The 72,089-nt window shown below is 40.1% G+C and overlaps 2 protein-coding genes and 1 pseudogene across 2 annotated transcripts; all 3 read right to left on the reverse strand.

Annotated features, from left to right (window-relative positions):
* Positions 1-3,548: 3,548 nt before the first annotated feature.
* On the reverse strand, positions 3,549-27,558 carry LOC128603517 (deleted in malignant brain tumors 1 protein-like). The gene is made up of 8 exons (XM_053618012.1): positions 26,490-27,558; positions 23,759-23,788; positions 12,664-12,978; positions 11,193-11,498; positions 10,820-11,098; positions 10,394-10,693; positions 10,174-10,305; positions 3,549-4,649 (listed from the first exon to the last, which is right to left on the reverse strand). The coding sequence occupies exons 1-8, from the start codon at positions 26,518-26,520 to the stop codon at positions 4,444-4,446; spliced, it is 1,599 nt and encodes a 532-aa protein (XP_053473987.1). The 5' UTR covers positions 26,521-27,558; the 3' UTR covers positions 3,549-4,443.
* A 9,024-nt stretch (positions 27,559-36,582) lies between these two features.
* Positions 36,583-49,169, reverse strand: LOC128603571 (scavenger receptor cysteine-rich type 1 protein M130-like). The gene is made up of 5 exons (XM_053618107.1): positions 49,062-49,169; positions 43,362-43,391; positions 41,105-41,419; positions 39,645-39,923; positions 36,583-37,588 (listed from the first exon to the last, which is right to left on the reverse strand). The coding sequence occupies exons 1-5, from the start codon at positions 49,090-49,092 to the stop codon at positions 37,488-37,490; spliced, it is 756 nt and encodes a 251-aa protein (XP_053474082.1). The 5' UTR covers positions 49,093-49,169; the 3' UTR covers positions 36,583-37,487.
* On the reverse strand, positions 41,463-42,023 carry LOC128603585 (protein FAM72A-like; annotated as a pseudogene).
* Positions 49,170-72,089: the final 22,920 nt, after the last annotated feature.

The following is a 72,089-nucleotide window of genomic DNA, read 5'->3' on the forward strand; positions in this document are numbered from 1 at the left end:
CCTGACCAAAGCGGGCATTATGAACAGCACTGATGGCTTTGCCACATCCAAGCTGCACTGAAAAAAAGTGAAACAACCGTGTCATTTATTCAAAGTGCATTTTTATATTGGTCTAATTCAGAGATGGGCAACTTTGATAATGACGAGGGCCAGAACTTTTTCTCTTTTATACCAAGGTGCCAGATTACTAATCCACACTAACACATTTTACATTATTTTACTCAATTTCCTCTTTATTGAGGAAACTCAATGTACAATCAATGCAATGTGTTTTTAAAGAATTTATAAACTATAAAACTTTTTATGCTCATTCAAAGGGGGAACTTCATAGTTAATTGATAAGCAAATGCAACCATTGCAACTGCATTAGCTGTAAATTTGCAACAAACAAATGTACAAAGGCCCTATTTTTGATTAGTAGCCTAGAGAACATTCTCAACCTACCCTCAGAGAACAGTTAAAAGTGCAGATTCAAAAAGAAGTTATTAAAAAATAAAAGTTATTGAACATAGTAATAAAAATACTGAATATAAGAACAATTCAGTGCCTAAATTTCCAACCCAGACAACATACTATGAGTTTCTTTTCTGTTCTTTGCAGAAAACATGTCAATGGGAATATACTTCAAATATATTTTCTCATATGAATTCATAAAGGTGCCAGTAATTGTTGCACACCTATATTTAGCAAAGATATTTTTTGGAAAAACCTGTGTTGTGTTTTCAATTGTTTGATATCCATGAGAGCAGAGTAATTTTGTGAATTTTTGGAAAAAAGATCAAAAGGTTAAACAATAAAGACAATTTTTCACAGACATCTTTGCTCATATTTACCAAGGGTGCCAATATTAGTGGGAGGCACTGTATATTAAAATTGGTACAATTGTTGAAATTACCAAGCAGTAAATTGAGACAAAGTCTCAGCATCCTGGTCCTTGAGGTGTCGTTCAGTTTGGTGTTAGTGAGAGGGTCCACTGCTGCTGTCTTCTCACTGTGAAACTCATGAGCTCACGAGACGGATGGTGTTTTTCTATTCATCTGAGGTTGATTTTTTTTTTCCACTTCCCGTTTCAGTGACTGGATAAAATGTGCAGTAAATATCACTTCTACTCTATAACAAACACTTGTCTAGTCTACATTTATTAAAGAGAGTTAAAGTGAGATAAAGTTAAAGTGAGCTAAAGCAACACCTGTGAGTATAAAATTATAAATTATAACCCGGGAACTGATCAGCATCCTTCATGCCATGATTGTCACACCCAACTGAATGCGAAGAAAAGCTTGTTAATGAGCTGAATTATATTGCTGGACACAGAAAAGACCTTTTACACTCTCTATTCAGCAGAAAACATTAATTGGATCAGTCCATAAAAATCATGTTGTGTAGTAGATACTTCAAGTTTGAAGAACTATACTGATTAGAAAAACTTGTTCACAGATCGTCTAAAGTGTCAAAATATCTACTTCCTCTTGTTACTTCCGTTCATCTAGTTTCTAGCCATCGTATATAGAGAGTTGACAAAGGGGGGAAAAAACCACATAAAGATTTCTAGTAAGGTGTCAGTTCATGATGAGATGCATGGAGCAGCTTCTCTGGAACTGTACTGGAGATATGAACCCCATCATTCCAAAAGTGGTGTTTTGAAGAAGGTGGTGGAGAATGGTGTCTAACACATCAGTCCAAATGTTCTCATTGGTATTTAATTGAGTTAAGATGTAGTGTGAAGGACAAACCCTATGATAACTTTCAACCTCATCAAGCCATACATACGATAACATCATTATCGTGCTGGAAGGTGAAATTTTTCTTCAACTTCAGCTGACTAACAGAAGCCTGAAGTGTTTTGTGCCAAAATCGATAGGTATTTGGAGATACCCATGATTCCCTCGATCTTGACTAGAGCCCCAGTCCCAGATGTAGAGATGCAGCCAGATAGCTTGATGCTGCCACAACCATTCTTCACCATGGGTTTGATGTTCTTCGGGTAATAAATGGTCTTGATTTTACACCAAACATGTCTTTTAGAATTATGCCCAAAACTTCTAACTTTGTGTCATCAGACCATAAATCATTTTGCTACATGGTTTGAGGCAATATAGATGAACTTGGATGTTATTGTGAGAAAGGGCTTCCATCTAGCCTATCCCATTCTTCACAGACGTGAAGAATATGAGAAAAAGTTCTCACATGCCAGGACTGAGCAGTACTTGCCAGGTATTTCCGCAGCTAGCTTCCCTGATAAGTTTTCTTCTTGTCCATTAAGGCAGGGGTTCCCAAACTTTTCCAGGGCAAGGCCCCTCAAATGGCATTAACATTTGACTGAGGCCCTCCTTTTGCAAGATGTCTTCAAAACACATTAAAAATACAGACTTCTGAATATATCCCCCTTTTTTTTATTAATAATTACATCTTACATCTTTACATTACATTACATTAGGAATTGATTGTGTGTGTGTGGTTGTCTGAGAGTGAGAATTTATTTTTCACACCAAATTGTTGAGGCCCCCTGGGCGCCCCCTGGCGGCCCCCACTTTGAAAACTACTGCATTAAGGGAATTCCTGTTCTCTGTAATGTCACTGTGGTGCCCCATTTTCTCCCCTTGTTGATGATGGCTGTCACAGTGCTCCAGGGAACATCTAATGCTTTTGAAATACTTTTGTAGCGCCACCCTGATTGATACCTTTCGATAATGAGATCCCGTACATGTAAACTCTTTACAGACCGTGGCTTCAGCAGTCAGATGTAAATAAAATATCAAGAAAATTGTACAAAACAGCTGAACTTTATTTGGGGTTAATCAGAATCAATCCATTGATGGAAGGTGTGTGATAGTTACTTTTGAACATGAGTGTGAATGTGATTGGTTAATTCTGAGCACAGTCACATACCCAATTATAAAAGGGTGTGCACACTTTCACAACCAGGTCATTGTATGTTTTATTATTTTTAGTATTAAAACATTAGTATCTGTTTTCCACTTAAATTATGTTGGTTGCTGTGTCACATTTACAGTGAAAAGAGGTCTGATGTGATCTATGTGGGTTTCATTTTTTTACATCCAAAAAAATGCAATATTAACAAAGGTGTGTAGAATTTTATTTACGTTATGTAGCAAATATCAATAGAAAATAATACAGCAGAGTTCAATTGGTGAGCAAAATGCTAAGTGTTAGCAGTCAATAGCAAAGTGCTATTCATAAGACTGATTAAATTTAGCAGAAAGATAAGAGATTATATAAAAATAAACTGATTAAATAGGCTTAATTAACAACATATAAAAAAATGACAAAATCATAAATGAAACCGTGCAATTAAAAATAATTTCTAGATTATTCAAAATTTGTTTAATGAATTAAAATTCAAATTACATTTTAAATTACATTTTATATCTAAATGGACTAAACAATACCTCAACAGACTTTGCATGCCTGTTTTTTTAATATATAAAACTGCATTTATATATATAATATATATATATATATATATATATATATATATATATATATATATATATATATATATATATATATATATATACACACACACACACAGTGGGGGAAATTATTCTTCTCAGTAAATATATTTCCAGTGAGGTTATTCACATGAAATTTTCACCAGACATCAGTATTACTCAAGAAATCTGGAAATATAAAGAATTCAAAACATTAAAGTCCATACATAAAGTTATGTGTAATAAAGGTGAATGACACAGGAAAAAAGTGTTGAACATGTTAAGAAAAGAATGGCCCAGTCAATCACCTGACTTGAATCCAATTGAATAAGATTTAAAGACAATATGTTTAGAAGAACGGGCCAAAATCACACCTGAATATTGCAGCCCATTAATTTCTTCATACAGGAAGCGTCTTGAAGCTGTCATTAAAAACAACGGCTTCTCCACTAAGTATTAAATACATTTCAGTTAGCGTGTTTAATTCTTTTTTTCCTGTGTCATTCCTCTTTATTACACATAACTTCATTTATGGACTTTAATGTTTGAATTTCTTAAGTTAATAAGTTAATACCAAAATCTGGTGAAAATGTCATGTGAATAGCCTCATTGGAAATATTATATATATATATATATATATTTCTGCATCTGTCATTGGTTTCTTGAAAACACTGAGTGATTATTTTAATCTTGATGCATTTCAATGTTTAATATTAAAATTATAAAAAATAAATAAATAAAAAAAATAATAAAAAAATAATAATAAACTATTGTAATGTCAAGTATGAAACCAGTAAGAAAATAAAAATAAAAATTTTAATATATTTACATCTGAAAAGACTAATGAGCAAATAACAAACTGATTCTGAAGTCCATATTAATTAAACCATCTCTAATTAACAGTGGTTATATCTTAACAATGGAAAATGATCCAATTTAACCATGTTATTGTTTGTGCACTGTGGATATTTGTTAATTGTTTTTTTTCACTCTATGCTACATAGTTTGCATAAATATCTACATCTTCATAGTCATTGTCCACATCACTTCTTTGTTCATCAGCATCAACATTAATGTAATCATTATCCGAGTCCTCTGAGTCTTCCTTCTGGTGGAAAATGGTTTCTGTGTTTTCATAATCAGCTTCGTCATCTGTCTCAATCTCTCCTTGGGGACTCTCATATGTGTTTTTGGCACCTACAAATTGATGGAGTCAAATTACACACAAGTTTACAGGTTAGTTCCCTTTCAAAGGGAACTCCACGTTGCATGAGCTCCATGCTGTTGGAAGCACCCTTGCGTGTGACTGGTATCTGAGGCTTGTGTAACATCATGCCTATTTATAGGTCTACCATTATCAGGTGACGTGGCAATTAAGCGTGTCACGTGATGTATAAATGACACCTGTGAACCACGCCGTCAGCCTTATTATCTTCGGTGAGACTGCATGTCAGTCGTTTGTGTAACGCTTGCAAAAAGACTCTTCATTTCCACTCTATCTTTAAAAAAAAAGAAAAAAAAATCTCTTTACTTTTCTATCCCTTTTAAAAAAAAAAAGGGCGAAAAGTATGAGTGAGAGAGAATTCAGGAATTGTGTTACTCCTTGCTCCCATTTCATCAGGGGGACGACGGACACACTTTCTGCATGAAGTTTCTGGGGATGGAGCATGCCAGGGCAGTCCTCGAGAGGTCTGACTGTGCACATTGTGAACGCCTTACAATTAGGCAGCTCCGCTTGCGAATCTCTCTCTTTTCGGCCAGGGGGAGTTGAGTTTCAGAGCCTCACGGATCTGGGCCGGCTGCTACTAAGGCAGCCAGCTGGCTCAGGTCCTGGGAATCTCGTATGGATCTGGAAGAGGAGCCGGAGATGAGCGCTGCTCTATCTCTTGCTCTGTCTTCGGCTCTCTGCTGGATTTTGGAGCTCACGTCACGACACCTTCTTCTGTTATGGAAAGCCAAAAAAAACAAACAAACAAAAAAAATTCCTCTCTGACTCAGAGAAGCCAGAAGGGTGTGCTAAAACCTGAGGGCAGCTCTCAAGCATATAAAGAGCTGCTTGAAGTGATTACTGAGGCTGGATGAGCTTTTTTCTCCCCAGTGAAAATAAATCCCTCACACTGCAGAAAACTCCCCTTTTTTTCCAGAAGTGCATTTCAAAATATCACGCTTCTGGGGGGAAAACCATGCATATATCACATATATCATATTTATAACCCTGCGATGTCAGATTATTCGTCCATCGTGGGGAATGAACGGCTTGGCTATTTAGCTATGCCAAAGGTGGAGGAGGTGCTTGCGAGCTACCTCTCTCCATCAATGGCAGGCAATTTAGGGGGGGGCTGGCTTTACCATCCAAGCCATGTAAGGCCACCGCGGCATTGGTGGGCAAGGCCTATGCAGTAGTGGGTCTTGCTTGTGGGTCACAGCAGACAATGGCAGTGTTGCAGGCCTACCAAGTAGACAAGCTGAGTGAACTCAACATAAGGCGGCATTCAGCCAGTTCCTTCCCTGTTGTGTCGAGTTCAAGGACAGCACTAGTGCGAGGGATGCACAGAAGGCGAGTGTGGCGGCCTGCCTCCTCCCACAGACAGCCAGTGGAACCGGGCAGCCATAGTCGCAGCCTATGTGTGTGGAGGGATGTATCAGGGGACATGAGGTTTTTAGGGAAGTTACGCCTAGTACTACTGTAGGGCCTCCCCTAGCCAAGGCTGTCCCAAGTTTTCAGTGTTCTCTGATCAGCGAGATGTCACAGGGTAATGAAAATCTGATGCTTTCCCTCCAATATAATGTGGAAAAGTTAACATCAGTAAAAGACCATCTGGCAGCATAGAAACTACTGGCAAATGTGTCTCCATGGGTTCTGTCTAGCGTAGAAAAGGACTACCTGGTCCAGTTATGAGCTCGACCCCTCCCCCGGTTCAGAGGTGTGCTCACCACAGTAGTCAGCACAGAGCAGAGCCCGACATTAGTGCAGGAAGTAAGATCCCTCTTGGACAAAGGGGCCATAGAACATGTATCCCATTCCCTGAGGGAGGAAGGTTTTTACAACCATTATTTCCTGGTCTGCAAAAAAGATGGGCATATGCAGCCAATTTTAGATCTCTTCTGTACTCTACAGATATACAGGTTCAAGATGCTGAGGCTCAAATTTATCGTTCCACAGATTCAGTTTGAGGACTGGTTTGTGACGATAGATCTAAAAAGGTGCATTTTCCACATACAAATATTGGCCAGTCAAAGGAAGGTCCTGAGGTTTGCGTTTGAAGGCAATGCATACCAATATCAGGTTCTTCCCTTCAGGCTAGCTTTATCCCCTCACACTTTCACAAAGTGCATGGATGTTATTCTGGCTCCATTGCAACTCCAGGGCATCCGTGTACTAAACTACCTGGACGACTGCTTAATTCTAGCACGATCCAGGGAACTGGCAATTCGACATCGAGATGATGTTGTCACCCACATGAAGAGCTTGGGGATCAGGTTGAATGTCAGAAAAGTATGCTTTCTCCAGTGCAGAGGACAACTTTTCTAGAGGTTATAAGGATTCTACTCAAATGAGGGCGTTTCTATCACTAACATGCATAGGATCATTCCAATCACGATTGAGCAAGATAAAGCTGGATCTCGGCATCCCCTCCAGTCTCTATGAGAGACTGTTGGGGCTTATAGCAGCAGCAGCCGATGTCATACCATTGGGCCTTTTGCACAAGAGACCATTTCAGTGGTAGCTGAAAAGTTGGGGGTTTCATCCGAGAATGAAACCTCTGAGAGCAATCAGTTTCACGCGGCAATGCCTATGTGCTCTGAGAATGTGGAGGCTTTCCCTGGTTTCTAGCCTTGGGTCACACTCTAGGGGTGTCTCCTTATCGCAAGACAGAAATGACAGACACCTCCCTCACAGGCTGGGGTGTGGTCTTAGACGGCTGTCCAGCTCACGGTCTCTGGAGCGGCCCCCATCTGGAGTGGCATATACATCGCCTAGAAATGCGGGCCATATTTCTAGCACTGAATTCTTTCTTCCACAATTGAGAGGTCACCATGTGTTAGTTGTGACAAACAATACAGTGGTGGTCTCATATATTTACCACCAGAGAGGATTATGTTCGTGCCCCCTGTTCAGGCAGGCGCAACTAATTCTTCTCTGGGCAGAGGGAAAGTTTTTGTCAGTGAGTGCAATGTACATTCTCCGCAACTGGAATGTGGGGGCAGACATCCTGTTGAGGCAGAGGCCTAGGGATTAGTGGCTCCATCCACAAGTGGTGGAGTCCATACGGCGGAGGTTCGGACAAGCGGAAGTGGATGTGTTCGTCTCCAAGGAGACAACACACTGCCCGCTGTGGTTTGCCCTCACTCCTACTGCACCATCAACATCTCATTTATATGTATTCCCCATGATCGCTCTGCTCCCACAAGTTCTAGTGAGAGTTCACCAAGTCCGTCTTTGTCTGCTGCTAGTAGCACCTTATTGGCCGGCTCGTGTATGGTTCTCAGAGACAATTTCCCTGCTAGACGGCACTCCTTCATAGATTCCCATCTGCAGGGTTCTACTCTCTCAAGCAGGAGGGCTGATTTGTCACCCTAACCATGGAAACTGTGGGTCTGGCCCCTGAGTGGTACCAGCTCATAGATTTTAGTCTCACAACTGAGGTTGTAGATCATGTTGAACGCTAGAGCACCATCCACAAGGAAACTGTATGCGCTCAAGTGGTAACTTTTTGTATTGTGGTGTGAGGAATGTCAGCTAAACCCAGTGATCTGCGCAATCGCTACACACCTGGAGTTCTTAGAACGATATTTCTCAGTGGGGTTGGCTCCTCCGACAGTAAGGGTTTACGTGGCAAACATTTTGGCTAACCATGCCCCATTGATGGAGCCTCTGTGGGGCAACATCCTCTAACTTCGAGGTTTATGCATGGTATCAGGAGGCTGAGGCCCATCTGCAGACCACGTATACCTTCCTGGGACCTTTCTGTGGTCCTGGAAGGTCTGTCAGGTGCCCCATTTGAGCCCTTAGAGTCAGCCTCAGAGAAGCTTCTGACTCTAAAGGTAGCTCTTCTGCTGACCCTGACATTACTCAAGCGGGTAGGAGATCTACAAGTTCTCTCTGTTGCCCCTTCCTGCCCCTGGATTAGCCAAGGCCTTCCTGTATGCTAGGCCGGATTATATTCCTAAAGTGCCTACATCTGCTGCCCAGCCAGTAGTGTTGCAGGCTTTCTGCCCTCCGCTGTTCCTCACACCGGAACAAGAGAAATTGCACCGACTGTGTCCAGTAAGGGCTCTCTGTACTTATGTCCACCGCTCCAGCCAGTGGCATAAGTCGGAGCAGTTGCTGGTCTGCTTGGCGGCGACAGTAGAGGTGATGCTGTGTCGAAGCAGCGCATTTCTAATTGGATAGTGGAAGCAATCTCTATCGCTTTCGCTGCGCCTCTGGGCATAAGGGCTCATTCCAATAGGGGGGTGGCCCCCTCAAAGGCTTTATCCAAAGGGTAAAGGATGTGGATGTGTGTGCTGTGGCAGGGTGGTCTTTGCCACACACATTCATTTGATATTACAGCTTGGATATACCTTCCGCCCCGGGTGTTTTGCAGTGACCCTCGGGCTCGCATCATTTTGAAAAGGCCGTACCCTCAGTATGACGGAGTGGGAATTCTCATTCCCACAGCATGAAGCTCACGCAATGCTGAGTTCCCTTTGAAAGTGAATGTCTGGGTTATTCATGTAACCCTGTTCCCTTAGAAGGGGACAAGACGTTGCGTAGCTTTGTCCTACTGGGGCCTGCCTGTGAATTGTGTTTTCAATTCAGATAATAGAGGTTGACGATGCAGTTCACAAGTGGTGTTTATATATCACGTGACATGCTTTAATTGCCATGTCACCTAATCACGGCATGTTTCACAGATGTTTCACAAGCTTCAGATACCGGTCACACATGACAGCATTTCCCATAGTATTGAGATCACACATTCCCTTCTCAGGGAACAGGGGTGACCCAGATGTTTACTATATGAAGATATATATTCAAATTCAACAAGAATAATACAAGTAATAAATAAAACTGTCTGTGTCGTGCTGTTACAGGAAAATAATTAGCAATCAATGTTGATTACATGTTAAATGTTTTTATTCCTCTTATATCTCAGCAATTGTTATTGATTAGTTTTTTATACATTAAAGAATTAAATACACTTTTTATCCATTTATAATTACTTGTTGTGCAAGGTCTGTTACAGAAGTTAGTTCCTGTTCTCACTTATCTATAAACAGTTGTTCCCTCATCAGCCTCTTTTTTTCTCTTGCTTGAAGTTAAGACAAAAAACTATTTCAGCTTGTCGTGAGAAACCACAAAGTGTTTCTCTGCAAATTCCTCTGCCCTGAAGACTTTCCCTTCCAAAAAAGTTCTAGCTTTCCTTCTGACTTTTAAAAAATGCTGACACTGGAGATTCCTTGCAAAAACTTTCACCATGTCACCAATACACAAATTTAAAAAAATAATAATAAGCATTTAGGTTGTTCCTATAGAAACAATAACATATAAAAATGAGCTTGTAAATAAAAACCTGTGATTTGTAGCTGCACTAATGTCAGAACTGCAGTTTTAACAAAATGAATCAGATGTAAGAATGCAACAGCGCTGTAGTATAAAACAAATTTATATTTAGTTCCATCTCCAAAGGGATGCTTTTACTAATATAATGAAATGTTTATGACTTTTGCAACTCACGCTGTGAATCCTTCGTCTTATCCACCTGAGATTTCCGTCTTTTCTGTGTCTTCACAAAGCAAATGATGATTGGAACTAAGACGAGAAGCAGTCCTGCTGTCACTCCAACACCAATGTATAGAGCCAGAGATGCTGAGAGAGAAATCATCATCATCAGGCTTTTCAAACATTAAACTGCAGAACACACAAAAAAAAACAGAACTAGATTTTATTACTATACCTTTCACAGTGATTTCCAGCAGCTCAGTGGTAGTGGAGGTAAAGGTGCGTGAAGACACGGTAACTTCATAAGTACAGCTGTAGTTTCCCTGATGGACAAAATCTGCCTCAGGAAACAGGAAGACGGCTGAGTGGTTAACAGCCGACTGAGTTCTTGTGATGTTGGATCCACTGAACTTCAAGTGGAAGGAACCTCCTGGATACTGAGGTTCAGTGGAGCACATGATGGAGAAGCTGGAGCCCCTTGTCACTTCTGGTCCACCAGCAGCACTGAAGGAGATATTGGGTTGCTGCAGGTTAACTAGAAAAGAAAAAACATGGTCTCTCTTATTGAAAAAGATGAAATGAAGAGGACTAATTTGTCTTCTAGCTGAAGTCAGAGCTGCAAATTTTTACTGGAAAAAAATATCCAGAACATGTCGCTTACCCACAGTGATGGTGATGGAGCTGCTCCTGGATGATGTGGAGGCGCTTTCCCTGTATGAGTAGTCACAGGTGTACTGGCCCTGATGTGAGGCATCTACAGTCAGAGTAAATGTTGTTGTAGTCTCTACAGTTTGCTTCTTTACTGATGTCCCAGTTTTATACAAACTGAAGTCTACAGAGATGCATGATGGGCTGGGTGTAGTACATCTGAACTGAAGGACTTCTCCAGGTGAGACCACAGAGTTTGGGGAGATCCGAGTCAATGTGGGAGTCTGCAAGTCTTATAATAAAGGAATATGTTTCATCATTTTGTAACTGCTTTCACTTTAAACAGGGTATTGCTACACCAAAATTCAACAACAACAAAAGCCTACTTGAGCACACGACTCCAGCATCTTCTTCATGTCCACAGTTCTCTACTCCAAATCCACTGTGTGAGCAGTGATCTATGTAGCTCTCAGTTCCATTACACTGAACATCATCCAGCCAGGTTGGTTCACTTCCCTCACCAAAGCGGGCATTAGGAGGAGCACTGACAGCTTTACCACATCCAAGCTGTCTACACACCACCTCTGCATCCTTTAAGTCCCAGTCATCATCACACACTGTTCCCCAACGGCCATTGTGCTGGATCTCCACTCGACCACAGCAGTTACTCGGACCATTCAGTCTGACCTGGTCTGATTTATTACATAAAAAGAGAGCAGGTTTTACTACTGATAGATTTGTGTGTCCATCAGTTTGATCATGAGATATAAAGGGAAATAATATTAGGAACAAAACCAGTTATGAAAATTTTGAACTGCTCTATTTTCAATCCGTGTATGCTGAATAATATTGAATTTGTTCAGTGTAGTAAATAACCAATTTAAATATCCAAACTATATTCAAAACAGAGTCTCAACTGAACAATGAAATATGTGTAGGTATGTACAATGAAAAAATGTAGTGTGTCTCATTTATTTTCCTCAAACTGACTCCATCCAATACAAATTTTTAAACTTGATAAGTGCAGGCCACACCAGGTTCAATGGAAAGAATGGGAGTTCAACTTGACTTAAATTCATATGTTGAACATTAGAAAGGATTAAAGCATGTATGTACATTCACAGTGAGACATTTACATTCATGAAATAAACAGCTAATAATCTGAATAATCTATTATAATCCATTGGATTAAAGAGATCATCAGAGGAGACTAACATTTATTTAAGATTTATACCACGGCACTGCTGAATTTGCACAAATTGTTGATTAATTGTCTATAACAGCTTTACAGTAATGTGCCTGTTGTAATATTATAATTTCTATAGTAACAATTTACACAGGGACTCTTCACATAAACGAATTAAAAACATGTAATCGTTGATATGGTGAAGTTTTCTGTAAGCAGGAGAGGAGTTTATCTCAATAATGTGACAAACTGCATTTTGGTGATGGAACCACTGTGTATAGCTGCTATAACATATAACATGATAACAGGAACTAACGTCACAGACCTTCCACAACAGTAAATGTGACTAAAATAGATTACATTTAAACACTTAATCCTATACCCGCACGCCTCAAAGTGTACATAACACTTAAAATATTTTATTTCTCATATATAATCTATATAGCTGCTAAAATGACAGCCAGCCAACTTCAACATTGTGGAATTTGTAGCTGTTGTTACTCTGTTCTGAAGATCTGTATCCACTTAAGCTGATTGACCTTTACTAAAATGACTAAGGTGTCAGCAAAATAATTCATTTAAAAAAATTGTCAAACTAATAAATGTTATTCAATACAATATAAATATAGTTACATTGATGACAAGGTCATAATATATGAGTGTTTCTGTACCTGAGCAAGTAACACCAGCATCTTCATCATGGCCGCAGTTGTGTGTACCAAATCCTCTATGAGTGCACTGTGTGATGGTGCTTTCACTTCCAGAACACCGAACATCATCCAGCCATATTGGATCACTTCCGCGACCAAAGTGGGCACTTTGATGAGCACTGACAGCCTTACCACATCCAAGCTCTCTACACACCACCTGCGCATCATTTATTTCCCAGTAATCATCACACACTGTTCCCCAGCGGTAATTATGATAGACTTCCACTCTACCAGCACAGGAGTGACTGCCACCAGCGAGTCGTATATTAGCGCCATCTAGGACAAACAGCAAAATACATGTTACTGTTCATTCATCTTAATGAATCTCATTACTATATTGCAATATTACATCACTTGAACTAATATGAATCCATTTCTGTCATTCCATAATCCTTTATCAAAAAGATGTCCGGACTTTTAATGAACATTATATATTGTACAGCACTATATTGGTCAACCTTGGTTGTTTTTAAATGTGCTCTATAAATGAATATCATTGACTGATTGATTATTTGCATTAGGTAATTAATCTTATACTGTAGGGTTACTAACACCTTTTAACTCCAATTTCGTACTTATTTTTAATCCACTATCCCCCCCCCCCCCCCCGCCCGCCCGTTCAGAGCTGGATAAGGACTCTATTAGCAATATATTATATAAAAAAAAAGTTATTGTTTTTTCAAAGACAGAATTAAAAAAAAGGAAAGTAAATGGAGAGAAATAAAGTTGCATTAAAAAGGCAAAAGAGAAATAAATATCAATGGAAATGAAAAAAAAAACAGAGAACTATACATAGATGAAAAAAATAAAAGAAGAAGAATAAAATTAGATGAAAAAAAAACTTTAACATTTTTAAGAACAAAATATCAAAAGCGTAAGTAAAATGGGAACGCTTTTGGAAAGGGAAATTCGGCAGAGATCGACCAACATGAATAAAAGCTTCCACTAGAACTTACTTGTAAGCAGCACAAACACACACAACAAAAGTTTGGAAAAATTTCCATTAGAAAGAACAAAAAGAATCCCTACAAACAACATTATCCTACAAAGAAAATGAAAATGCATTAAAGTACCTCCCAAAGATCAAATTGCTAGGGGTAGATGAGATGCATCTCCTGATTATTTCTAGTTTTGGACCACAGCGTCTCCATTCTTTATTAGAGTGGCAGAAGAAATAAAAAAATAAATAATCAAAAACACAAAAACTATACCACCACACATTAATAGTGCTTTAACGTGACTGTTCCCCAAACCAAAACAAGATCCAACACTCTCTGCTAATTACCGCCCTATTTCTCTAACCATCACTGATATTAAAATCATCAGCCAAGTATTGGCTTCCAGAATTGAATCTATTACATCTCGTCTCATTTACTCAGATCAAACAAACTTCATTAAAGGAAGACATTCCTCAAATATTTTGCAACAAAAGTCAAATGTGGCTGTGCAATGGAATAGTACATCTCAAAAAACCTTCACATTACAACAAGGAACTAGACAAGAATTTTCACTCTTCCCATCTCTTTTTGCCTTGTACATAGAACCATTAGCCATAGCAATACATTAGAATAACAACATTAAGGGTTTTATAAACAAACCCAACTGGAAAATCAGAATCACTGTCATCAGTATCACTCAGAAAAGATATTAAACTTATAGAATCATTTGAAACAATATAATATTACTCAAAAACTAGAGAATAATGTCATTGTATGGGGACAACTGGAATGCTGCAGTGAATATATTGGATGAAATTAGTCTCAAAAGTATTAAGAAATGTGTGCGCAATTATGCATGAACTTGATAAATGTTGCAAATGCATCTTACTATCCACAAACAAATGCCTTACAGTTTCTGTCTGTGAAATTCAGAATTAAATGATTGTGTGGCAAAATAGAAATGTTCTATTTTGTATTAATGTATCATAATTTGTGCATGCAACAAGTAAGATGTGCATTTGTGGATCAAGTGACAGGCGTGCATTCATTGACGTCTTTTCTGAGTCGATTGTTTTCGGTTCATTTGGATTTTGAGACTTTCTTTTTCGCGGTTTGCTTTGTACAATCCACACACGAATATCTCCCAATCCACACACACACACACCTGCATCCAAAAAAAGCAGCTACCACTAGATGGCAGTCTCAGTATCACAGAGTTGGAGGCACCTGCCTACTTGTGCTTGATTTGTGCTACTGGACATTTTTGGCATCCTCCCAAAGAACCACAGACCCATCGATTAAAATGGATAATACTGATTAAAACCAGCAATCTGGATGAGTAAGTACAACCAATTTGAACTACATAACTGGATGAAAAGTCTTCAAGCTTACTTATTTATCTAGTTAAGGAGCACCTATCATGGTTCTATTTCATTTCTACTGACCGCCAGAGGCAGTGCTTTCAGCACCTGGATGTCCATCACGTGTACGTGCAGGTCGAGTGTTTAGATCATAGACCTGGGTGACGTGTACTAAAGGCATGTCTAACCCAGAAACGACTTCTTGTTATCTTCTCGCGTTGGTAAGCAGGTTTCAGGAGTGCAGGCACCACTGGTAGTCTTGTAACACAGAAGTAGGGTTGGAGCTACAAACATTCGTCCTCCAAAGACGGCGGTTAGCCTTTATTGTGATTATTTAACTTCAGATAGTGCACGATCCAGCAAGAAGTGACTCTGCTATCAACGCCGTGTAGGAGTGGGCACGCTCTAATTCGGCAACCGGCAGTTTACAGTTCGGTTTTTAAGTTTGGTTTTTCTTGCCTTAACGCTGATACAATGCTAAATACTTGAGGTCAGGTTGGAATCCCCTCCCATAATTTTCTGTTTATTTTTTGAACGCGCCCTGTTGGTAAGCAATTGGGCTTCATTGAATTGTTTTTCTTCCCCTTGATTTAGTTCAAGGGGGTAAATTTATTTACTTATTGGCTACAGTGTGAGCACGTTTGCTCTTAACTGCACCATAGTGCATTGCAGTGCATAGTTATCATAGAGGGATAATTTCCAAATATTGCTATTGTTTAAATATTGCTATTGTTTAATCATAATTGACTCGTTGTGGTAGGAGAGACTACACAACACACCCTGAAGGGTGGTGATCAAAATGGGTGATTGTTTTTCGTCCCCATTGATTTAGTTTGTGGATTTCTTTAATTAATTGCAGAGATACGGCAAAGTGGATATATTTCTCTCTTTGTGCTCAGTTACCACTTGGCAAAGTGGCCACATGCAGAAAACCACATGGATAGTAATTACTATTGGTACCCATGTTTATGACGTATTGATTGCCTGGCCCCTCTGGAACTAGAGGATGGCCATGAGAGATGTCCCTCTTGTTTGGGGGTTGACGACTAAAGAGAGGGATTGACTGAGATGGCATGCATGAACTGCAGCTCCATGAGCTTAGCAGCACGGGGCAGCCAGGCTGGCCCAGCTAGAGGGCAGGTTGGGCACTCAACTGCATCCTACACAGGCCATGTTTCCCAGCTCTCATAAGCACTGTAAAATCAATTCACGGGGGGCCCCTGGTAAGGGGAAATGCAGAAAGGTAGATCCCCTAGCCCAGAAGGTAGACACCTTGGCTTCTGAGTTTACAGAGACTAAGTCTCTCCTCCTTAATCTGCAACCACCCAGTGCACAGCCTGCTAGTGGTCCCACTGCAGCTGCACTGCAGTCTCAGGTGAGACTGCAGGGCAGGTGAGAGCTCCCACTCATCTCATCCCAATTCACAGGGGACGAGCCACAGTACACCGAAGGGCTCAGTGACCAGTCAGACCTGTGGTAAAAATGGGGTTAGACGCAGCACCTGTCCAGGTGATTCCTCAGAGCACTTTCTTCAGGAAGACCTCTCAATCCACAGCTCTCTGTATCCCACCCTCAGCTCCATATATCAAGGAGCTGCAGATGTGCTGAGCAGATGGGCAGACCCGAGACTTTTCTCTCATCTACCGACAGACTGTAGAGCACTAGCTATTAGAGTTGGGGAGGCTAATGTCTTCGTTAACCCTATGGCTGGCCCAGTCTCCGCTTTTGGAAGCCTGCAGGAGAGCCCTCCGCTCTCTTCCTGTTATTCCTGGGGAACTATTCGGCCCAGATGCACAGCCAGCCCCTGGAGCACAGCCTACAGGTTACACAGGCCAGACAACAGTTTGCTAGTCTGCATCGTAAACACCCCGCTAGACAGAGACCCTCTAGGGCAACAAATATGTCTCAGTACATACCACAGCCGATTACCCAGTCGAGAGCACAATGCCCAGAAAGGTTTCATCAGCCAACCCCCACCCAGCCCCCTCGCTTGGCACAGAGAGGCCAGACTTTGGGCGTCGCCCCTCCAGAAATGGTAAGGGAAGAAGGGGTAGACAATGACTGCACCACTCACGCAGTCAGATGCCTCACCAGCCAGCAGCTCAGATGCTGGGGAGCGCTTACGTCAGATCCCTGAGTTGTATCAACCCTGTCACAAGGCTACAACATTCAATTCAGACGTTGACCGCCGAGGTTCCTGGTAGTCAAAATGAACTTAGTCAAGGATCCAAACAAGGCTCTGGCCCTACGGCCAGGAGGTCTGGGCTCTCCTGAAGAAGGGTGCATCGAGCAATTAGACAACACCTTACAGAACAGTGGATTCTATTCCACGTGTTTTATTATCGCAAAGAAAGATGGTGGATTTCGCCCTGTACTGGATTAAAGACCTCTGAACACACACCTCAAGGTTTTCAAGTTCCACATGCTACCTACAGTGGATGTGCTGCAAGGCATCAGGCAGAATGATTGGTTTACAACCATCGACCTGAAAGACGCATATTTTCATATTCCAATCGCACCCCAGCACAGGCAATTCCTCTGTTTCGCCTTCGAGGGAAGGACTTACCAGTTTTGTGTGCTCCCGTTCGGGTACTCACTGGTGCCAAAGGTCTTCACCAGGTGTGTAGCAGCGGCATTGTCTCCATTACAGGCCGGGGTATGCAAATTTTCCTGTACTTGAACGACTGGTTGATCTGTTCCCAGTCAAGGGTAGATGCCATCAGAGAATCAGCATTGCTGGTCTCCCATGTTACCAAGCTAGGGCTTACAGTGAATTATGGAAAGAGCTCTCTGATGCCCAGTCAGCGAAGACTGTTTATTGGCATCCAGTTGGACTCACGGTTGATGATGGCTACCCCCTCTTTTACCCAGGGGGTTATCTTACATTCTTGCAGAGAATTAGTGACCACAGATGCCTCCCTGGCAGGCTGGGGAGCTGTATGGCAATGCAGGGCAGGCAGAAGCCAGTGGAGTCCTTGGCAGAGGGAACAACACATAAATTTGTTGGAGCCACAGGCAGTGTGGCTCGCCATCAAACATTTCCTTCCATTTCTGGTAGGAAGACATGTCCTCATAAGAACAGGCAACACATCTGTGGTCTACCATATAAACCACCAGGGGAGCACCAGGTCCAAACAATCCTTGAGGCTGGCCTAACATCCTCACCGATTGAGCCTGAGGGCTCTTACCAGGCACTCAGAAAACAACTGCAGATTTTCTATCCTGGCAAAACCCCCACCCTGGCAAATGGAAGCTGCACCCTGAAGTAGTGCAAGCGATCTGGCACAGATATGGCAGGGCAGAGGTGGACCTTTTCGCCTAACTGGCAATGACACACTTTCCCCTTTGGCCAAGATGCACTGGCCCGTGCGTGGCCAAATTGACTGCTGTATGCTTTCCCTCCACTACCATTGATACTGCCCTCCCTAGACAGGATCTTCAGGGGCAATCACAAAGTGCTACTAGTAGCCCCCAAATGGTCAGGGAGAGTGTGGTTCCCAATACTACACAGATTACTGTACAGGGAGCCTTGATGCCTCCCTGTGAGGAGGGATCTCCTCTCACAGCTGGAGGGTCGAATCTGGCACCCGAAACCATCCTGGCTGCAACTTTAGGTCTGGCCTCTGAAGTACCAGAGCCATTACTAAGGCTGTGTGATCCAGCAGTTGTAAAGACCATCCACAACTCCCATGCACCTTCCACCAATGCGTTGTACGCTAACAGATGGAAGCTTTTTTCTGAGTGGTGCCAAGCACAAAATCAGGAACCAACACGCTGTTCCATATCGGTAATCCTCAGCTTTCTCCAGTCCCGTCTTGATGGAGGCCTTGCAGCCTCGACCATCAAGGTATACATATCTGCCATCTCAGCCATGCATAATAGAGTAGACGGCGTGATGACTGGGTCCCACACCCTTGTGACCCGCTTTCTTAAAGGTGCTCAATGACTGAGACCTCCTCGACGAAACCCAGTATCCTCTTGGGACTTGCATCTCGTATTAGAGGCACTGTGTCAGCCCCCATTTGAACCTCTAGAGAGGTCAGAATTGAGGTGGCTGTCTATGAAAACAGCTGTCCTCTTAGCCATGGCATCGGCTAGACAAGTAGATGAGTTGCATGCCTTATCAGTACGCCAAGAGTGCCTACACTGGAGTTCTGGGAACACAGGGGTAACTTTATGGCCGAACCCTTCATTTCTCCCCAAGACATTTTCTTCATCTTATACGAACCAGCCCCTCAGTCTGTCAGTTTTTAAGCCCCCAACTCAGAAGGATGAGCAGGGGTCGAGTGTGAGCCTGTTGTGCCCAGTGCGAGCACTAAAGTGTTATATCCAAATGACTGCTGAATTCCAGCAGTCAGATTCAGTTTGTTCAGTTCATTTGTCTGTCATACAGGGCATAGGCAAGGTCACGCTTAGTCCAAGCAGTGTCTGTCAAAATGGATTGTAGAGGCTATTGTTTATGCCTATAAGGGCAGGGGTCTCCCGATCCCTCCTCAGGTTCGAGGTCACTCTACCAGGAGTGTGCCTACTTCATGGGCAGCCCTATGAGGGGTCCCTCTTTCAGATATTTGTATATTTGTATATTGAATGTGATCTCGCACAACCCAGTGGCTACAACCATTTTTTCCCCGGCTTCACAGCCATTGTTAAGGGGCACATAGAACTTCTTCGTGACCTTGTTGGCATTACTCATCCAGGTGCTGAAAGCACCATCTCTGGCGGTCAGTAGAAATGAAATAGAATGATGGTTACGTATGTAACCACGGTTCTATGAATTTCGGATGACCGCCAGAGCTTGGGAGTCACTCAGAAGATTCGCAAGAAGATTGCCAAGAGGTCATTTCCAGAGTGAACATGCCTTTATTACCGGGGCAAAAGGCACACGTCACCCAGGTCACAGGTGACTTTGTTGATATAAACACTCGACCTGCACGTACACGTTATGAACATCCAGGTGCTGAAAAGCACCACCTCTGGTGGTCATCTGAAGTTCATAGAACCGTGGTTACATACATAACCATCATTTTGAAATGTGCCTAATTTTGTTTTAAAGGTCTCATACGATCAATTTACGTGCATCTGAGATTAAAAAAACAACACTTTCTAATGTGCTTATAATTTGAACTGCAGCATTACCTTTTATTCCCCCCAGTGTCACAAACGACTTGTTAAATGATCCGTTCTAAATGATTCGTTCTAAACTCCTCTTTTCAGAGAGCATACTCTGCTCTGATTGGTCAGACGTCCCAGTCTGTTTCGATCGGTCTACCGCTGTAAGCGTGTTTCAATAAGGAAACGCCCACTACCGTAAAGAGTTTCAGCTCCATCTGTCAGCGAGCAGCCAATGAAGACCAGAGGCGGGGCTTATTGTTACAAACCTATGTAGTTTAGTACAGGAAGTAAAGTCTGGAGTCACTAACGACTCGTTTCAGCTGTTCAGAATCAGTTCCTTCTTTAAGGAGTCGATAACTCCGTTTGTCGTGCACTTTGATTTTTGAAACTTTGAAGATTTTTTACATTCACAAACAGCTACATATTTAACACACTACATGAAAGGTAATATTTGAAAAACCATCATAGGTGCACTTTAAAGCAGTCTTTTTTGCTTCTGCCTTTACCTGCGCTGAGGCAGAGAATAATGCTGAAGAGGATGAGTGAGTGGATTTTTATGCTGATCGTGAAACATTTGACTGTGCATGTTTAGGTATAATTCCGGAGACAGTCAGTACGTTTACATGGACAACAATAATCCAACATTAACCCGATTAAGACAATACTCTGATTAAGAAACTACCATGTAAACAGCAATTTTTAATTACCTTGCTCCGATTAAAGTCATTAGTAAACACAAATCGAATTAAGACATGTGGAGTACTCCTGTTTTAGTGCCATTATCGACGTTTATTACAGACATGTAAACACCTTAATCACATTATTAATGTCATATGAAAGTTTTGGAAAATCCACTGTATTGGAATGCAAGACCCTGCAGCGGATAGTGAGGACAGCTGAGAAGATCACTGGGGTCACAAACTCCCACAAACCCCTCACACAAACTCTTCACCATCCTGCCGTCTGGAAAAAAAAGTACCGAAGCATTCGGGCCCTGACAGCCAGAATGTGTAGCATTTCTCAGCTATCAGACTCCTCAATACTCAAAGACTGGACTGACACCCATACACACACTCTGAACTGAACACAGTCCCACTCCCAATGCAATATTTGCACATTTCTGTATCGACTGTATTGAATTTTTTGCTGCTACTGTATTTATAAAAATATCATATTTAATTTCTTGTCACCACTATATTCTTTACCTGGCTGCTGCTGCAATACCTGCTATGTCCATATATGGTATAAACTAATCTACTAAATACTAAGTCCTAGCATGTTATATTTACATCACAGCATCTTTTGCACTACATGTTATATCTGACACTTCCTCACTAGAACTGTGTACTGGTCGGCACTACACTGTCACTTACAGTACCTATTGTCCTGTTTTAGTAGTTTACTGTAATGGTAAATGGTCTGCACTTATATAACACTTTTTTAACCTTAGCAGTTCTACAAAGCGCTCTCATTCACCCATTCACACACACACACACACACACACACACACACACACACACACACACACACACACACACACAAGGCGCTAGCTTGCCATCGGTAGCAACTTGGGGTTCAGTGTCTTGCCCAAGGACACTTCAGCATGTGGAGTCACGTGGGAATCAGGAATCAAACCGCCAACCATATGATTAGTGGACAACCCGCTCTACCACCTGAACCACAGCCGCCCAACTGTAAAAATGTGTAGGTCTTATTTAGTTCTGTGTCATCTCAGGTGGTTAGTGTGTTGTTCACTTGACTTGAACTTCCTGGCAAAGACAGAAATCTGTCACTTAACCAGTTACACTTTTGGGACCTGCTGTGTTGTACAGGTTTATACCTCTTCTTTTAATATACTCCAGGCCTGGATGAACAAATGAGGATCTGATGATGATGATGATGATGATGATGAAGATGATGTAATTTCTCCATCTATTTTGACAGAATAGTCCAATCTATTTGAGATTTTTGTACATGATTAATGTACATGTATATACTGTACATGAAGTATTCTGGTATTGTATTTGTGTCTTAGTCAGACTTTTCTCACCTTTTATGATACTGTGCATGCTGAGTTGTGAAAAAGTTTCAAACAGTTCTTTTATAGTAAGTGAAGATATGAAACCATGACTTCCTCCGTATTGTGGTTTGTGTTTAGTGCAGGAAATAATCTGTTTCCTGAAGGGGCCCATTTACACACATTCATTCTTACTAGTGTTTGTGTTCTCTAAACCAGGAGGTCACTCCATCTTGTAAGACACAAGATGTGCTAGATTATATTGATCATTTTGTTTATTCAGCATTTTATTGAGCATTTCAGCTCCTTGTTTTTAATTTTTAATGTGTTAAGTATATATTTTTGTTCTATATGGAAAATGATGAATATTGCACAATATTAAATCCATAAACTATATAGACATGTCCAAAACTATCATTACCCTTGCATTTTATCGTGACGATGAAAAGTGTTTGAAATTAAAACACTTTTTCATGGAAATAAAAACTTTAATCAGTATAATAAATGTTAACCATAGTGCATACTGATGAATAGTCTCTGTAAGCAAATCCTTTTTCCTAGAATCATCCTATTTTAATTTCAAAGCCTATGTTATTGGTGTTACATAATAGAATAGATAACAGATAATAACCTGTATGTGGAATATAATTTTAAAAATGTATTGTTTAAATCATGGCCTCAGCACAAGTGTATTATTTGGCTGAGAAAATCCATGTGTTATGCTATGGAAACCTGTTTGTGTTTACATGGCTCTCTTTTCAGTCATTTAATAGACTGAAAAATAAAGCCCATCACTCCACCCTCATCTCAGTCCGTTTGAAAATAAAAAAAACATGGCCGCAACTGGTAAGTGCCCAACACGTCAAGATAATTCTCCTATGAGCAAAAAAAATCAAGTGAATGATAATGGAAAAATCTTAATGAGAAGCAATGCAAAAAACTAGAATAAACATTGCTGGCAGTTTTCCAAGATGGAAGGTGGAAACAGAATTAACATACACATACATGTATGTAAACACAACCTCTATAAAGCTTTGTATGGTCTAAATGGCCTGCTTTACATACCAAATCAAGTAGATACATTTTTATCACATGGAGAGCCAGGTTAGAGAAAGCTTTGTGTGATCTACCTTCAGTGAAATGTATGTAATGCTAGCTAACTCCAATGCAGCTAATGATGTTAACACCTGAGCCTGAAACTCACATTAGAGCACATTACAGAGAAAACCAGAACAGCAGTGGCATTCTCATAAATCAGCATGAGAATAATTCCATGTATTTATAGTGTTGTAACTTGGTTTTCAAGCAGCTGAATGGTCGAGCGTGCTTGAAAGTGATGTTATGACAGGCTTTGCTAACGCTAACTCGAATTGAGCTCTACTAGTTTCTGGAGGTGGAACTTTGTATACACTTGCATAAGGAGGTACAAAATCATACAAATGTTGTTGAACCCACCTACTTTACTGTTAAAGACCTAATATTTACTCATTTGGATTAATCTTTCATAATGTACCTTTAATAGCTGTAGTATATGACACCTCAGAGGTTCACAAAAAGTGCTGATGTGGGCTGGACAGAATTTGAGTTTGATGCCCCTGATCTAGAGAGTAAATGAAAAATACACTTACCAACCAGCAGAGAAGCTCCAAGTACACTGACTATGGAGAAAAATAAAGAGGAGGAATTTCATTAAACCAGTGATGTAAAAATCCAAAGGTGTCTTTTGTTTAATAATCTTAATAATAATAAACTCAACTGAAATATAAATAAACATCACCTATGCGTATTTGAATATATTATATCGTGCCTTCGATTCAGTCACAACTGAAACAACCGTGATCAACCTCTGCACTTCCAGTTACAGAAATAAAACACTTATATTTATTAAAAGCTATTAAAAGTTACAATAACCTGGCTGCATAAGTGTGCACACCCTTTTATAATTATGGGTGTGGCTGGGTTCATAATGAACCAATTACATTCAATCTCATGTTCAAAAGTAATTATCATACAGGATTTTCTTCACATCTTCTTGGTTTTGTTTGACTGCTGAAGCCATGGTCCACAAAGAGCTTACAAAGCCTGTACGGTATCTCACTTGTTGAAAGGAATCAATCAGAGAGGGATATAAAAGAATTTCCAAAACATTAGCTGTACCACGGAACACCGTGAAGCCCATCATCAACCAACAGAGAAAATGGAGCACCACAGTGACATCACCAAGAACAGGACGTGAAGGCTACAGCAGAACCAAAGGGAAGAGCTTTCTCTTACAAAGCCCCACATTTATGGAACAGCCTTCCAATTAGTGTTCGGGACTCAGACACAGTCTCAGTGTTTAAGTCCAGGCTGAAAACATATTTGTTTACTCAAGCTTACCATGAGTAGACTTGCTTTTATGCAAAGTACACAGTCTTATATATCACAGGAGAGTAAACATAACTAATAATCTCTCCCTCTCTATACCTCACTCTCCCTCTCTCCTTCTGTCGAGCCACATGTGATATTATGGTGATGTCAGTGATCCTGATCCTTTCTGCTCTCCGGACCTGCCTGATCCATCCTGATGCCCTACCTCTGGATGGAGCTCTCATCAACTGGAGGCTACGTTCTGCTACTGAGGACGACCCCAAGCAGTGCAGCCTGGAGATTGCCGAGGACAGTGCCGCTTGAAGTATCATGAAATGGTTTCGGACCTCAATTCCACATGGACATTCTCGCTGTGGTTGCTGGGACTACGGTTGCTGCGATGGCCTTAGGACTTCAATTACCACATGCAGTCCTGCAATCAGGTCTCTTTTAGTGAACAGTGGACTAGTTCAACAAACAGACTTCATATAAAAACCATAATGAACTTTCCTTTACTTTCACACTGTCCGGCGTTACCCAGATAAGGACGGGTTCCCTTCTGAGTCTGGTTCCTCTCAAGGTTTCTTCCTCATATTGGCCACCAATGCCACCAGCTTGCGCAATAGGGATACATTCACACACTTAAACTCTCTATCCTGTGTTTATATGTTTCTGTAAAGCTGCTTTGAGACAATATCCGTTGTTAAAAGCACTATACATATAAAACTGAATTGAACTGAATTGAATTGAATACTGATTACTCTCTATATGTGACAATCTCTCATATTCTTCACATGTCTGGGCTATGGGGTAGGGAGGCTAGAGAGAAGCACTTTCTCACAAAAAAAAAATCCAAGCTCAACTAAATCACCCCAAACCATGCGGCAAAATGTGTTATGATCTGATGAGACCAATTCCAAAAGGTATGTTTGGTGCAACAAAGCACGTCACCAAAAGTATACCCTGCCCAAGCCTGGTGGTGGCAGCAGCATGATTAGGGCTGCTTTTCTTCAGCCAGAACTGGGGCTTTTATCAAGGTGGTTTATCAATTTTACATCACAAAAGCCTGCCATTTTAACATGTAGACTTTTTATATCCACTGTAATTGTTACAATCCTCTCCAGAAATATTGGCACTCTTCATGAAAATGAGTAAGCATTAATATATAAAAGAAGTAACACAAGCGATAAGTGATATTCTTAGCTCATACAGGAACACTGTTTAATTTTATTTATACAACAGCGCTGTTGAGTTCTGGATTCTGATTGGTCAGAAGATGCTGGTTAATTTGCTATTACCATCTCTGACAGTAGTGCAGCTTCAAATCGCAGGTTTATATTAACAAACTCATTTTACTATCTTATTGTTTCTATAGTAACAGATCTATGGCAAAGTCTGAAACCAATAAGAAAGATACACCACTCTTTGTGGAATGTTTGTATTTTATTTTTATTTTATCTTTTTTTTTGTTTTGTTTTTATGAGGAATGGCAAAAATTCTGGAGAGCACTGTGTGTATTACATTCTCAAACAAGGAAAAGAGTTTCCTCTCAACGACCAGACAATGAATTAAACAGAAAATAAATTCTAACAACTATTAAAGGATATTGTCTGAACACCAACATTTATAAGTTTCTTGTTAGACCTGACTGCGTTTGAAGAATTCACAAGAAGTGAAAACAGTCTCTCACACACATCTCGAAATAAAAGATACTGTAATACCAACCACTGAAATATTGATCAAAGTGTCATTTACAAAAGTAAACATGCTCTGTAAAGGTCTTTCTCTGGAGAATGTCTTCATGGTAAAATAAAAAATTTAAATTCTAACATCCTCCACAGACTAGTAAGAAATAGGTGTAAGAATATCAGCAATCACATGGTAAAGAGTCATTGTGATCTGTGTAGACTCGCCTACACAGCATATACTCCACACGTTTAAATGTGGAAATGATTATAATAATATCATAAAGAAAAAAGCCAAATGTATCGATAAAAACATTGAATTTACCAAGAATTAAAGTGAGACGACGCCTCAGCATCCTGGTCCTTGAGGCGTGGGTCAGTTGGGTGTTGATTACAAACAGTGCTGCTGTCTTATCATGACGAAGCTGAAGACTTCATGATAGCTGATTTTTTTTTTCTTCTCTCCCATGCATCTGAAGAGGCGGAGTTTCTGTTTTGGCCATTTCTTCTTCATGAAAAGCAGAAATTCTTTTTGCTGCACATACAATACTTAAAGTTTGAAGAACAGACCAAAGCACAGTTGTTTGCGAAACCTGTTCCAACACCCAGGGTATATGAAGTGTCAAAAATATCCACTTCCTCTTGTCACTTCCTCTCATCTAGAGCCAGACAGACCACTCTTACAGATGTAAGCCCTATCACCCTGCAGTTCTTGCTTGGTGTCCCACTGAAGCTAAGCAACATTGAGCCTGGTCAGTACCTAGATGGGAGACCTCCTGGGGAAAACCAAGGTTGCTGATGGAAGTGGTATTACTGAGGCCAGAAGGAGGTGCTCACCCTGTGGTCTGTGTGGTTCCTAATGCCCCAGTATAGTGACGGGGAGACTATACTGTAAAAACAGCACTGTCTTTCAGATGAGATGTTAAACAGAAGTCCTGACTCTCTGTGGTCGTTAAAAATCCCAGGACAATTATTGTAAAGATTAGGGTGTATCACAACAGATAGTGTGAACTTTTTCACACTATATGTCGTTACCCAGATGAGGACGGGTTCCCTTCTGAGTCTGGTTCCTCTCAAGGTTTCTTCCTCTTAACATCTTAGGGAGTTTTTCCTCACCACCATCGCCACTCAGTGTCTTGCTCAGTTGGGATAAATCCGCACCTTTAATATCTGTATACCGTGTTGATATTTCTGTAAAGCTGCTTTGAGACAGTGACTACGTTTACATGGACAGCAGTAATCTAATTATTGACCTTACTCTGATTAAGATAATAATGTGATTAAGGTGTTTACATGAGTCGCTTTTAGAATACTCCTGTCATGTTCCCGTTTTACATGTTTTAGAACATAATTAGATTAAGAGCCCGTGTCATTACGTCACCGCGCCACGCCGTCCGCCGTCCCTCCAGAATTTCACGTATCAACATACAGTTCGTCTTCGTTATGGTACCGTATACAGTTTTGGGTGTTTTTATTTAATTTTTTTACAAACACTTTAAGTTCAGTTAATTATTTGTCATGCTGTACGTGCTAATAGACAATTGCTTGAACCCAAATCGCGTAATTACCGTCTATATAGTAGCCGAGATACATGTATTTTTCCCCACTGCAGGCCTATAGTAGGCAAGTATGCGATTTGGGACGCAGACGAACTCTCTTGTTCGCCGTAAAACGTAAAACTGCCGTGTGTGATCGTATCCTGTCGCAAAATGCGGTGAAAACTCTCACACGACGTTCAGAATGTGATTAAGGTGTTTACATGTCTGTAATACACGTCCATAATGCGACTAAAACAGGAGTACTCCACCTGTCTTAATTCGATTGTTACTTACTTCGATTATGACCTTAATTAGATTAAGGTAAGTAAAAATTGCTGTTTACATGGTAGTTTCTTAATCAAAGTATGGTCTTAATCGGATTAAGAGTGGATTATTGTTGTCCATGTAAACGCAGCTACTGTCTATTGTAAAAAGTGCTATACAAATAAAATTGAATTGAATTGAATTGAATAGGGGTATAACCCCGGTGTCCAGGTGAAAGTCCCCCATTGGTCCTTCTCCATCATGACCCCCTAATAATCCCATTCTCTGAACTGGCTACATCACTCTCTCCTCTCCACTAATAGATGGTGTGTGGTGGGTGATGCTACACTCTAGTGGCTAAAGAGATTTCCCATCATGCTATGTAAAGCATTTTGAGTGTCTAGAAAAGCGCTATATAAATCTAAGGAATTATTATTATTATTATTATTATTATTATTATTATTATTATTATTATTATAGTAAGGTGTCGGGCCATGAAAAGATGAAATGTACTGGAAGGATGAACACCATTTTTCCAAAAGAGATAAATAAACACACACACACACACACACACACACACACACACACATACACAGGGATGGGAGGGTTACTTTAAAAATATATAATTATTTAATTCTGTTACAGCTACAAATTACTTCATAAAAAATGTCATCAATAATGTAATCCAAGTCTCACAATATGAAAGTAATGTAATCTGATTATTTTTGGATTACTTCAAGGTCACATGTGTAAATAATGTCAAGAGATGCCACGAGTGAACCTTGTACCCGTTTTGCCGTCATTTACACATTTGAATGACGATGTAATACGAAGCAATATGATAACATGAAATAAAAAATGACCTTATATGGTGATGGGAGTTGTTTCGACTCAGGACAGCTGGCATTTGCTGTTATTGTCAAGAAACGGTTTGATGTCGAACACAATACAACCTTCGCTGAGACTAGGCTAACGGGTAAGGAGCAGGAATTTGGACAATAGTTGCTGTAAGCCTTTTATAATTGACCAATCCGTGTGTGAGAAGGTGGGAAATACAGAGAGGGGTTAAAGCAATGCGAACATGCGCACACATCATCCGGTATTAGACCATAAACACATCATAATGAAACTAAAGCCGAATCCGGGACATTTTCTCAAATTTAGGAATCCCGGACGTACGCTTTTTCAAAGTTCTGAAAAAGAGGACGTGTGGTCACCCTAACGAAAGCGTTTCAGAGGACAATTTGTGTTTATTTCTACCAAATGAACTTTGCACAGAATTTATTTGCACATGCACCAGGAGGTTACAAACACCAGAAGTGATGAAAGTGCACTATACAAAATAAAAACTGAATTGAACTGGACTCATCAAAACAGTCAATGAGCCCTGGATGGGGACGGAGTCATCCTCGAAGAGAACACACCATCAACAACATCAGGAGAGAAACTTTCAATGGATAAAAGGATAAACATGTGATCGGTCAGAAATATTGATTTGGAGTGATGCATCGCTGTAGTGGGACAAGTGGAGCCAATGTATGCCTGCATTAATATATATTCTACATATTAATGTAACCACTAGAGGGCAGTATAACATAACAGTCCAGAGCACGTCAGTCAGTTGTTAGTTCATATGGTGAAGGAGAGAAATAAAAGGCATTACACACTCGGTATTGGGCTAGAGGTTTCAACAATACACATTACAGATTACTTACTGTAAGGAGTCAGAATCGATTGAACAATATGTCTAATATAAGATTGAAAATTCAGTCGTGTAACTTTGGTGCTTTCTGTGACCGTCTGATTCGAGATCAAATGAGTACGAGACAAAAGAGTAAGGCTGCAGTTGTTGAAAGAGTGTGTGTGTGTGTAGTTGTTGTGTGTGTGTGTAGTTGTTGTGTGTGTGTGTAGTTGTGTGTGTGTGTAGTTGTTGTATGTGTGTGAGATTGCGAGGAACAGAGGAAGAGAGGAAGTAAGGATGAGGATGAGAGAGTGGAGAGACGTTGATCAGTGGGAGGAGAACGAGCGAAACTCTGAGCATGAAAATTTAATGAAGTTGTGTTTATATCTTGCTGACTGAGTGAGTGTTTGTGTAGCGTGCGCACACCTCCCACAGTTCCCTAACACAGCAGGGAACCATGAATGCCAACATGAACTGTAACATACTGAAGCAGAGCATGATCAGTATGCAGTATTCCAGCATGATAACGACACCAAACACACCTCCAAGACGACCACTGCCTTGCTAAAGAAGCTGAGGGTGAAGGTGATGGACTGGCCAAGCATGTCTCCAGACCTAAACCCTATCGAGCATCTGTGGGGCGGATCAGACATTAATGGCTGTGTGTTGAGTTATTTTGAGGGGACAGCAAATTTACACTGTTACACAAGCTGTACACTCACAACTTTACATTGTAGCAAAGTATCATTTCTTTAGTGTTGTCACATGAAAAGATATAATCAAATATTTACAAAAATGTGAGGGGTGTTCTCTTTTTGTGAGATACTGTATATATATATATATATATATATATATATATATATATATATATATATATATATATATATATATATACACACACACAGACTAGACTACACTAGACTAGACTACACTAGACTCCACAAGACCTCTGAAGGTGTGCTGTGGTATCTGGCACCAACAGAGTAGCAGCCGATCCTTTAAGTCCTGTAAGTTGTGAGGTGGGGCCTCCATGGACCGGACTTGTTCGTCAAGCACTTCCCACAGCTGCTTGATTGGATTTAGATCTGGGGAAATTGGAGGCCAAGTCAACACCTTGAACTCTTTGTCATGTTCCTCAAACCATTCCTGAACTATTTCTGCAGTGTTGCAGGATGCGTTATGCTGCTGAAAGAGACCACTGGTTTGTACTTGGTCTGCAACAGCACAAACAGTGCAAGGTAACATCCACTCAAATGTCAGGACCCAAGGTTTCTCAGGAGAACATTGCCCAGAGCATCACACTGCCTCTGCCGGCTGGCCTTCTTCCCATAGTGCATCCTGGTGCTATCTCATCCCCAGGTAAGTCAGGCACCTGGTCATCCATATGATGTAAAAAAAAAAACGTGATTTATCAAACCAGGCCACCTTTTTCCATTCCATCATTCATGCTCCGGTTCTCATCCTCACGTGCCCATTGTAGGCACTTTTGGTGGTGGACAGGGGTCAGCAGTGTGTCTGACACCTTTCTGTCATAGCCAGCATTAACATTTTCAGCAATTTGACCTACAGTAGCTCTTCTGTGGGATCAGACAAGATGGGCTAGTGTCCATTCCCCGTGTGCATCAGTGAGCCTCGGGCACCCATGACCCTGTCACCAGTTTACTGGTTATCCTTCCTTGGACCACTTTTGGTAGGTACTAATCAGTGAGGAACATGACAAAGAGCTAAAGGTGAAGACCTGGCCTCTGATTGAGCATATGTGGGATTTGCTGGACAAACTCCATCCCCATCCAGGGCTAACTGAATGTTTTGATGAGTTCAATGCAATTCGAATTCATTATTATTTGAATAGTTCAACTTTCAACAATGGACATTGCCACAAAAAAAGCTTTACAGAAATATATACACAGTATCATGGCCCTGTGTTTGCGGAGTTGGAATGCTCTCCCCATGCTTCGGGTTTTCCTCCAGCTACTCCGGTTTCCTCACCCAGTCCAAAGACATGCATTATAGGCTGATCGGCATGTCCAAAAATGCAATTCAATTCAATTCAATTTTATTTGTATAGCGCTTTTTACAATAGATATTGTCTCAAAGCAGCTTTACTGAAATATATAAAGACGGTATACGATATTAAAAGTGCAAATTTATCCCAACTGAGCAAGCCGGTGGTGACGGTGGCAAAGAAAAACTTCCTAAGATGTTGAGAGGAAGAAACCTTGAGAGGAACCAGACTCAGAAGGGAACCCATCCTCATCTGGGTAACAACAGATAGTGTGAAAAATTTAATTATGGTTTTATATGCAGTCTGTTTGCCCTTTGAAGAGGCCGTAGTCCCAGCAATCTGGAATTGGAGTAGATGAGAGCTCCATCCAGAGGCAGGACATCCGAAACAGATCAGGTAGGTCCAGAGAGCAGAAAGGATCAGGATCTCTAGTCTCTAGCAGCTGCGTTCTGGACTAACTGGAGTTTGTTTATGCACCTACTGGAACATCCAGACAGTAAGGCATTACAGTAATCTAGTCTAGAGGTGACGAATGCATGAACTAATATTTCTGCATCATTTAGTGACATCATGTAGTGACATATATTTCTTATCTTAGAAATATTTCTGAGATGAAAGTAGGCTATCCTAGTAATATTATCTACATGAGCATTAAATGATAGACTGGAGTCAATAATCACACCAAGGTCTTTTACTGCTGCACATGATGAAACAGAAAGACCATCCAGAGTTACTATGACATCAGAAGGCTTACTTCTAGCTACACATGGTCCTAACACAAGTACTTCTGTCTTATCAGAATTAAGTAAGAGGAAGTTAGTTAGCATCCAACGTCTAATGTCCTTTACACAATCTTCAACTTTATTAAGCTGCTGTCTGTCCTCTGGCTTCGCTGAAACATACAACTGTATATCATCAGTATAACAGTGGAAGCTAATTCCATGTTTACAAATAATTTGACCTAGAGGTAGCATATATAAAGTAAAAAGCAGTGGGCCTAATACAGAAACTTGTGGAACACCAAATTTAACCCCGGTATGCGTGGAGAAGTCTTCATTTACATCTATGAACTGATAATGATCAATCTATTAAGACCTGAGGCAGGAGAGGACTGTTCCCTTAATGCCAACAACGTTTTCTAATCTATCAAGGAGAATAGTATGATCTATAGTATCAAAAGCTGCACTAAGGTCAAGTAACACAAGCAGAGAGACACAACCCTGATCAGAGGCCATTGTAGTAGGAGTATCATTGCAGTATCAACCCTGATAGTAGGTCATTTACTACTTTAACTAACGCTGTCTCTGTGCTATGATGAGGTCTAAATCCTGACTGATACATTTCATGAATGTTGTTCCTATGCAAAGACGAGCATAGCTGCTGTGCTACAACCTTTTCTAATATGTTGGAGATGTAGGGGAAATTTGATATAGGTCTATAGCTGGACAGTTGAGAGGGGTCAAGGTCAGGTTTTTTAATCAGGGGTTTAATAACTGCTAATTTAAGTGATTTAGGTACACAGCCAATGCTAAGGGAAGAATTGATTATATTTAAAAGCGATTCAATTACTCCAAGGAAACATGTAGGTCTAGTATGCAAGTTGATGAATTGGCTGAAGAGATTAATGAAGCTAGTTCGGTCTCTCTAAGGGGAGTAAAACATTCTAAACATTGATCTGATATTGCTATATTATCATCTATAGGGTTAGTTATAATACTGTCTGGTTTTAATTTAATAGCCTGAATTTCACATCTAATATTTTCAATCTTACCAATGAAAAATTTCATGAAATCTTCGCTGCTATGTAATGATTGAGTGCTTCTTTCTGTAGTGGTTTTATTCCTAGTTAATTTTGCTACTGTGTTGAATAGAAATCTCAGATTGTTTTTGTTATCTCCTATTAAGGTGGAGAGAGAGACTTTTCTAGCATCGTTAAGAGATTGTCTATAGTTCAGTAGTCTCTCCTTCCATGCTGTTTGAAATACTACCAGTTTGGTTGGACATCATTTATGTTCTAATTGTCAAGCGGTCTGTTTTAAGGTACGTGTTTTATCGTTATAAAGGGTGCTAGTTTTTTCTCTCGAATTAATTTTCTTTTGAGTGGAGACACTCTATCTAGCGTGTAGCGGAGTGTTGACTGTAAGCATTCAGTCGCCTGATCAAGTTCTATGAGATCAGACGGTGGTCCAAATCTAATTGATGTTTCTGAGAGGTTATTTATGAAGCTTGGTGCAGTAGCTGATGTGAAAGTACGTTTCACGCGGTAGCGAGGCGAGGTGGAAATATTAAGATCAATACGTATTATGAACGAGATAAGATAATGGTCTGAGACAACTTCAGACTGTGGAAAAATGACAATATTTTCTATATTTAATCCGTATGTTAGTATGAGGTCAAGAGTGTGACCACCATTATGAGTAAGTCCGATTACGTTCTGATTAACCCGTACTGAATCTAAGATGGACAAAATGAATATTAAAATCACCAACGATTAATGCATTATCTACTGAAACAACCAAGTTTGAGATAAAGTCTGCAAATTGACTAAGGAATTCAGTATCTGGCCCTGGGGGCCTGTAAATAATAATTAGAGGAATTGACTTATTTTTTGTGGCTATATAAGTTATACTGGTATAAAGAATTTCGAAAGAGTTGAATTTTTGACTAGGTTTTTGTGTGATGCCTAGATTTTGACTATGGATGAGACCAACACTTCCTCCTCTACCAGTTGAACGAGGCTGATGTACATAGCTGTATCCAGGAGGACTGGCTTCATTTAATGCTATGTACTCATTTGGTTTAATCCAAGTTTCTGTTAAACACATTAAATTACATTCCTGATCAGAAATGATTTCGTTAACAATAAGAGCCTTAGACGCGAGAGATCTAATGTTTAATAGTCCTAGCATCAGATCAAAGGTGCTGGATGTGCATTCGATATGATCTACTTTTATATTAATTAGGTTACTAAATCAAACTTTCAGAAATTTTCTATGTATTTGAAAAACAATTTCAAAATGTATTTGTAACAACCTAGAACGCTCACAGAACAGATTCCAGTTATTAACAAACAGCATATTCTGTTCATTACACTAATAAACTAACCAGTCATTCAAAGCGAGAAGTCTACTGAACTCCACGTCTGTATGTGGGAAGAGGTCCAGAGACGATGATCTTTGTGGTAATGAATCTCACACATTTTCAACCTCTATATACATTTTTATTGCTTTATTGTTTTGTTTTATTTTAAACGTGTGTATACGTGTACATATGTATTTGTGCATGTAATTAGTACAGTGCTCTCCATGTATTTTAAAAATGAGTTATTGTTTTTACAAAGAAGAATGGGAATTGTTTTTTTTATGCTTGTTAAGCTTTCTGTATGGCAACATTTATTTGACATTTATGGAAGGAGTCCCCAGTTTCACCATTCTGACATTCAAAACAGAGGAGTTTTTTTTTTGTCTTAAGAGAGAGAGAGAGAGAGAGAGAGAGAGAGAGAGAGAGTGTTAGGGAACCACTGGTTAGGACTGGTTAGGGAATCACTGTGTATAGATACTATACTGTAAGTTATAACAGAGACTAACATGTTTCATGGACTTTCTTGAACCCCCCCCCCCCTTTTTTTTTTTTTTTTGCTGTACATGCAGTACTTCATATCACTTGTTGGAAAACCCTGTCTGAAGTGTCAAAAGTATCCACTTCCGCTTTTTACAGATGGGTGACAAATTAAAGGAAAAAAAAAAACAGAATTAAAGTGTGCTGCTGAGGTGTAAGTACCAGGCATCAACAGATAGGGGGCACCCTTTCATTACTATATTCTGACAATAACCAGAACACAACCTGATACGTCACACAGGTAAAAAAAAAAACAAAACAAAAAAACACTCAAAAGGACCGAAGAGATGTTGTCCAGCTCTCTCTCAGGTCTGACACTCACACTGGATGGACTGCAAAAGAGAGGAAATCTCATCACACTCTTAGGCGGCATGATGAGAGAAGGCTGGTTTGGTCTGACCCTCATGGTGTGACCACAATAAGAGGACAACTCAGATCTCTTGGAGAATCAAAATCCTCTCAGCAACAGTGCACATGTTTGTTCTCCCCTTTTTGTGCAAGTTCCTTTTGCTTTCAACCTTGTTGGATGGCCGGAGTTATAAAGCCGACTGAACCGTACGTATGCACGACGACAAACTGCTTCGAATGAAGCCTTTCAGAAAGTCATTCATTTCTCTCAGATAAATTTGATTTTGATTTATTTAAAAGTTTGTGTTTTTAATTTCTAATCAAAATTTTATGAGACTGATTTCCTAACGAGACGGATTTAACAAGACTGACGACTTTATGAGATTGATTATTTAAATTTACACTGAAGGACTATATTGCTGGTATGTACATTGAATTTGTAGCACTTCCAGTATAAACTGACCCATTTCATCTGGAGGTATGAAGTGTTTTGATGGTGGTGGTGGAGAATCTCCCACAGGTGTTCAACTGTACTGAGATCTGATAACTAAGAAGGCCATAGCATATGATTTATGTCATTTCTGTCCTCATAAAAAGAATTCAGTAAATCCTGGATGAGGGAGGAATTATCCAGGAAGAGATCACGCCCGTCATGTTCCATCAGAGGACAAAGGTGACTAGTCAGTAGAACCTGCAGTATTGATTTGCAGTCACGCATTGCTCTAAGAGGGCAGGTGGAGCAAAATGTAGCAGGTGGAGCCATGTAAGCAAAACTAAATTTAAAAAATCCCACAAAAGTGCAACAGAACCAAAAAAAATTCTCATGACACTCTTAGAGAAAGACACGACAGGGCTATTGAGTTTTGTACTGGGGCAGGGTGGAGCTACAGGGCAGGTAAGGCAAATAATTGCTTGGGTTCCTGTGAACTGAGGGAGCTCCGAACAACTAATTACTTAATTCCACAGACATATAAAATGTCAAAATGCAGGAACATCTCCAGAACCTTTGATAGCCAGTTTACATCAACATTTCAAAAATATCTCAGCAGTGCTTGATTTTAAAAGCAGAGGTTATCTTTTAGCCTATGTTATAATTGTAAGTCCAAGGGTGTACTTACTTTTTCCACACTTTTTCTTTCATCACATCTGTTGATATTTCTGTTGAATAAATGACTGAAAAGCTAATTTTCCTTGTGGTTTTGTTCAAGAATATCAACTTTATTAATAGGCACAGTTTGTAATCAAATGTTTGCTCATCCAAATACGTCAAAGAAGGCAACAATTTCCATGGGGCGTACTTATTTATTTCCATATATCTGTACATGCGTACATGCATACATATAGCACATACATACTATACCATATGTATTGAGCAATAGTAACAAAAGTAAACACTGCCCAGATTCCATACTTGATCATTTAGATGACTACTAAACTAGTGAGTAAAAACAATAAAGTGATGCAATATGATGCAGGCACATAGCTACAATATAATAGTATTTTTATAGACTGAATGTGATTTTGAAATCCATGTAACTTGCAATTAAAAAAAGAGCCACATGTAATTAAAATAAGAGCATATTATCAATGGAAAATCCACTGTCCACTTTCCTTCTGGTGGAAAATGGTTTCTGTGATTTCACAGTAAGGTTTTGCACTTGTCTCGTTCTTTTCTTGAAGACTCTTGCTTGTGTTTCTGGAATCTGTAAAATGATTGTGTGAAAATGCTAGAGTTGTGGGGTACTTTTAATCCCGTTAGGTTAAAATGTTAATTTAACAGCTCAGTGTTGAGTTTACAACTGCAATTTCAAATCTTTTTTCAATTGAATTACTTTCTGGACTCGGCCGGACTCGACTCTGGATCTGCTATTAAGGACTTGGAGTTAAGTCCAACTCGGCCCCTTTTGGACTCGATTGGTTAAGGACTTGGTCTTGACTTGAACTCGACAAAGGTGGATTCGGACCCAAGACTAAAAGATACACACAAAAAGATGCGAGGTTATTTCCATATCAATGCATATTCAATTCTGCAAGAATAAAACAAGCAAGAAAAAAAACACACTTTCCTGTGTTTAATTCTTTTTATACCACAGCAATTTGCTAATAATTTTTCTTTATTAATTACAGAATGACACATCATACATTTTATCCATTTATAGTTAGCTTTAAAGTTGTGGAATGTCTGTTAAACAAGTTATTTCTTGCTATCACTTGTTGTACATCAGTCCCTTTTTTCTCAAAAAGTGTGAACTCTGTCCTAAAGACCGTGTCAGAAATTGTAAACTTACAGCTTAACCCTTGACTGTTACAGTGTTGACAATGAAGATCCTTCCATTAATGTTAAACATCTCGTCAGCTTTTATTATTTGATTAGATTATTACTCCGTTAACAAGCAGAAATGCTAGAAAGAAGCATGAAGGACGTGGGAATATCTAAATGTAGGGCTAGAGCACAGCAGCACTCTAATCAGCACGATGCAAGTGGCCCTGGTGAAAAGTTGGGGTAGACCTTTCTTGCGAATAAAAGACCTATCTTCTGGCAGTTGACTACTTCTAAAGGTGGATTGAAGTGGAAAATGTTCATGTCTCCATAGCCTAGGAGGTAATGAAAATAAAATAATAAAATGGCATGTTTAAAAATCGATTGGGATTATGCCTTTTTAAAGATTTGGCTCAGGCAGCTTTGTGGAGGGAGGAATGTGTTTTTAGGGTCCTGGAAACTTTATGTTGAGAGGGAGGACAACTTTATGTTGTGGCTCATCAATCGATTTTGTTTGCCCAGTTTTAGTTGATCTATATTCTAGGACTTTTAGCCATGAGTACATTTCAAACAGAAATTGGAGAAGGGACTGGCATTTCCTGACCATCTACGTATTGAATTAAAGCAAGTCTTACCTTCATTCGTGTCACTCACACTGCATTGTATTACATTTATTGTCTGTGAGGTTCATCTTCTTTTGACATGCTCCGTGTTGTCGATAAACAGCAACACCTTGAGCAGGCTACTGTGCTTGCAGATAATGGCCCCAATGGTGCTTACTGGAAGATTCAGAAGTTTTAAAATATGTCTGTAATTGATTCCACCAATATGTTTCGCAACAATAAGGTTGCGAAGGTCTTGGGAGAGCTCTTTGCTTTTACCCATCATGAGATGTTTCTTGTGTGACACCTTCTTAGCGAAAAGCCTTTTTACAGACCATCAATTTACGAACCCAGCTGATATTAATCTGCACAGATAGGAGTTATAATTACTTTCTAACTTCTTACGGATTTCAGCTGGTTCCTTGCCTTACCTTGCCTTGGAGAACGGCTTTTTCATAGCGTGTTCAATACTGTTTATGGATACTTTATTTATGGACTTTATTTATGTTGTGAATTCTTTATATTTGTGGATTTCTTGAGTTAATACTGATGACCTGTGAAAATTTCATGTGAATAACCTCATTGGAAATATACTTACTGAAAAAAATGTTGATGCATTCAATACTTATATAAATACAAGGTATTTATTTATAATAGGAAAGAGATACTTATTCATGCGCGGTAGTTTTCTATAAGGGGATGTTTAATGTACATTTATAGAAGGAATCTCCAGTGTCAGCACGTTGTAATGATTTTCTATAGCTGCTACAAACTTGTTTCATGGACATTCCAATAAATAAAACTCTGAACACATCACGTATCATCCTTTAATATTTATAAAAATCAATAAAATGTATTTATTATATAAATTGTTGGTATATTGCTGCGGTATAAGAGGAAAAAAACACTTATGGATGTATTATTATAGGCAAGTGAATTAATTTAATTTACCACCTCCTGCTTGATTATTTCCCTATAACAGCATGACACCAAAATTTTCGTTCTCCTATTCAGCGATCACTGAGTAACAGTGTGCATGCATTAGTCTTGTTAATACAATTTAAATAACATGTATATTATGGGTAAACAATGACAATTATTTGAAGGACATTAACAATTAATTAGTGACAAAACACTGTTAAGTATAATCCTCTCTGCACATACCTACAGTGATGTTAATGGAGTTGCTCTTGGATGATGTGGAGTTACTTTCCCTATAGGAGTAGTCACAGGTGTACTGGCCCTGATGTGAGGCATCTACAGTCAGATTAAATGTTGTTGTAGATTCTGCAGTTTGCTTCTCTATTGATGTTCCAGATTTATACAAACTGAAGTCTACAGAGATGCATGTTGGGCTGGGTGTGGAACATCTGAACTGAAGGACTTCTCCAGGTGAGACCACAGAGTTTGGGGAGATCTGAGTCAATGTAGGACTCTGCATGTCTAGTAATAAAGAAATATATTTAATAATTTTGTAAATGTGTTTACGTTAAACAGGGTATTGTAACAAAAAAATTAACAACAACAAAAGCCTACTTGAGCACACGACTCCAGAATCTTCTCCATGTCCACAGTTCTCTACTCCAAATCCACTGTGTGAGCACTGATCTAATGCACTCTCAGTTCCAGTACACTGAACATCATCCAGCCAGGTTGGTTAACTTCCCTGACCAAAGTGGGCATTATGAGGAGCGCTGACTGCTTTACCACATCCAAGCTGTCTACACACCACCTCCGCATCCTTTAAGTCCCAATAATCATCACACACTGTTCCCCAATGGCCATTGTGCTGGATCTCCACTCGACCACAACAGTTACTCGGACCATTCACCAGTCTGACCTGATTACGCTCTGATTTATTACATAAAATGAGAGCAGGTTTTACTAATGATTGATTTCTGTGTCCATCAGTTTGATCATGAGATATAAAGGGAAATAATATTCGGAATAAAACCAGTTGTGAAAAATCATTTTTTCCCCTCAAAATGATTGCATCCAATATAAAATTTTTAAGCTTAATAAGTGCAGGCCAGACCAGACTTTATTGAAAGAATGAAAGTTCAACTTGACTTAATAAAAAAAAAATTAACAACATGACTTAAATTCATATGTAGAACATTAGAAAGGATTAAAGCATGTATGTACATTCACAGTGAGACATTTACATTCATGAAATAAACAGCTAATAATCTGAATAATCTATTATAATCCATTGGATTAAAGAGCAGATCATCAGAGAAGACTAACATTTATTTAAGATTTATAAAATAGATTACATTTAAACACTTAATCCTATACCCGCACGCCCCCAAGTGTTTACTATCATTTAGTATCTAACGTGTTTGGCATGCATAACACTTAAAATATTTTAGTTCTCGTATATAATCTATCTAGCTGCTAAAATGACAGCCAGCCAACTTCAACATTGTGGAATTTGTAGCTGTTGTTACTCTGTTCTGAAGATCTGTATCCACTTAAGTTGAATGACATTTACTAAAATGACTAAGGTGTCAGCAAATTAATTCATTTTAAAAAATTGTCAAACTAACTAACAAATGTTAATCAATACAATATAAATGTAATTACATTGATAACAAGGTCATAATATAAGAGTGTTTCTGTACCTGAGCAAGTAACACCAGCATCTTCACTATGGTCGCAGTCGTGTGTACCAAATCCTCTATGAGAGCACTGTGTGATGGTGCTTTCACTTCCAGAACACCGAACATCATCCAGCCATATTGGATCACTTCCGCGACCAAAGTGGGCACTTTGATGAGCGCTGACAGCATTACCACATCCAAGCTGTCTACACACCACCTGCGCATCATTTATGTCCCAGTCATCATCACACGCTGTTCCCCACTGGTAATTATGATAGACTTCCACTCTACCAGCGCAGGAGTGACTGCCACCAGCGAGTCGTATATTAGCGCCATCTAGGACAAACAGCAAAATACATGTTACTCTTAATTCATCTTAATGAATCTCATTACAATATTGCAATATTACATCACTTGAATTAATATGAGTCCATTTCTGTCATTCCATAATCCTTCATCAAAAAAGATTTTTAAAGAGTTTTTTTCTGGGGATTCCTCTTCTGAAAGGCTGTCTGTGCACTCGTCCTCACTTCCCATCCAACTCCGGTAGATCTCCCCACAGCAACAGATTCACTCCTGTTGCATCCAGCCGCTACATGATACCCCACAACATTTCCACACTTCAGGCAGGCGATGCCTCTTAATTTGCATTTACAGCTTTCTGTCGAATAGCAGCCTGCAACAACAGCTTCCATGCCTCTTGTACACAGAAGACTGTCGCAGTAATTGCAGTTCACTTGAGCAATACACTTACTCTTAAAATTCAACGTAGACATTGTGCAGCTCGATCAGACAAACCCTGTAGATCAGATCAAGCAGAAACTGCTTCCATCTTACTTCCTTTTGAAAATACTTAACACAATGAACAGAACAGTCACCAACAGTCAAGCAACTGCACCGCCATGTTTGTTTTCCCTAACATTCTGAACTCACTAGGGGTCGTAATCACTGATCTATCTATCTATCTATCTATATATATATATATATATATATATATATATATATATATATATATAAATATAAATATAAATATATATATATATATATATATATATATATATATATATATATATATATATATAGGGAAAGCATCTGTTTCTTGGTGAGTAATTTTTACCCATCCAGTCACTTAAAAAAAAAGTCTGCATATACAGCATCACAATGCACTGTTTCTATACGTGTAATTAGTTATTTCTTTTGACTCTCATGTACTCTTTATTGTAGCATTCCCTCCAGCGGTGCACGTGTTATCTCAATAAAAAAATTAAAATAAAAAAAAAATCTATTTACAGATCAACACCGGTGAAACACCTGATGAATATAATGTGGTCTTGGATTAATTCTTCATGTGTGATTTGTATTTTGTGCAGTGCAGGCCTGAACATGGCCCTACTCATGGGCATTATTAAATAATCATCCCACTGAATGTTAGATAAAACCGGAATTGGTTTTGCAGCAGGAGTAAAAGGCTGTAAAGAAAACTGTAACACTTTGATGTTGTATTTTTACTGTTGATTATTAAAGATTATGATTACAACGACGCATTTGTGCTTCATAGTTACATGGTCTGTATAAACCCGTGGGCACTTCTGCCACATCCTTTAGCAAACATTGTTTTGCAGTTAAAAGCAGCACAACGGTTTCCATCCTTGGGTGGTTGGCGGCCTCTGTTCACGACCATTGTTACCCTCCCCTGGAGTGGTCTACCAACAAAGATCATTCCAAAAGCAAGACGTGTAGGAGTCCGCAAGGTCACAACGGAACCCAGGGTAACTGGGTTCTAACCAACTAAAGGTCACTCTCACCTTTACTAATGTTAATGTTCATGAGTTCACCATCAGGAGAACACTGAACAACAACTGTGTGCATGGCAGGGCTGCAAGGAGAAAACCACTGCTCTGCAAAAATAACGTTGCTGCACTACTGCAGTTTGCTAAAGATCACAAAAAAAAAAAAAAAAAACGCTAAAGATTAATAAAACAGAAATGCTGTGGAAGGACCTGAAGCAATTACATTTATGGCATTTGCAGACGCCCTTATTCAGAGCGACTTGCATTTATCTCATTTATACAACTGAGCAGTTGAGGGTTAAGGGCCTTGTTCAAGGGCCCAGCAGTGGCGGCTTGGTACTGTTGGGATTTAAACTAAACAACCTTCTGACCAGAAATCCAGTGTCTTAACCATTGAGCTACCACCACCCTGCACCCTGCATGAAGTAAGCAGTTCATATAAGGAAATTTTAACAAATCCAATTTCTTCAAAAGAAAAATACACTTACCAGCCAGCAGGGAAGCAGTAAGAGCACTGGCTATGGAGAGAAAACAAGAGGAGGAATTTCATTAAACCAGTGATGCAAAAACCCAAAGCTGCCTTTTGCTTTTTGTCTAATAATCTTAAAGTAAACTGAATTAAAATAAACCTCAGTTATATTAGAATATATTATATTGTCCCTGCAATTCAGTCACAACTGAAACAACAGTGTTACTTCACATTCAGAAATTCTAGTACTATGTGAATGCCCCACATAGTCTTACAAATATGATTAAAATTTTCTGTTTATTCCAGATTTTTTGAAGGAGTCTCCAGTGTCAGTGCTTTGTAACAGTTAAGTAAACCCATAGCTTTAAGTTTACCCACATGACAGAGGAATTTACACTTTGCAGTTTCTCAATAACATGACAAACAGCATTTTTTGTCTTATTAACTTAAAGAAGGGCTGGTGATTGAACGACTGTTTGTAGCTTCTATAACATAAGTAATTTTAAAATCATTTTTGAGTGATTACCTCTATGTATTGGTATTGTAAAACCAGCAGTTCTTTATTTTATTTTATTTTAATTTTACTTGGTTTAACCACAACAGCCATATTTTGGTTATACAGCTGTTTACAGAAACCTCAATAACTCGGGCTCAGGATTGTCCTAGTTCCTTGGAACAAAAACAGATCTCTAGAGTACATTACAAGGTACACTTATACATACTGTGTGTATATATATATATATATATATATATATATATATATATATATATACATATATACACACACACACACACACACAGTATGTATATGTGTGTGTGTGTGTGTGTGTATATGTATATATATATATGTATATATATATATATATATATATATATATATATATATATATGAGCACATTGCTCACATTCCACATTTAGGGTCAATTCATAATGGGAAGAGTTCGAGTCTCAATCTAAATTTTTTAGGGGGCATGTAGGTAAGTATAGTGTTCATGCAGAACATTTCATGTTTGAGACTTCTCTAATTTTCTTTTCTTTTTTTAAATGTGGGCAAGAAAGTGATGTTTTTTAAATTCCCCTCATTTCGGGGTTGAATATCTCTGGTGGGGGACCATATATGAATCTGAAATTTTCAGAGTGTCACGAAATCCACATAAATGGTTTAGGACAGATGCAATCACAGTTAAGAGATTTATTGAAGAGAGGCAGGCAGATAAATCCTAAACGTGAGACAATAGCATGGTCGAAATAACAGGTAAGGGGTCAAGCAATCAACATACAGGCATAAACGAGGCAAGACAAGAATCAAATACGAGTAACGAGAACTAGGTCAAAACCGGAATAAACAACACGCTATCAAGGCTTGGAAATGACAGAGACAATGCAACTGTGCGTATTACTTTGCAAAGTCTTTGTGAATGAGCAGTCTCTTATACAGCGTGGTGTGATTGTGAGTGGGACCAGGTGTGTCTGCATAGTGTTCCGGAGAAGGTGAACATGTGTGTGTGTGGGAAGTGTAGTCCATGGCGGCCATGTTTGAAGGTCGCTGTGCAGGATGGGAAATGTATTCACTGGTTTGCTGTGACATGGCATGCAGAAATATGTCCTCTATAGTAGCATTCTATTGTAACAAAACTGTGAGTTTGAGATTCCACTATCCCAGACTTGATCAGACTTGACAAATGAACATATGTAATATAAGCATAACAGATAATAAAAGATTATCAATATTTTACAGTAATTATGTTTATGATTGACATACAATAGCTTATGCATGTCAATGAGGTCAAAAACTTTACTACATTTGATAATGGCTACAGTGAAGCCTGATCTATCACAGGCTTCTTCAAATCTGAAGAGTTTAGCTCCAACCTCCAAACCTACCTGCCTGTAATTTTTTAGTAATCCTGAAGACCTTGGCTAGCTTGCTCAGGTGTGTTTGATTAGGGTTGGAGCTAATTTCTGCAGGACAGTGGACCTCGAGATTTGAAGAACCCTGATCGGTCATGTTGGTACAGGTGTACAGTTTTATGCGTGAATAGATTTGATCCAAATATGAAATTACAATGCTCAGTGTCACGAATCGTGACGGAGCAGAGATAGGACGGATGCAAGTGCAGGATGAACAGTTGTTTATTGGAAAGAGAGACAGGCAGACAAATCCAACACGTGATCCAAAACATAATCCACAAACATGCAAGAGGTCAGGCGATTGGCAAACAGGCATACACGGGGCAAGGCAGGACTCTAAGTCGTGGTCACGGAAAACAGGGTCGGTAAACAAAACGAGAAACGAACTAGGACGAGGGACTGGAAGCGGATAATCCGACTATGACTATGACTATGACTATGACTATGACTATGACTATGACTATGACTATGACTATGACTATGACTATGACTATGACTATGCTATCAATACTCTTCCGCGCTGTGTGCTGGGAGGCGTGCGGTATATATGCGGACATAATCAGCGTCTAAACTGCTAGCAGCTGAGAGCAATACAGACCCACGTGAAATCCCAGCCAATGACAGAACAGGGAGGAGACATGACAGAAACATAAACAAAACACACGTGTCCAGATGTCATTACGGTCAACAACGGAAAAGCAGGTGCTCGCGCATTCGCGCTTAGAGCACGCTGCTTAAAGGGGGAATCGTGACACTCAGATGGGTGTTTTACAAATAAACAGTGTCATAAACAGAGCTGTGGTGTTGTTTCTCCTGTGATTAAAGAATAAGTGACTGTCATGCTTTGTAGGCAGAGACAGAAGCAAGTGCAGGTAGGCAGAATATGATAATAATAATCGGTGTCACCCAGATTAGGATGCGTTCCCTTTTGAGTTTGGTTCCTCTCAAGGATTCTTCCTCATGTCTTCTCAGGGAGTTTTTCCTTGCCACCGTCTCCTCTGGCTTGCTCATTAGGGATTTAAATTTATAAATAAAAATTTATATCCAGAACTGATATATTTGCATAAAGCTGCTTCGTGACACTGTCCATTCTTAAAAGAGCTATACAAATAAAATGGAATTGAATTGAATATAGAAAAACATGTATCATGCTAATTTATCATCTGTTGTGACAGTCTCAAGCTACACAATGTAGTTAGCACTATATCTATGCTTGTGTATTTGAATATGGATTATCCACTGAACTGCAGTGTAGAACATGAGGATGAGTGCCCCTGAACCTTATAAGACTATAATTGTATTATTATTATTATTATTATTATTATTATTATTATTAATAATAATAATAGTAATAATAATAATAATAACTTATTTATTTATTTATTTAATAAATTGTGACAATGATTCCAGAGGACACTGTATTTATATCATTCTTGTCCTTGCCTTGGAAAAGAATTTCCTCTCAAAGACAGTTGTAATTAAACATATAAATAATCTAATTCTAACAAAAGCCTACTGTTTGGTCTAAAGCAGCAACGATTAGTCAGAATAACTGATAATGTCAAATATGAATAATTATCCACATGGATTTTTAAATGAATGGTCACTTACTTAACCAGAGTTAATTATAATATTAATAGTAATAGGTAATAGTGGAAAAGTGAAACCAATAGTGAGAAGTGGAGCAACACAACACATTTGTCTTTTTTCTAAAAGATTTTAGATTTCATACCAATCTAAAATCTAAAGGATTGGTATGAAATGACATTTTCTATACCCTTCTATTTCTCAATGTACCCATCTTGTCCACACCAGTGGCAGCAGCAGTGACAATAACAGCAATTTTGTATATATGTGTTACGTTCCCGCCGGCAGATGGTGCTGCGGCGTCGAAGTGCAAAGACTGCTGCAGAGAGGACGCGTGCACGAGACTCTTATATATGGACACGCGCCTTTTGTTTGTTTGGGGTTTCCCTCTGTTTAAGCATTGGTTGATTTTCTAGTGTGTGTCTTGATTTAATCCAGGTGTCTGTGTTTCAGTCTGATTGTGTTTGTTATTTAAACCCATCTTGTAGCTGCGCACTTCGCGCAATATTTACGTTATGTTAACTGAGTGTTTTAACGGTGAATATGCTACGCATGCTAAGCGGTCTTGGTTACGTCAGGGGTTCCCAAACTTTTCCAGGGCAAGGCCCCCCAAATGGCATTAACATTTGACCGAGGTCCCCCTTTTGCAAGATGACTTTAAAACACATGAAATATACAGAATTTTGAATATATGCCCCCCTTTTTTTAATCAATAATTACTTCTTACATCTTTACATTACATTAGATTAGGAATTGATTGTATGTGTGTGGTTGTCTGAGAGTGAGAAAGAGAAAATCATGTATTTATTTATTTTTCACACCAAATTGTTGAGGCCCCCCCTGGTGCCGCCACTTTGAAAACCACTGGGTTACGTGTCCGGTTTCTATTCCATGCCTCACATCCAGTGATCATGTCTAAAGCCAGATTATCTGTTCCTGTCTAGACCGCGTTTCCTTGTTTATTGATTTAAAGTTCTAATAAAGACGTTGACCGGCATCTGCTCCTGCCTCACCTCCCTGTGTCGTTACAATATGTATGTGTTACAGTTTAAATACAAAAACAGGGATGTTATAATCAAATTACAAATACAGTATAAATATATTGTCTCACTTTATCCAAATGCTGACCAAAATGCCTTTGCTACATATCTGTATGAAATAAAAGAAACCAGTTGAAATATTAGCATGAAGAAGAATCTAAGATGGACCTCAGTGCTGCATGCATTTAGCCTCCAATGCAACTGGCCCCATGATGAGATTTACAGGAAAAAAGGTGGGCAAGGTTTCAACTATTTGCAGAGCAGCGTTTGGACTTTAGGACAATAGAAAGTGCAAGTGCCAAAAAAACATACTGATACTGTATGATAAGCCTGAGGATGTACTGACAAATATGAGGTTCCCTAGTGACTGCTGTAGAGTGTTAAAATGAACAGAGCTGATTCAGAGATTTGATAGTAGCAGATAAATTCACCCTCAACCACCGTATAGTTATGGGAGTTTTAATACAAACCAAGTTCCACTGGAAATCAGTGAAAAAAATTAGACTCATATTACATTTCATGTAAAGGTCATAAAAGTAATTAGCTAATGTGAAAAGTATCTATTGGATTTATTACAGTTTAGATAAAGAGATAGAGAGAAATACCCATTTAAATCCACAAATTTTTGCTTTTATTTAAAATACATTCCTGATTCATCTTGGTTATTGTTATTCTAACAGGGGGCAATACTTGCATTAGCCCTAGATGACAAATTCATTAGAGTAATATGATGTTAAATGTTATCTTTCATAGTTTTGTTTTACATTTTATTATTTAGGGGGGGGGGGATAAACAAAAGTACCAAGTGATATTTGTTACAGCTGTTCTCATCGATAAGCCACGTTTAAGCAGATTAGTCAAATATTGGTGGCTTAATTCACATGAATAATCAATTATTAAAATTTGTGAAAAAGTCAACTGCAAAAGTTTGCCATCACAAAATAAGATTATAATTGTGTCAGTCCTGAATTATTGTGATATCAGTAATGAAATATAGATCATAAAATGTCATTTTTATATATACATTTGTGAACAATACAAAATTCTTTCATGCAAAGCTCTGTGCTGTATCTACTAACTAAACACACACTCCAGATATATACAGCATGGAAATAATATAATAATATATATATATTTTAAATAGGCCATAAAGCAATTATTGATAAGCATATTGAACTTACCAAGCATTAAAATGAGATGAAATCTTAGCATACTGGTCCTTGATGCGTCATTCAGGTTGGTGTTAATCACAGTGCTCACTGCTGCTGCCCTCTCACAGCAAAGCTCAGGAGATCATGATAGCTGTTTGTTATAATGAAGCTGAAGAGGTGGAGTTTCCTTTTTTTTTTTTGTAACTTTTCCTGTTTCTGGTTGACAGAAATAATAATGGTAATTGTCACTGTAATTCTCATTTGACCTCAGAGCAGTTGAGGAGAATGCTTAACATTTGCCTTTGCCTGTGCTGGTAACACTTATAATCTTATTCAGTTTACTATTTGGAAACTAACCACAATAAATGGTTAAATCAAGGGGGTGGGCAGGGGGGGTTGGAGAGACTTGAAAAAGAAAAACTTGCTCCAGAGTGCAAACCCCCTCAGACTAGGATGATATTTCACCTTTCGGTACAACAACCCAAGTGCCAAACAACTTTGGAGTGGCTTTGGGTCAAGTCTCTGAATGTCCTAAAGTGTCCCAGCCAAAACACAGACCTTAACCATATTGGATATCTGTGGAGAGACCTAAACAGAGCAGTTGATAGATGCTCCCCATCCAATCTCAACTGAGCTTGAGAGGATCTGCCAGGATGAAAGGGAGAAACTGCACAACTTCAGAGTGCAAAGCTTGTAGAATGTTGTATATAAAACAGACATGAAATAAACACGAGGGAGACCAAGTATGAGTATATGTAATTTTATTGGGAATCCAGAGAATCCACGAGAATCCTTGCTGCTCTAGACCAAACAGTAGGCTTTTGTTAGAATTAGATTATTTATATGTTTAATTACAACTGTCTTTGAAGCAAAATTATTTCCAAGGCAAGGACAAGAATGATATAAATACAGTGTCCTCTGGAATCATTGTTATTCAATTCAATTATTATTATTATTATTATTATTATTATTATTATTATTATTATTATAGTCTTATGTTTACGGACCCTCATCCTCAAGTTCTACACTGCAGTTCAGTGGATAATCCATATTCAAATACGCATGGATAGATATAGTGATAGATAGATATAGTGCTAACTACATCCTTGAGAGAAACCAAACTCAGAAGGGAACGCATCCTAATCTGGGTGACACCATATACTGCGATTCTAAATAATTTCTCTTCTATAACTGTATACTATATACTCAAAAAGTACAATTGTGTAAGGAGGAATTGAGGCGCTTATGAAACTCTGGTACAGTAAGTGACTTCTGAGCTGTAGTCACTTACTCCTTTAATCACAGGAGAAACAACACCACAGCTCTGTTTATGATACTGTTTATTGGTAAAACACCCAACTGAGCACTGTAATTTCATATTTGAATCAAATCTATTCACACATAAAACTGTACACCTGTACCAACATGATACATCAGGGTTCTTCAAATCTCGAGGTCCACTGTCCTTCAGAATTTAGTTCTAACCCTAATCAAACACACCTGAGCAAGCTAGCCAATCTTCAGGATTACTAGAAAATTACAGGCAGGTAAATTTGGAGTTTGGAGCTAAACTCTTCAGATTTGAAGAACCCTGTGATAGATCAGGATTCACTGTAGCCATTATCAAATGTAGTAAAGTTTTTGACCTCATTGACATGCATAAGCTATTGTATGCCAATCATAAACATAATTACTGTAAAATACTGATAATTTTGTATTATTTCTTATGCTTATATTACATATGTTCATTTCTTAAAATGCAAAACTAGGCTTTTCCCCAGATTTATACTAGCCTTAACTCTGGAACCAGTGGGTTCTCAAACCCACAATATTGTTATAGCAGAATGCTACTACAGAGGACTTATTTCTGTGAAAATTTCAGATTCATATATGGTCCCCCACCAGAGATATTCAACCCTGAAATGAGAGGAATTTAAAAAACAACATCACTTTCTTGCCCACATTAAAAAAAAGAAAAGAAAATAAGAGAAGTCTCAAACCTGAAATGTTCTGCATGAGCACTATACTTACCTAAATGCCCCTAAAAAATTAAGACTGTGACTCGAACTCTTCCCATTATAAATTGACCGTAAATGTGGAATGTGAGCAATGTGCCAAATGTTTATATAAGTGTACCTTGTAATATACTCTAGAGATCTGTTTTTGTTCCAAGGAACTAGAACAATCCTGAGCCTGAGATATCGAGGTTTCTGTAAACAGCTGTATAACCAAAATGTGGCTGTTGTAGTTAAACCGAGTAAATTTAAAATAAAATAAAAGAAAGAACTGCTGGTTTTACAATGCCAATACATAGAGGTAACCATTCAAAAATGATTGGAAAAAAAACAAAAAAAAAACGGGCAGCAACCAACTTTACAATTATTGGATCAACTGAGATGGACTGACCCACATGTTGTGGATGTTAGTTTCTGTCATTACTTATGTTATAGAAGCTACAAACAGTCGTTCAATCACCAGCCCCTCTTCAAGTTAATAATACAAAAATGCAGTTTGTCATGTTATTGAGAAACTGCAAAGTATATATTCCTCTGTGTTATGAAACGGGAGGTAAGGCAGAAGCAGGTGCAGATCAGCGTCTTTATTTACAAACAACAGTCACAATACAGAAAATGCGATCGATGCTGGACACGGTTATTAAGGTTAAACATAAGCTAAAGCCGAGGCATAGAACGAGAGCAGGACACGAAAATAAGACCGCTTAGCATGCGTAACACATTCACCACTACATTCAGGTATACGTATAATACTGCGCGAAGTATAAAGTAACACGAGGGCTTTACATAGCACGTACGCTCTCTACAGCCGCTCGTGCATGTCGACGCCACAGTGCCATCTGCCGACGAGAGCATTACACTCTGTCATGTGGGTAAACTTAAAGTTATGAGTTTACTTGGCTGTTAGAAAGCACTGACACTGGAGACTCCTTCAAAAAATCTGGAATAAACAGAAAGTTTGAATCCTGCTTTAAACTGCTAGCAGTTTCGATTCCCTACTGACAGAGGCCACCAACGGATAAAACCGTTGTGCTGCTTTTAACTGCAAAACAACGTTAGCTAAAGGATGTGGCAGAAGTGCCCACGGGTTGTAATTTATACACACCATATATAACTATGAAGCACAAATGTGTCATCGTAATCATAATCTTTAATAATCAACAGTAAAGATACAGCGTCAAAGTGTGACAGTAGTCTTTGCAGCCTTTTAGTCCTGTTGCAAACCAATTCCGGTTTTATCTAACATTAATGGAATGATTATTTAATAATGCCCATGAGTAGGGCCATGTTCAGGCCTGCACTGCACAATGTACAAATCACACACAGAGAATTAGTGCAAGACCACATTATATTCATCAGGTGTTTCACCGGTGTTGATCTGTAAGTAGATATCCAACTAGACCAAAGCTAACTTGGTGAGCTATACTGTTGATCATTGTGGTTATTTTCCTAAGCTGACATTAGCCACATAGTTTATATTTGTTTAAGAAAATAGCCACAACGAATGTTTAACATAAACCACATATTATATATTCAGAATAAATGCTTTAAAGCTTGCAGAACATATGTTTGAAAATGTCTACTTATATCGTACCTCAGTTCCCTTTCAAAGGGAACTTCGACGTTGCGTTTAGCATAACACTATGGGAGCGCCTCTCGCACGTGACCGGCACCTGAAGCTTGTGTAAATTCATGCCTATTTATAGGCCTGCCATGATCAGGTGATGTGGCAATTAAGCGCGTCGCGTGATAGAAATATGGCACCTGTGAACCGCGCCATCAGCCTTTTGTTATCTTCAGCGAAAGACTGCATGTCAGTTTGTGTAAAGAAACAAAAAGATGCTCTGAGAAGCTTCTGACTCTGAAGGTAGCTCTTCTGCTGGCCCTGACATCTCTCAAGCGAGTAGGAGATCTACAAGCTCTCTCTGTTTCCCCTTCCTGCCTTGACTTTGCCCCTGGATTGGCCAAGGCCTTCCTGTATCCTATGCCGGATTATATTCCTAAGGTGCCTACATCGGTTGCCCACCCTGTGGTGTTGCAGGCTTTCTGCCCTCCTCCATTCCCCACAATGGAACAAGAGAGAATGCACCTGCTATGTCCAGTAAGGGCTCTCTGTACTTACGTCCACCGCTCCGGCCAGTGGCGTAAGTCGGAGCAGCTGGTGGTCTGCTTTGGCGGCAACAGTAGAGGTGATGCTGTGTTGAAGCAGCACATCTCTAATTGGATAGTGGAAGCAATCTCTATTGCTTATTAGGCGCATGGTCTCGCTATGCCTCTGAGCATAAGGGCTCATTCCACTAGGGCGGTCGCCTCCGCGAAGGCTTTGTCCACAGTGGTATCCTTACAGGATGTGTGTGCTGCTGCAGGGTGGTCTACGCCACACACATTCATTCAATATTACAGTCTGGATATTCATTCCACCCCGGGCTCAAGTGCCTTGCAGTGACCCTCAAGCTCGGGTCTTTTTGAACAGGCCGTACCCTCAGTATGACGGAGTAGGTATTCTCGTTCCCATAGTGTTATGCTAAATGCAATGTCGAAGTTCCCTTTGAAATGGAACGTCTGGGTTACACATGTAACCCTGTTCCCTGAGAAGGGAACAAGACGTTGCGTAGCTTTGTCATACCAGGGCAGGCCTGTGAATTGCGTCTTTGTTTCAGATAATAGAGGCTGAAGGCACGGTTCACAGGTGCCATATTTATATCATGCGACGCACTTAATTTCCACGTCAGCTGATCATGGCAGGCCTATAAATAGGCATGATTTTACACAAGCTTCAGATGCCGGTCACGCGCGAGAGGAGCTCCCATAGTGTTATAGTAAATGCAACGTTTCGTTCCCTTCTCAGGGAACAGGGTTACATGTGTAACCCAGACGTTTCCAAGCGCGTCAGTAAAAACACAACGAGGTTGTAGTAGATGAGAATTTGAGGAAACCACCTGAAGCATTCATTGTATTGAACTATTTCAATTGCTTTTGTTTGATTTGTTCATTGCAAACAGCTGAAAGTCTGTTAATTTTGACAATAAACCTGATTTGGAATGGAGGGTTGAATAATTTTAATTGTAATTGTATTCATCTGTGACTGGTCGAGTGGTGGAACCAGTGGCACTGAGCATGCATTTACGGTGCCACTGAGGCTTGTTACTGTTGAGTCTTGTGGAGGTGCTGTATGCTTAATTCAATGAAACACCAGATAAGATGGGTGTCTGCTTGGCAAACTCCAGTGAAAAGTCTGTGATGTGGTGGGCTCCAAAGTAGGTTTTATCTATTGACAGTGCAAGGATGGTAAAGGAGAGACAGAAGGTTAGCTAGGCGTTTATGTAATCCCTAATGACTTGGTACTTATAATTAACATCTTAACATGTGTATAATTGTATCTGCAACCACCTAGCAACCACCTAGCAGCACTATCGTAACTACATTTTAAGCTCCACAATCACTCTGTATTTTCTTCAGAAAATGCACAATAGAGAGAGGTTTAGTTTGTATGGTACATATCACTAATTGGTTATGACAGGTCTAGGTCAAAGGTCATCATCAATTATAATTATCTTGGCAGGTCAAAGGTCATCATCATCAATTATAATTATGTTCGCAGGTCATCATCAATTATAATTATGTTGAGAGTTATATAGCAAAGGTCATCACCAACGTCATTCTCTTGACAGGCATAGTTAATGATATATATTGTTACACATTCTTTCCCAAAGATTAATCATTGATCTTGACAGACATAGGTCAAAGGTCACCAACCGTCATTGATTTTGACAGGCATAGTTAAAGATATATACCAGTAGTAAACTTTAAATCCAGTTCTGGTGCACTCCACACACCCACAACCACCCACCCACCCACACACACACACACACACACACACACACACACACACACACACACACCCACACAAGTTTGTTCACATATAATGTATTCATACATAGCATGGTCATGTGCATTCCACGCACACACACACACACATACATACTTAAGGCTGATGAAATAATAACTAATGAATTTCCAAACACATCCAACCAAAAATATGACACACACACACACACAGAAGATACCCCTGACCAATCAGAACAAAAGAAATTAAATTGCTCCACCCGGTGGGTGTTGGTATATACACCATAAATTTATAGAAGAAGAAGAAGAAGACCTCACAACACCCTCTTGATTTAAAATACTCTGTGCTTACAACAACGTGTATGAGCGTTCAACATGGCTGATGCTTGTCCTAATGCACCGATAAAAGCTCACTCTTTTTTGGGAAGATTAAAAAAAATTTAGAGCATGAAAGATTCAACATTGGGTAATGTCAAACCAATGTACAGCCGAATTTTTTTTCGATGCAGAAAAAGGAACCATTTTACTTTTCAAGTTCTCGGTCCTGGGTGACAGCCATTGGAGCAGTGCTACTGAGAGCGTAACTTTTAATGAGGGTGACTGGAAAATGTTCAGAAAATGGTGCAAGGATTTTGACTACATTGTTAGAATGGACTTCTTTTCCCTGGAGGCATACACCCTGACCAATCAGAACAAAGGACATCTGTTTAAATAATTAGGCCATAGGTACTTGATTATTATCAGTAGTAAACTATTAAAACTGGTTCCGGTGCAATCCTGCACACACAATTTCTTTTACATAGAATGCATTCATACATAGTATGGTCATATGCATTCCCATGCATATCCCCTGTTTAGGCTAACACGCTTAGATTTCTGGTGCAATCCCGCACACACACACACACACACACACACACACACACACACGACCCTGTCTATAAAAGGCTAACACTCTGGAGAGTTTGGAAAAAATCGGCAAAGGATCGAAAGACTTTCCAGACTCTATCCTTCAAAACTTCCAGACACCATGGATTTCTCAGCAGGTAAGAAGATGTATTTTAAACAATTAAAATAGTTAATTATGAATTGAAATAGAATATTTATGGAATTACCCATTTGATATTGATATTGATATAACCCTAACCCTAATCTTTGAGTACAACAATCATTATCCTTATCTGGTCATTATGTAATCTGGTACGATACTACATCTAAATTTTAATCTTCAATACACTTATATTACAGAGCATGACCGAGACTAAGCTCATCTGATTCTAGTGTCTAGAATCACCTTTTCAAACGAATGTGAGTCTACTAGGTAATGAAAATTTGTCTCTTAGATCTGTGTAGTGAGCTAAAAGGGAACTGTTATGTTACTAAAAGTATATTTTATTTGCTTTACTGTTTTTAGACAACAGCATTGTGAATATTTTTGACGACAAGTGTCCTGAGACATCCGCTCAAGACCTTTTGAATCTGAGCTCTGCTCGTAAGTCATAACATAAAATTATGAATGTTTCATGCTGTAAAGTCTTTCATACGCATTTATATTTTTGTTTGTGTCATATTTAGAAGTTGAGGGCATCGTGATTATCAGTGGTTATGATGGTGATATTTCAGGTGAGTTGACGTATATTTTACCTTCTATTTGCCCAACACAAAAAAGCTCTCTCACATGTTCTGTGACATATAGAGACGAGTGATGTCGTAAATGGTGGTGCTATAGAAGAACAAGAGGAAATCAACTCGGAAGCAGACATTCAACTCAACCTCGAATTAGAGGAGATCTTCACAGAATGGCATGAATTTTTCCAGGTAAAGACTGTTCCCTTTCAAAGGGAACTCCATGTTGCATTTAGCATAACACTATGGGGAGTGCCTCTCGAGCACGACTGGCATCGGAAGCTTGTGTAAAATCATCCCTATTTCTCTTTTAATTTATTTATTAATTTTCATGTGATTCATTTTCATGTGATTCATTTTCATGTGATTCATTTACTGATTTGCTTCTCTTTAAATCCAGTTTTAGACTGTGATATTACAAAGGTCTTTCCAGATTATTACTTGCCACACTATATGAGATAACTCCAATAAAATTGCCTGAATTCTGTAATATAATTTGTTCACCACGTTAGGTTTAAATCCTCTAAAAACAGATTCGCAATTGACTAACATTACTTTGTTCCAGTTCACATCCTTCAAAGCATTGGCATGTTTTGTTTACTCTCACAATCCCCCAAACACACACACACCCAAAGTCTCCATAAAACAAATACCCACAATAACCAAAAGTTGTCCACAATGTGAAAACAACTCGGAGAGTAAGCTGAACTAACCAAAAAATTTACCATGACAAAAAGTTCCAGTAAGAGATAGATAAGTCTGATAAACAGTCTGCGCACAATAACAAATATAATGTCCTTAACTTTTAAAGACTTGTAACAAATAATATAACAGTGTAGGATGTAAAGCCGAGGAAAAAACACTAATAAAATTAAATAAACAGAAACTCTATCCCAGTCAGAGCCTCAAAACAGAGAAGCACATTAATACAGAAGTAGATTTAAGAGGAGAGAGTCCACAAAATCTAGGCGAAGTAATGCAACGACAATATCTTCAATAAAAATCCAAATACTGTAGAGCTGGAAGGCCGAGTGCAAAAAATTTAAATAAAGGAAGAGTGAAAAAGACGAAGCTGTGTAGGTGATGCAGTTCACCCCGATATCAAGAGTTTAACACGGTCTAATGCTTCCTCCGCTGAAATAAAGTCCTTCTGAACACCGTTATATGTAATGCGAAGCCGGGCTGGGTGAAGTATTCCATAGCGAGCGCCCTCAATACCACGAAGTTGACGCCGAACCTCGTTAAATGCAGCCCGGGCCCAGGCTATCTTGGCTGTGTAGTCAGGGAAAACGGAGATGGTCTAATCCATCACTTTAATCCGCTGGAGCTCTCTCGAACAGTGTAAAATGTCAACACTATAAGTCAAAATCTATTGTATGACCGAAAACATACAATAAAATTTAAAAAATGAAAAGGGTTGGCGGGACCAAGATTGCGTTTGCCTTGTTTATTCTCCAAACGGAGCACCTTTTATATATACACAGTGGTTTCACTCTTCAGAAGCCGGCCAGACCAAAATAATAAACAAAAATACCCTCTAACTTTACCAAAGAAAACTAACTAAACTACAAGAAAAGAAAACAAAAATACCCCGTCTTGCCTCACTCCCTAGCTAAGCCAAAACCAGGAGAAAAGAAGAATAAACACAAATGGCGCCGACTTCCTACAAACCACTACTTAACCATGCACTATTTACAGAGGTGACTATTAGTGCGTTAATTAACAAAATAATATATACATTTATACACAAGTGTATCACACGAATCGTAAAGGGGCAGAGCATAAACAAAGTCAAAACAGGCATAAGGTCATACACAGGCGAAAAGCACTTCTCTCTATACACAAAGCAATGGCAATGATCTGCCCTGGGATGGAGACTGACGAGGCTTAAGTACACTTCCGGAAACGTGCAGGCAACCAATCCTGTCCCACAAGGCCGGAGCCGTGGACAAGACATGATCATCCACTAGCAAGCCTGAACGTGATGCATGCAGTAGGCGTGGCCTAGAGAAGGGGGAAGAGACAAAAGAAACCCATCCCACCACCGACATAGACACAAATGGCACATAGAGCAAACAGAAATAGATTGGATAACATAACAGTAAGGCCACCGTGGCATTGATGGGCAAGGCCTATGCAGTAGTAGTCTTGCTTGTGGGTCACTGCAGACAATGACAGTGTTGCAGGCCTACCAAGCAGACCTGCTGAGTGAGCTCAACATATGGCGACATTCAGCCAGTTCCTTCCCTGTTGTGTCGAGTTCACCCGGGCATCCACGAGTGTAGCCCAGGCCAGCGCTAGTGCAAGGGAGACACAGAAGGTGAGTATGGCAGCCTGCCAACCTCCACATACTGCCAGGGGAACCAGGCAGCCACAGTCACGGCCTGCTACTTGGCCTGATCTGAGAATGGTCATAAAGGCCAAGCAGACAAAGAGGAGCGGTCCTGAGGGGCCGTGGAGGGATGTATCAGGGGACATGAGGTTGTTAGGGCAGTTAACCCCCAGTGCTACTGCAGGGCTTCCCCTAGCCAAGGTTGTCCCAGGTTTTCAGTGTTCTCTGGTCAGCGAGCTGTCACAGGGCAACGAAAATCTGATGCTTTCCCTCCAATAGAATGTCGATTAGTTAATGTCACTAAAAGACCATCTGGCAGCATAGAAACTACTGGCAAATAGGTCTCCATGGGTTCTGTCTAGCGTAGAAAAGGACTACCTGGTCCAGTTATGAGCTCGACCCCTCCCCCGGTTCAGAGGTGTGCTCACCACAGTAGTCAGCACAGAGCAGAGCCCGACATTAGTGCAGGAAGTAAGATCCATCTTGGACAAAGGGGCCATAGAACCTGTACCCCGTTCCCTGATGGAGGGAGGTTTTTACAGCCATTATTTCCTGGTCGGCAAAAAATAGAGTACGCAGACAATTTTACATCTGCATCATCTGAACGGTACTCTTCGGACATACAGGTACAAGATGCTGACGCCCAAACTTATTGTTCCACAGATTCAGTTTGAGGACTGGTTTGTGATGATAGATCTAAAAGGTGCATATTTCCACATAGAAATATCGCTAGCTTTATCCCCTCGCACCTTCACAAAGTGCATGGATGTCATTCTGGCTCCATTGTGACTCCAGGGCGTCCGTGTACTAAAGTAACTGGACGACTGGTTAATTCTAGCACGATCCAGGGAAGTGGTGGTTCAACACTGAGATGTTGTTCTCGCCCACATGAAGAGTTTGGGGCTCAGGTTGAACCTCAGAAAAGTATGCTTTCTCCAGTGCAGTGGACAACTTTTCTAGGGGTTATAAGGATTCTACAATGATGAGGGCGTTTCTCTCCCCAGCATGCATAGGGTCAATCCTATCAACACTGAGCAAGATAAAGTGGGATCTTGGCATCCCCTCCAGTCTCTATGGGAGACTATTGGAGCTTATGGGCAGACAACACCATACCATTGGGCATATTGCACAGGAGACCATTTCAGTGGTGGCTGAGAAGTTGGGGGTTTCGTCCGAGGATTACTCTGAGAGTAATCAGTGTCACGCAGCGATGCCTATGTGCTCTGAGAATTTGAGTGGCCTATAAATAGGCATGATTTTACACAAGCTTCAGATGCCGGTTACGCACGAGGGCACTCCCCATAGTGTTACACCTCACAGTGAACATAAAGTTGAATGTATGATATATATGGCGCAGGAACGACTGAAATGCAGTTCGGATACAGAGACTAAAAAAATGAGAACCGAAAATACTCCATTAACCATTATTATTATTATTATTATTATTATTATTATTATTATTATGATTTCTATTATGATGGAAACCAGAGTTCTTCAAATGGTCTGTTACATCATGAATCGTACACAACCCTGAACCCATGTTTAACTGATGCGATCAACCGGCTGAATGAAAATTTAATTCCGTCACACCAGGTTGTTAGTCAGAGACCTAATCAGATTCCAAATTACAATGTATCAAACACACCGGTGACACCGTACAACATATTTTCTGAATTAAATCAATGTCTGTTAGAGTTACAAAATAACCTAAATGAACACGGTCATTCAGTACAATTAAACCCTCATCTAATCGATGCAGTCAACCAGTCGAATGAAAATTTATGATTGTCAGACCAGAGCAATACTCAAAATGAAAATCCCGGCCGAAATTCCAGTCAAACTGTATCAAGCACGTTGGTGACATCGCATGACATATTTTTGTAATTAAATCAATGTCTGTTAGAGTTACAAATGAACGTAAGTGAACAAAGACAACCTATGCAGATAAATCCTTGTTTAATAGATGTGGAGAATCAACTCAATGAAAATATGGCATTATCTCCCTATCACAATATCGTCTCAACTCCAGAAAACGCTCAGGGACCTAGACCGTTATCTTCTCATGATATGTTATACGAACTTAATCAAAGTCTTATGAGGATAAATGACAGTCTGGTCAACTTAATCGATAACCCCGCAAATATTCCACAAAATTCGGGAAACGATGATGAGTACAACCGTCCAATGGAAAACATGTGATTGCCTGATACCCAAGATTCGCAAATGGAATAAATGGAATCGCCTAATATCCAAGATGAGCAAGATGGTGATGGGTTAGATCCTAATATCCAAGATGAGCAAGATGGTAATGACTTGAACTTAAAGGATGCAGAGGTGGTGTGTAGACAGCTTCGATGTGGTAGAGCTGTCAGTGCTCCTCCTAATGCCCGCTTTGGTCAGGGAAGTGACCCAACCTGACTGGATGATGTTCAGTGTAACGGAACTGAACATCATCACTGCTCACACAGAGGATTTGGAGAAGAGGACTGTAGACATGAAGAGGATGCTGGAGAAAAAAAAAAAATTAAAAATTATTAAGTTATTAAAAATTGCTGTTTACATGGTAGTTTCTTAATCAGAGTATTGTCTTAATCGGGTTAATGTTGGATTATTGTTGTCCATGTAAACGTACTGACTGTCTCCGGAATTATACCTAAACATGCACCATCAAATGTTTCACGATCAGCATAAAAATCCACTCGCTCATCCTCTTCAGCATCATTCTCTGCCTCAGCGCAGGTAAAGGCAGAAGCAAAAAAGACTGCTTTAAAGTGCACCTATGATGGTTTTTCAAATATTACCATTCATGTAGTGTGTTAAATATGTAGCTGTTTGTGAATGTAAAAATCTGCAAAGTTTCAAAAATCAAAGTGCACGACAAACAGAGTTATCGACTCCTAAAAGAAGGAACTGATTCTGAACAGCTGAAACGAGTCGTTAGTGACTCCAGACTTTACTTCCTGTACTAAACTACATAGGTTTGTAACAATAAGCCCCGCCTCTGTTCTTCATTGGCTGCTCACTGACAGATGGAGCTGAAACTCTTTACGGTAGTGGGCGTTTCCTTATTGAAACACGCTTACAGCGGTAGACCGATCACAACAGACTGGGACGTCTGACCAATCAGAGCAGAGTATGAAAAGAGGAGTTTAGAATGAATCATTTAGAACGGATCATTTAACAAGTCGTTTGTGACACTGGGGGGAATAAAAGGTAATGCTGCAGTTTAAATTATAAGCACATTAGAAAGTGTTTTTTTTTTTTTTTTTTTTTACCTCAGATGCACGTAAATCTATCATATGAGACCTTTAAAACAAAATTAGGCACATTTCAAAATGATGGTTATGTATGTAACCACGGTTCTATGAAGTTCGGATGACCACCAGAGGCGGTCCTTTCAGCAGCTGGATGTTCATAACGTGTACGTGCAGGTCGAGTGTTTATATCAACAAAGTCACCTGTGACCTGGGTGACGTGTGCCTTTTGCTCCGGTAATAAAGGCATGTTCACTCTGGAAAGAACCTCTTGGCAATCTTCTTGTGAATCTTCCGAGTGACTCCCAAGCTCTGGCGGTCATCCGAAATTCATAGAACCGTGGTTACATACGTAACGATCATTCTATTTCATTTCTACTGACCGCCAGAGATGGTGCTTTCAGCACCTGGATGAGTAATACCAACAAGGTCACGAGGAAGTTCTATGTGCCCCTTAACAATGACTGTGAAGCCGGGGAAAAAATGGTTGTAGCCACTGGGTTGTGCGAGATCACATTCAATCTTTAAAATCTTGCAAATGTGCAGGTTGATGCCCATGACGCAGCTGTACAAATATCTGAAAGAGGGACCCCTCATAGGGCTGCCCATGAAGTAGGCACACTTCTGGTAGAGTGACCTCGAACCTGAGGAGGGATTGGGAGACCACTGCCCTTATAGGCATAAACAATAGTCTCTACAATCCATTTTGACAGCACTGCTTGGACTAAGCGTGACCTTGCCTATGCCCTGTATGACAGACAAATGAACTGAACAAACTGAATCTGACTGCCGGAGTTCAGCAGTCATTTGGATATAACACTTTAGTTCTCGCACTGGGCACAACAGGCTCACACTCGACCCCTGCTCATCCTTCTGAGTTGGGGGCTTAAAAGCTGACAGACTGAAGGTCTGGTTCGTATAAGATGAAGAAAATGTCTTTGGGAGAAATGAAGGGTTCGGCCATAAAGTTACCCCTGTGTTCCCAGAACTCCAGTGTAGGCACTCTCGGCGTACTGATAAAGCATGCAACTCATCTACTCGTCTAGCTGATGCCATGGCTAAGAGGACAGCTGTTTTCATAGACAGCCACCTCAATTCTGACCTCTCTAGAGGTTCAAATGGGGGCTGACACAGTGCCTCTAATACAAGATGCAAGTCCCAAGAGGATACTGGGTTTCATCGAGGAGGTCTCAGTCATTGAGCACCTTTAAGAAAGCGGGTCACAAGGGTGTGGGACCCAGTCATCACGCTGTCTACTCTATTATGCATGGCTGAGATGGCAGATATGTATACCTTGATGCTCGAGGCTGCAAGGCCTCCATCAAGACGGGACTGGGGAAAGCTGAGGATTACCGATATGGAACAGCACGTTGGTTCCTGATTTTGTGCTTGGAACCACTCAGAAAAAAGCTTCCATCTGTTAGCGTACAATGCATTGGTGGAAGGTGCATGGGAGCTGTGGATGGTCTTTACAACTGCTGGATCACACAGCCTTAGTAATGGCTCTGGTATTTCAGAGGCCAGACCTAAAGTTGCAGCCAGGATGGGTTCGGGTGCCAGATTGTCATTGCCAGTTAGGCGAAAAGGTCCACCTCTGCCCTGCCATATCTGTGCCAGATTGTTTGTACTACTTCGGGGTGCAGCTTCCATTTGCCAGGGTGGGGGTTTTGCCAGGATAGAAAATCTGCAGTTGTTTTTTGAGTGCCTGGTAAGAGCCCTCAGGCTCAATAGGTGAGGATGTTAGGCCAGCCTCAAGGATTGTTTGGACCTGGTGCTCCCCTGGTGGTTTATATGGTACACCACAGAAGTGTTGTCTGTTCTTATGAGGACAGGTCTTCCTACCAGAAAGGGAAGGAAATGTTTGATGGCGAGCCACACTGCCTGTGGCTCCAACAAATTTATGCGTTGTTCCCTCTGCCAAGAACTCCACTGGCCTCTGCCTGCCCTGCATTGCCATACAGCTCCCCTTCCTGCCAGGGAGGCATCTGTGGTCACTAATTCTCTTCAAGAATGTAAGGGAACCCCCTGGGTAAAATATGCTTTTCTCCTTCATGGGCACAGGCACCTTAGGCAACTGGCAGTGACTCTGACCAGCTTGTGCCTGTGTTGAGTGGGATGCAAGCTGAAGTCGTTCTGCCAGATCTGGAGAGGCTGTAATGACAGAAGGCCCAAAGGGACCACTGATGAGGCTCCTGTGAGCATACCGACCAGTCTCAGAAATGCTTTGAGGGCCAGAGCCCTGCCTCTTCTGAAGCGACTGATGAGCTAGAGGATGTTGCTGACTCGCCGTTGAGAGGGGGTAGTCATCATAAACCGTGAGTCCTACTGGATGCCAATAAACAGTCTTTGCTGACTGGGCATCAGAGAGCTCTTTCCATAATTCACTGTAAGCCCTAGCTTGGTAACATGGGAGACCAGCAATGCTGATTCTCTTATGGCATCTACCCTTGACTGCGAACAGATCAACCAGTCATCCAAATACAGGAAAATTTGCATCCCCCGGCCTGTAATGGAGACTGGTAAGTCCTTCCCTCGAAGGCGAAATAGAGGAATTTCCTGTGCTGGGGTGCAATTGGAATGTGAAAATATGCGTCTTTCAGGTAGATGGTTGTAAACCAATCATTCTGCCTGATGCCTTGTAGCACATCCACTGTAGGTAGCATGTGGAACTTGAAAACCTTGAGGTGTGTGTTCAGAGGTCTTTAATCCAGTACAGGGTGATATCCACCATCTTTCTTTGCGATAATAAAATACATGGAATAGAATCCACTGTTCTGTAAGCTGCTGTCTAATTGCTCGATGCACCCTTCTTCAGGAGAGCCCAGGCCTCCTGGCCGTAGGGTCAGAGCCTTGTTTGGATCCTTGGCTAAGGTCATTTTGACTACCAGGAACCTCGGCGGTCAACGTCTGAATTGAATGTTGTAGCCTTGTGACAGGGTTGATACAACCCAGGGATCTGACGTAAGCGCTTCCCAGCATCTGAGCTGCTGGCTGGTGAGGCATCTGAGTGTGTGAGTGGTGCAGTCATTGTCTACCCCTTCGCCCCTTACCATTTCTGGAGGGGCGACGCCCGAAGTCTGGCCTCTCTGTGCCAAGCGAGGGGGCTGGGTGGGGGTTGGCTGATGAAACCTTTGTGGGCATTGTGCTCTTGTCTGGGTAATCGGCTGTGGTATGTACTGAGACATATTTGTTGCCCTAGAGGGTCTCTGTCTAGCTGGGTGTTTACGATGCAGACTAGCAAGCTGTTGTCTGGCCTGTGTAACCTGTAGGCTGCGCTCCAGGGGCTGGCTGTGCATCTGGGCCGAAGAGTTCCCCAGGAATAACAGGAAGAGAGCGGAGGGCTCTCTGCAGGCTTCCAAAAGTGGAGACTGGGCCAGCCATAGGGTTAATGAAGACATTAGCCTCCCCAACTCTTTTAGCTACTGCTTTACAGTCTGTCGGTAGATGAGAGAAAAGTCTCGGGTCTGCCCATCTGCTCAGCACATCTGCAGCTCCTCGATATATGGAGCTGAGGGTGGGATACAGAGAGCTGTGGACTGAGAGGTCTTCCTGAAAAAAGTGCTCTGAGGAATCACCTGGACAGGTGCTGCGTCTAACCCCATTTTTACCACAGGCCTGACTGATGTCTGACTGGTCGCTGAGCCCTTCAGTGTACTGTGGCTCGTCCCCTGCGAATTGGGATGAGATGAGTGGGAGCTCTCACCTGCCCTGCAGTCTCACCTGAGACTGCAGTGCAGCTGCAGCGGGACCACTAGCAGGCTATGCACTGGGTGGTTGCAGATTAAGGAGGAGAAACTTAGTCTCTGCAAACTCAGAAGCCAAGGTGTCTACCGTCTGGGCTAGGGGATCTACCTTTCTGCGTTTCCCCTTACCAGGGGCCCCCCGTGAATTGATCTTACAGTGCTTATGAGAGCTGGGAGATATGGCCTGTGTAGGATGCGGTTGAGTGCCCATCCTGCCCTCTAGCTGGGCCAGCCTGGCTGCCCCGTGCTGCTAAGCTCATGGAGCTGCAGTTCATGCATGCCATCTCAGTCAATCCCCCTCTTAAGTCGTCAACCCCCAAACAAGAGGGACATCTTTCATGGCCATCCTCTAGTTCCAGAGGGGCCAGGCAATCAATACATGATAAACATGGGTACCAACAGTAATTACTATCCACGTGGTTTTCTGCATGTGGCCACTTTGCCAGGTGGTAACTGAGCACGAAGAGAGAAATATGTCCACTTTGCCGTATCTCTGCAAATAATTAAAGAAATCCACAAACTAAATCAATGGGGACTAAAAACAATCACCCAAGTTGATCAGCACCCTTCAGGGTACGTTGTGTAGTCTCTCCTACCACAACGAGTCAATTATGATTAAACAATAGCAATATTTAAACAATAGCAATATTTGGAAATTATCCCTCTCTGATAACTATGCACTGCGATGCACTATGGTGCAGTTAAGAGCGAAAGTGCTGACACTGTAGCCAATAAGTAAATAAATTTATCCCCTTGAACTAAATCAAGGGGACGAAAAACAATTCAATGAAGCCCAACTGCTTAACAACAGGGCACGTTCAAAAAATAAACAGAAAATTATGGGAGGGGATTCCAACCTGACCTCAAGTATTTAGCGTTGTATCAGTGTTAAGGAAAGAAAAACCAAACTTATCACGAACTGTAAACTGCCGCTTGCCGAATTAGAGCGTGCCCACTCCTACACGGCGTTGATAGCAGAGTCACTTACCTCTTGCTGGATCGTGCATTATCTGAAGTTAAATAATCACAAAAAAGGCTAACCGCGGTCTTTGGAGGACGAATGTTTGTAGCTCCAACCCTACTTCTGTGTTACAAGACTACCAGTGGTGCCTGCACTCCTGAAACCTGCTTACCAACGCGAGAAGATAACAAGAAGTCGTTTCTGGGTTAGACGTGCCTTTAGTACACGTCACCCAGGTCACAGGTGACCTTGTTGATATAAACACTCGACCTGCACGTACACGTGATGGACATCCAGGTGCTGAAAGCACTGCCTCTGGCGGTCAGTAGAAATGAAATAGAACCATGATAGGTGCTCCTTAACTAGATAAATAAGTAAGCTTGAAGACTTTTCATCCGGTTACGTAGTTCAAATTGGTCATACTTACTCATCCAGATTGCTGGTTTTAATCAGTATTATCCATTTTAATCAATGGGTTTGTGGTTCTTTTGGAGGATGCCAAAAATGTCCAGTAGCACAAATCAAGCACAAGTAGGCAGGTGCCTCCAACTCTGTGATGCTGAGACTGCCATCTAGTGGTAGCTGCATTTTTTGGACGTGTGTGTGTGTGTGTGAGTGTGTGTGTGTGAGTGTGTGTGTGTGGATCGGGAGATATTCGTGTGTGGATTGTACAAAGCAAACCGCGAAAAGAAAGTCTCAAAATCCAAATGAACCGAACACAATCGACTCAGAAAAGACGTCAATGAATGCACGCGTGCCACTTGATCCACAAATGCACATCTTGTTGCACACACAAATTATGATACATTAATACAATCATTTAATTCTGAATTTCACAGACACAAACTGTAAGGCATTTGTTCGTGGATAGTAAGATGCATTTGCAACATTTATCAAGTTCATGCATAATTGCGCACACATTTCTTAATACTTTTGAGACTAATTTCATCCAATATATTCACTGCAGCATTCCAGTTGTCCCCATACAATGACATTATTCTCTAGTTTTTGAGTAATTTTATATTGTTTCAAATGATTCTATAAGTTTAATATCTTTTCTGAGTGATACTGATGACAGTGATTCTGATTTTCCAGTTGGGTTTGTTTATAAAACCCTTAATGTTGTTATTCTGATGTATTACTATGGCTAATGGTTCTATGTCCAAGGCAAAAAGAGATGGGAAGAGTGAAAATTCTTGTCTAGTTCCTTGTTGTAAAGTGAAGGTTTTTTGAGATGTACTATTCCATTGCACAGCCACGTTTGACTTTTGTTGCAAAATATTTGAGGAATGTCTTCATTTAATGAAGTTTGTTTGATCTGAGTAAATGAGACGAGATGTAATAGATTCCATTCTGGAAGCTAAAATTTGGCTGATGATTTTAATATCAGTGATGGTTAGAGAAATAGGGCGGTAATTAGCAGAGAGTGTTGGATCTTGTTTTGGTTTGGGGAACAGTCACGTTAAAGCACTATTCATGCGTGGTAGTATAGTTTTTGTGTTTTTTATTATTTATTTTTTTATTTCTTTTGCCACTCTAATTAAGAATGGAGATGTTGTGGTCCAAAACTAGAAATAATCAGGAGATGCATCTCATGATGCATCTCAAGATGCTGGTGTTACTTGCTCAGGTACAGAAACACTCTTATATTATGACCTTGTCATCAATGTAATTATATTTATATTGTACTGAATAACATTTATTAGTTTGACAATTTTTTAAAGTTAATTATTTTGCTGACACCTTAGTCATTTTAGTAAATGTCAATCAACTTAAGTGGATACAGATCTTCAGAACAGGGTAACAACAGCTACAAATTCCACAATGTTGAAGTTGGCTGGCTGTCATTTTAGCAGCTAGATAGATTATATACGAGAACTAAAATATTTTGTGTTATGCATGCCAAACACGTTAGATACTAAATGATAGTAAACACTTGGGGGTGTGCAGGTATAAGATTAAGTGTTTAAATGTAATCTATTTTAGTCACATTTACTGTTGTGAAAGGTCTGTGATGTTAGTTCCTGTTATCATGTTATATGTTATAGCAGCTATACACAGTGGTTCCATCACCAAAATGCAGTTTGTCACATTATTGAGATAACCTCCTCTCCTCCATACAGAAAACCACCATATCAACGATTACATGTTTTTAATTCGTTTATGTGAAGAGTCCCTGTGTAAATTGTTACTAGAGAAATTATAATATTAAAACAGGCACATTATTGTAAAGCTGTTATAGACAATTAATCAACAATTTGTGCAAATTCAGCAGTGCTGTGGTATAAATCTTAAATAAATGTTAGTCTTCTCTGATGATCTGCTCTTTATTCCAATGGATTATAATAGATTATTCAGATTATTAGCTGTTTATTTCATGAATGTAAATGTCTCACTGTGAATGTACATACATGTTTTAATCCTTTCTAATGTTCAACATATGAATTTAAGCCAAGTTGAACTCCCATTCCTTCCACTGAACCTGGTGTGGCCTGCACTTAAGTTTAAAAATTTGTATTGGATGGAGTCAGTTTGAGGAAAATAAATGAGACACATTACATTTTATCATTGTACATACCTACACATATTTCGTTGTTCAGTTGAGACACTGTTTTGAATATAGTTTGGATATTTTAATTGGTTATTTACTACACTGAACAAATTCAATATTATTCAGCATACACAGATTGAAAATAGAGTAGTTCAAAATTTTCACAACTGGTTTTGTTCCTAATATTATTTCCCTTTATATCTCATGATCAAACTGATGCACACAAAAATCAATCATTAGTAAAACCTGCTCTCTTTTTATGTAATAAATCAGAGTGTAATCAGGTCAGGCTGGTGAATGGTCCGAGTAACTGTTGTGGTCGAGTGGAGATCCAGCACAATGGCCGTTGGGGAACAGTGTGTGATGATTATTGGGACTTAAAGGATGCAGAGGTGGTGTGTAGACAGCTTGGATCTGGTAAAGCAGTCAGCGCTCCTCCTAATGCCCGCTTTGGTCAGGGAAGTGAACCAACCTGGCTTGATGATGTTCAGTGTAATGGAACTGAGAGCTACATAAATCACTGCTCACACAGAGGATTTGGAGAAGAGGACTGTGGACATGAAGAAGATGCTGGAGTCGTGTGCTCAAGTAGGCTTTTGTTGTTGTTGAATTTTGTTGTAGCAGTACCCTGTTTAAAGTGAAAGCAGTTACAAAATGATGAAACATATTCCTTTATTATAAGACTTGCAGACTCCCACATTGACTCGGATCTCCCCAAACTCTGCGGTTTCACCTGGAGAATTCCTTCAGTTCAGATGTTCCACACCCAACCCAACATGCATCTCTGTAGACTTCAGTTTGTATAAAACTGGGACATCAGTAAAGAAGCAAACTGAAGAATCTACAACAACATTTACTCTGACTGTAGATGCCTCACATCAGGGCCAGTACACCTGTGACTACTCATACAGGGAAATTGCCTCAACATCACCCAGGAGCAACTCCATCAGCATCACCGTGGGTAAGTGCAGAGAGGATGTTATAATGAACAGCATTTAGTCATTAATTAATGATTTATGCTGTTCAAAGAATTGTCAGTGACTACCCATAATTTGTATATTTTGGAAATTGCTTATTTACCAAGACTAATGCATGGATACTGTTAGTTTGTGTTGGGGGGAGGTGATGTTGGGGGAAGTAGGGAGCCCACATTCTGTAGGCAAGTCCCCCGCTTAAATGAGCACACCTACATCTGCTAGAGGTCTGTAAGTGCAGTTCCAATCACCTGGAATCTGTCCAGGATTGCTGTGTGAAGCTTGGTTGTTGTAACCTATAGGAGAACTGGCTCCATCCTATTCTTTCTTTGTTTGGCCTTAGACCCTGAAAACAGTAGTCACCATTTTAGTGTTTATTAGCTGCAGGACCAAAGACTGATCCTGGTACATAAGTAACACTTTGTCAGGTCATTTTGCACACTCTTGGCAGTTTCAACTAACCCAACCACAACTTTTGTCCTAGAATCAAATTGGCTGAGAGATGTCCTGTGTCTTATCCAAAGTGCCTGACTGCCAGAAGTGCAGTTTTAATTGTGCTCATCACAGAGGGGTCCACTGGTGTTGACTTGAGCAACCAATCCAAAGTGAGCAACACAAATTCTGATGTATTGCCTGTGCACTCCGTATGTAGCAATCAAAAAGTCTTTGAGCAAAAAAAATTCTGCACTTGGTACTTGGGCAAAGTGCCTCTGCATGGAGCGCCTCATCAGGTGAAACCACTAATGTGGCAATGCAAACATCAAACGTCACCATGTACACCAGTCCAACTTGTTCATTGTCAATCATACTGGCTAAACTGTGTGCCACCAACCCAGGGTATAGTACTGCTGTCAAGCTAGTTAATGTACATCTTGTACTGCGGCATAGAAGAAGATTTTACAGCCAGAATTACCCAAAACAAGTCGTTTGGCTCTGAGTGTTGCCCCTGGGTGTCCAAACCAGCATGGGTCACTGCTATCTTTAGATTAGCTATTATAGCTTATTTAGAGATTTTCCTTAGCCTGCAGGCTGGTAGACTAATTCAGATTCAGTTGTGGTTCTTGGCAGATGTGTAATGATGACTGTGACTCAATCGACAATTCTCTGTCAAGAGACTTCTATGTTGTCAAATCAACAAAGGAATCGCCGTTGCTTTGCACTCGTAGTTACAGAGTCACCTACAAACATGGCCACCAACTACAACTCCAAGAACTCAGAGAGGCCTGGGGTTAGCAAACAGCCATCATGACCTCTCTCACTTTCACCTTCATTCTGATTAGACACACCTGGAGTCCATTACACAATCACAACCACAGTATATAAGGACACTCATTTCACCACTACATTGTGAAGTACATGCTCACTGTCTTGTACCTGTAGTACTAAACCTTAATGTTTGGTTATAATGATTATGATTACAATTCTGGTTCCTTGGGTTATGTCTTTGTCTTTTGCCCAGTTTACTCAGTTTGCACATCGCCTACTTCTGCCTATATTCTGACTTTGATTCTGCCTGTTTTGTACATGTTGCTTGTATAAAAATAAAAACTCTTAACCTGCAACTGTCACACATAAGCAGTCACTGATATAGCATCCCTGTCCACCAACAGTCATACAATTATTCTGTGTTTGGCTTCTGCTTTAGTATCATCGCTTCCTGTTGAGCCATATCTGACTCTAAGTCATCCATGCTCCTTCAAAGAGAGTCTGTCCTTTTATTCTGGGTTTCTTTCATTGTCATCCCTGTCCATTTGTGACT

Source organism: Ictalurus furcatus, chromosome 2, assembly GCF_023375685.1.
Source record: "Ictalurus furcatus strain D&B chromosome 2, Billie_1.0, whole genome shotgun sequence".
Classification (NCBI taxonomy): Eukaryota; Metazoa; Chordata; class Actinopteri; order Siluriformes; family Ictaluridae; genus Ictalurus; species Ictalurus furcatus.

Excerpts from the sequence above, each read along its gene's own strand:
- LOC128603517 (XM_053618012.1), bottom strand. The coding sequence starts at position 26,520 with ATGCTGAGGCGTCGTCTCACTTTAATTCTTG. Across the intron at positions 23,789-26,489 it reads TCGTCTCACTTTAATTCTTG|TCAGTGTACTTGGAGCTTCT; the intron begins GTAAATTCAATG and ends TTTTCTCCATAG. Across the intron at positions 12,979-23,758 it reads TGGAGCTTCTCTGCTGGTTG|ATGGCGCTAATATACGACTC; the intron begins GTAAGTGTATTT and ends TGTTTGTCCTAG.
- LOC128603571 (XM_053618107.1), bottom strand. The coding sequence starts at position 49,092 with ATGCTAAGATTTCATCTCATTTTAATGCTTG. Across the intron at positions 43,392-49,061 it reads TCATCTCATTTTAATGCTTG|CCAGTGCTCTTACTGCTTCC; the intron begins GTAAGTTCAATA and ends TTCTCTCCATAG. Across the intron at positions 37,589-39,644 it reads CTCCATTAACATCACTGTAG|TCTTGGGTCCGAATCCACCT; the intron begins GTATGTGCAGAG and ends TGTATCTTTTAG.